Source organism: Astatotilapia calliptera, chromosome 1 (genome assembly GCF_900246225.1).
Source record: "Astatotilapia calliptera chromosome 1, fAstCal1.2, whole genome shotgun sequence".
Classification (NCBI taxonomy): domain Eukaryota; kingdom Metazoa; phylum Chordata; class Actinopteri; order Cichliformes; family Cichlidae; genus Astatotilapia; species Astatotilapia calliptera.
In genome coordinates this window covers 21,034,272-21,103,527 of record NC_039302.1, presented here as the reverse complement: position 1 = coordinate 21,103,527, position 69,256 = coordinate 21,034,272, and the positions used below count along the sequence as shown (strand labels likewise).

Here is a 69,256-nt window from a genome sequence, read left to right as displayed (position 1 = left end):
CATATAACATGTCATATAAAACATGTCCTTATGAAGTTTGAGTTTTCACTGAAACCTTCCTGAAAAGCTGAGACACAAGGTCTGACTGGAGCACTGATTTGGGAGTAAATCTGTACTGCAAGATCGCTTTCAGTTTGTCGTTGGCCTCGAACACATTCGTTTGCCAGCAGACCTGATGAGCTGTTCCAGGGTCACCCCTAAAACCATAAACATCAATCTGATGCTAAACCAGCCTTCATTTTTCTGGCTCCAGGCTTTACACAGAAATTTGGATGCTCTCTTTCTAATGTACTGGATGTGACTGAGTGCAGTTTGTCTAATTTCTGCCTTTGTGGTTCAGAACTACTGTTGGCTCTGGACAAGCTGCTTACACGGGGTGTAAAGAACACTGATCTTATTTTATATATCACTGAATATTGAAGCATTGATATTTGAATTAAAGAACAGAGCTTAAACAGCAATCCTAAAGGAGATCTGGCTGTCTGTATACATTTGACCAGAGGATATAAAACAAAAGTTAAATATGCATTGCAAAAACAAACCGCTTGTCTGAAAAATTAGCTCAGAAATTGGTGACATCTAGGACATTTTTGCCTTTTCTCCACACGCCACTTGGAACTTTTGTGATTCAATCAGTCTAAGACGACCTTGTTTCTGCCTAATGCCAGTGCACGTTATTAGCTGCATCATTAAACCCCTGATGTTTTGCTTTTGCTTCTCTGTGTTCTTTCTTTGCAGATGTTTTTTAATAGCTGTCTCTGCAGAAATGTAATGAATTCCTGTTGCGAAATTTCCATGTTACTTGGTAGATTTTTCCACAAATGAGCTTCATTCATAAAATGCGGTTGCACGCTTCACCACCACTGCAAGTCACAGCTAATTGCATTATGGTTCCCGGTTGTTGGAAAGTGTTCTCATGAGCACAATGTCTCCAGGGATTTTCTTCGTGTTTTCCACAAATGTTCAGTTGAACTCGAGGATGAACTGATTACGTTTCTGCACTCAAAGGTCAAAGACATTGTGACCTCAATAAATATGTTGCTTTGTGATAACTCAGTAGCTCCAATTAAGACAGAATTTCACACAAATGACAAATGGAGATAAAATGATGATGTTGTGACTTTTATATGCAAAAGGATAAAGGTCGTGTTCACTGCAATGCCTTAATTTAGTGCAGAAACATCCTTCTGGCAATTATTCAAGGGCATTATGTAGCTATGTTAAAAAGTCAACCCCAAAAACCTTTATATTGTTAGGACAGCCAAGGTGGAAGCAGAATTTGCATTATTTACTATTAATAAAAACCTTATATAAAGATAATAACATAAAATATAAAATAATATATAATAAATATATTTAATATAACTTATACAATAATAAATATTACCACAAGCATCTTACAGGGTGCCTGAGCTTCTTCTGAAACTGATTATTTTCTTCTGCATCAACTTATTTACCCTTTTTTAAAAATTTGCGAGAAATCCAGCCACAGATACTCTGAACAAAAATAAAAGTAGCAGAAAAATTGAGCACAAAATGAAAAAGTGGTTAATCAGTTAATCATTTCAGCTGTATCTTTATGAACTTCTGAGTAGTTTGATTTGTGATAAAAAAAAAAACAAACATATTTTGTGTGTTCTCTATGTTATATATGCTCAAATCTACATAATTCAAATACTGAATAACATTAATACTAATATAATAAATGTAGCAAAGTAAAAAACTTCTGACTTTTTAAAGTCTGCTCTGAAGACTATTTATTTAACCCTGACTCGAAACTCTGCACATGGTTTCCTGTGTACCCAGACTTAGTGTATGTGTACAAATGGCAAATAAAAAAAATGAATCTAATCTTTATCTCTAAGATAAATGGTTTTGTTTCCCTGGGAGAAAGATTCTGTAACCGAAGAGTGTAATTGATATCCTGCATTGCACTGGGTATCTATTTTATTCTATTTTATTGTTTCCTTTTTTTTAAATCAATGTGTGCTTGGAAAAAAGATTTTAATCTGAAAGATATTACAGTAAAGTAAAGGTTAGATCAAATTTAATATGTGTTGTAGCAGAAATATAATGTGGTATGAAAAGAAGGCTCCAATTTGTCCTCAGCTAAATCTACTTAGTTTCATTCCATTGGTGTTCACACTCAAATACACAATGTTGTACACCTTTCTGCATGCACACACACAAACACACAAACAGCCTGGGGAGCATTTCATTAAGGTAAGCGCATTTGTAAAACCTTTCTCATTAATATCAGAACAAGCTGAAGGGAACATCCCTTATAAGCCATCTGAACTTCTCTGGACCTTTTCTGACAAACCTGAAAGTGCAAAGAAATTGTATATCCGTATACAGACGCAGGACAAAATTGGGGCAGTGAAGAGCACACTCAACACTTACAAAGTTTTCCTACAAGACTGGATTGCACACAAACACGTACAACACGGTCACACTACAACTGGAGAGTACGGCAAGTTCCTTACTGAGGCAGAGGGCGATGGGCAGCAGCACCGTCGAGCTACCTGGATGGGACTTCATTGTTTGGCTCAGAAGTCCCGTGGAGCCGAGTACCACCCCCGAGCAAGAGGCTCTGATGTGAAGCTCCCACTTGACGTAAATCCAAAAAGTGCAAAATTCCTGGCCTAAAATGTGATTTTTCCGACCGTCCGTGGGGAATTTATCAGATGGCAAAAGTACAGCAATGCACGGAGGCACAACCCAGCTGGATTAACAGTGAAAGGGACCAATGCATCACAGAGAGTAAGAGGATGTTGTGCTTGTGTGTATGTGTGTGTGTGCACTGGGAAGGCTTGGAGCAACAGACCAATGAGAGCATCACATCATAGTACAGTGGATTAGAGTGTTCTCATTTCCGGTTTTCAGTATTTGGAACATTTGTTTGAAACCCAGATATATGATCTTATAATGATTTTGCTGTTCACACTTGTGAGACACCTACCTGTTGCAAAAATCTGTTTTAACCATTGAACAGAGACTTTGTAAGTGAACAGTCAAACAAACCATTATTAAAGGTGTCAGGAGGCAGGAGGATTTTTTTGTGCACAGATGGATGACATCCCAGTGAGGATAACACAATCAGGCTCACCTGGGAGTCCAATGTGGTTCCACAGCGCCTTCTGGGAATAGCCTCAGCCCACGAGAGAATTCATCCGCTTTTTAGGTTATGACAATAAGAGACAAAGACAGAACTGTTAAACTGTTGAAAATGGGTGCTTGTGATCTTTACTCCTTGACTTCCTTGTGATTCCATCTTACATCCCCCTCCTCACCCTCCCAGATGGCTCACACTCTGTGCATTAGTATAAGTCCTGGTTGACATCTGCATACCGACACAGGAGGAATAGGAACCCATTGTTAATCTGCGGCTTAAAACAACCATCGACTGCAGAGTAATCTGTCTGTGTCCCAAGCTGCTGCCCTGAATCGATACATCACTGGAGCTACTTTGGCAAAAAGTCTTCCTGGAAACATCTGCATTAGCTCATCAAATTCATCACTTTGCAATGTCATATTGCAGATGTGTAACATTTACGGTGCCATGAAAAAGATGTCATTCACATCTATCAGTTGGGAAAGGTTTCAAAGACATTTCTGAGGCTTTAGGACTCCAGAGCTATTATCTACAAATGGAGAAAACTTCAAACTGTGGTAAACCTTCCCAGGAGGGGCCACTGTCACCAAAGAAGCGCTTCAATAACTCTTCCAAAAAGTCTCGAAAGAACCCACATTTGCCCAAAAACATCTTTGTGATCCCCAAGATTTTTGGGAAAACATTCTTTGCACTGACGAGACAAAGGTTTGCCTTTTTGGAAGGTTTGAGTTACTGTTACATGTGGCATAAAACTAACACAGCATTTCTTAAAAAGAAAATCGTACCAAGTCAAACATGGTGGTGGTCAAGAGTTAGTCTGGGCCTGCTTTGCTGCTTCAGGACCTGGGCGAAAAAAGAAGAATGTCTGGCCATCAGTTCATGTTCTAAAACTTGAGCGTGCTGTATATAATCAGGTTATATCTGAAACATGCAAGTGTGACAAAAATGAAATAAATAAAGAAATCATGAAGAGGGCAAATACTTTTTCACTGCACTGTAAACTGGGTGAACTTATCTAGATTTTTTTGCTATTCTAAAAAAGGAAATTCCATTGTTTATATATTTCAGCTATATAAAGGGGGCAATTGTGGCTCAAGAGTTGGGAGTTCGCCTTGTAATCGGAAGGTTGCCGGTTCGAGCCCCGGCTTGGACAGTCTCGGTTGTAGTGTCCTTGGGTAAGACACTTCACCCATTGCCTACTGGTGGTGGTCAGAGGGCCTGGTGGCTCTAACAGGGACCGCAGATTTAAAAGTAAACATTGCCATTTTATGTAAGACGCAAAACTAGCAACTGAAACCGTGAAGTTAGGAAAGAGGCTCACAGATTAAAGGATCTGAAGGACTGTTTTACCCCTAAAATTGTATTCAGTCTTTTTTTTTTTTTTTTTTTGTAAGCACAGGAGTCGCCCTCTGTTGGCCAAAGACTGCATGCTTTGAAGAACTTTGGCTTCATTTTTGAGATTTGGAAGTGATGTCCATGTTTTACATGCTTTGTGATTGTCCAAATCAAGGACTTTATATCAGGGGCGGAGCGTGGGGGTGGCTTACTGGGCTTAAGCCCGGGGTCTTTTGGAGTGTAATTTTTTCATAGTTAGATGCCTGGCTGACAACTGTATAAAACAAAAAGTAAACAAAATATTCGAAGCACGTAGTGCACACTGTGGGAATTTACGACTGTGCGTGAATCCCCCCTGATATTGGTATGATCCGAGCTCAGGCACTAAGCGACTGAGCGAGGGGGCGGGGCAGCTGCTGCCTGTGAGTGCGCTGTTGGAGAAACGGAGCCAGCCATACTAAGGAGAGCTTAAGTTTGACCAGGTACCAAAGCAAATCATTCGTACCGTACAAATAATGTAAATATGACGGTGCATCACGAAAGATTGATATCAAACTGATCACTTGACCAATATTACGTTACTTGCTCTTCAAGTGAATCAACAAATGGCGAAATGAAAAGCGAACAAATGCTATTTTTTTAGAGAGTCTTAGCTTACCTGTGTTTATTTCATATTTTCAGTTCTTACCCTCCCCGACTAAATCAGTTTCAGTTATGTACTGAAATATAAGAATGGACATTAGAGGCTTCTTTCAAAGAAAAAACTCAGGTAAATGTTATTTTATATATTATGCTTTGTATGTTGTTCAGTATATTTCTATGCAAACCAAGAGGGATTTCAGTACACAGCAGGATATTCACATTTGTAACCAGATATTTACATACACTTTAGGGAGAAAACATAAAACATTTTTAATTACAAAACTCTAAGCATATATAAGTAAATATTTCTAAGCATAAATAACAATCAACAATACAAATCTAACACTAGGAGAGTAAGGCTGTAGCAGGTGATGTGAGGTTGAAGAGGGGGTGGTGTACAGTAAGTCATTCTAGTTAATGCAGTATTAAAAAGCACAACTAGAGAACTCTGTAGGATCCCCTTTTTTGTAATATAGTTGTTAAAGTCATACTGGTTTATTTAATATCTTGTTTTGTGCAGTGCCTTATTTATATTGTATTTTTAATTTATTTTATCCAACTTGTTGACACGTTTTATTGTGTTTATGTATGTAAAATTTATTGTATTTCATATACTCATTTTTTATTTTTTGTATTCATTTATTTATTCATATATTTTTTTATCTTGTTAATTATTCTGATTGTGAATTTGCTTTCTTTAAGTAAAAAAAAAAGGTCAAAGACAAAGCTATTCGGTTTCTTGTGAGTACATACACTACACTGCCGATGTAGGGGGGCGCCACCTAAAATCTTGCCTAGGGCGCCAGATTGGTTAGGGCCGGGCCTGTGCCACACCCCTGAACAGCTGCAGTTTATCCTGAGGCTATATTTAAATGTTTGGACCTTATGTTTAAATTAAAACCAATCCACACTGAAAACAACTTTTGTTGTGAGATTCTCCTCAAAGAGGACTGCTGCTGACAACTTTTGTGAAGTGCTGCGCTGACCGTTTTCCTCCTCCTCTTCTTTCACTTAGCTCAGAGCCGTGATCCATGCACGGTTACTTTGCTGTTGCGAAACTGTCCTGTTTGCCTCACGCAGGACACCCAGTTTGTTGTGTGATGATCCCACCAGCGTTTTCCTGGACAGCTCTGCAGAGAGCTGCGATTTGCTTTGTCATGAGCAGTTGAGACGATGGTCGCAGAAGATTCCAGATATAATATTCCTTATTCGATTTGTTTTAAAAGGACAATGTAGTTTTTTCTTATTCTTTTAATACAGGAAGTCAAAGCTTTAAAGTGTCACAAAGTATTTAAACACAATCTGATGAATAGAAGCTCAATATAAAATGTCAAAAGAATTATTAAAATAATTAAATATTATTCAGTAATTATTATTATCAAAAAGTATGTTCCTAAAGGAAACTGAAAGCCTAATTAATAGTGTAGAAAAAGTTTCAAGCATTTCAATTTACAAGTAAAACAATATACACAAGATGTGAATATTGATATACATGTAGCACACTAAGTATTCACACTAAAAACAAAATATGCAGTAGCAGCATTAGTAGGATATGACAGAGTTTTTAAATGGCAATCCTGCAGACTGTCAGCTGTCCAAGGATGACCCCGCCTGATCTAGACTCACACACTGAAAGATACAGGTGGATTATTATATAGCTATAGGGAATTGCAAAATGATGTCATGCAACTTTCTTTTCTATAAATCTAACATTGCTTCCTTAATTTTTTTTAGATCATGACCAGCAAAACTATAAACTTTGACCTGGATTACTTATAATAAAGGCACCCTTTCTGACACACTTCAAAGATTTTCCATGTTTATATACAGAAAGTCTTATTTCAGTGGATTTCAGAATCACATGTTGCTTTCATTGTTGTACCTAAACAATGAAACCTGCCTTGAAAAGATGTCATTTGGCCTGATTGCAGTGGTAAACGGCAACAGCCATCAAGAAGGAAGATAGAGTTGTGTAAGTTTGATTGACAGCATTGGATTAAGGCCTTACGCAACACTGTAGGGAGTAGAAAAGATAAATCCAGATGAGATTAGGATCTGGATCCTCGCTCTTTCCAATGCTCTCTCTCCATCCATTCATCCATCGCTCCCCCTTTCTCTGTTTCACATTAATACATTAGGTGTTCAAAAATTACCCATTCCAGTGTGAGCGGTGGAACTGCATTACATGCCTATGTTCGTGTTAAGATAATTAGCATTTCACTTCCTTAAAATCTGTAACAATTAAGCAAATGAGCATCAGATTGGCCAGCAGACACACATAGATAGATCAAGCAAATTAGGTCATAAAGAGAGGAGCTGAAGCTTCTCTTCTTCAAGCTTTTATCCTAGCGCCATCTAGAGGGTAAAAATCATGCTTCAGACTCCGACTGTAAGGATGATTATTCCTGTCCTGAAACTCTGGACTGGACAAGATGACGAATCAGTTTCTTTGACCTCCAGTCACCTAAAATATGACACTTTGCTGTTTTAAAAATGAAATCACATTTGCATTAAAGCAAGAAGTCAGAACGTGTAATTGAATCCACTATTTTCTAGTAATTATCCTCATTTATTGACAAATTGGGTCTTAATTTAACAATTTAGTAAATCTGAAGCAAAATACGACTAGAGATCATTTTTTGAGGAGTGATTTCTCTTTGGTGAGTTGGTTCTTTAATCCGTTTAGGCTTGTTATTTACACTAGCAAAGAGAGAGAGATATAAAAAATTCATCTTTTGTTCTGACATTATACAACCCAGTTTCAGTGTAAGCCGTAAACAGAAGGCACTCATTACATTTAAGCGAGAAAACATTTCATTTGTTTTCTTTGTGCAATATTATATTAGAAATTTCAGTTTCGTGCATTTCAGCTTCGTGATTTCTTTTTTAAATAAAGTCCTATCTCTGTTATTTTGAATGTAATGCCAGCAAAAAACTGTGTAAAACTTTGGGGAAGAGCAACAAAATACTGTGGGGCCAAAAACACTTCTCACTCACTTTAGCTAAGTTGGTAAAAACAGCTTCTCAGACATTTAGAAATAGAATTTAACATACAGTGTAATTAGAAAGATGATTTCACCAGGCCAAAGATGGCCATCACATTCAGGTTTTCAGGTGGTGCTGGATTCAAACAACAGTCAGAGCACGGGTTTATAAACAGAGCCACAAAAGCAAGTTAAAACTCTGACATGAAAAGAAAGGAAAACACACAAAGAAGATCCAAAAACTCTAATATGTTCTTGAGATCCAGCCTGGACAATGACGTAAAATATAAAGCTGTTTTCTGACCCCTCAAAATTTTAACTTCCTGATAGAAGTAATACTATGCATCCTGTGAGTTAAAGAGAGATTTGTAGACCCAAAGTCAGCATCTCTATGATGCAGAGCTATTAATCTGCACAGATTATCTATCCTGTGCATCTGTGAAGGCACCACTAGTGCTAAACAATGATGATGATGATGTAAACTGGCAGACCAGACCTGTCACCCACTCGGGGGAAAATTCAAATCCAATTAAATTTTGGGTGTGAATAATTTTAAGATCACTGCACTTTACGCGACGATCGTAAACTGTAAGGTTTCCAACACGAGACTTTTATAAGTTTATTTCATACAAATTGTATTATTTTGTCCACAACTCAACACAGCTGAAAAAATTTGTAATATTACTTACAAGAGCCACTGCAAATCTTCATGTCATTTTAAAATAAACCCCTCACCGCAGTCCGGGGATGAGATCACATGAGCCAAACCCCTCCACCCCCCCAATATCAATGAAGGTTTAAAAAGAAAACAACAGAAACACTGTCAGATCCTTTCTCCCCCACCAGAAGTCTCTAAAATGCTGCTATGAGACAAAATGCTTGTTGGCTTGAGAAATAACTTTCCAGTCTTAAACAATGAGCTGCCAGATCAGCTTCAAAAATATGAAATGTTTGTAATAGCCTGTGCTTAAAACACTGATGAACAGGACAAATATGTGGGAACTAAACATCTGTGTGAAGAATAGGGAAGAGGCACGTAAAATGTTTAAATCACACCCAAAAAATGAAAAAGAAGTAGGTGCTGCTTCCCCCAAAACTAGGGAAAAAACGTCCCCAAGAAGCATCCTTTAATAAGAATTAATTTTAAGTGCCCTTTAAAGCTTTGAGGAATTTCTTCAAGTCTTTTTTTCTTCTTCTCAGTTGCAAAAATACCTCTAGCAACAAAAATAATGGAAATAATCTTAAGGTACCTTTAAAGGCAACTCTGAAACAGTCGCGGTAGAGTTTTATTTAGTTCACTACAACCCTAAGCAGGCCAAGATTAGTGTTTTGGTAAAAAAAAAAAATCCTATAAATACTTCATCTTGGCGCATTTTTGCATGTTATTGTGGGGTGTTATCCTTTTTTTTTTTTTTTTTGCAACAAGAGCTCCTAAACTCTGTTGGAAAAACAAAACAAAAACAGCCTAAGGACAAAAAACATTTTATGCAGCTAGGCAGTTTTGAGCATGTCCTTCGCCGGTGTCCCCTCAGTCTGTCCCGTCATAAATAAGTCTGAAATGTGAGTCTGTGCAAACTACGAGTCTTGTCTGAATGGATTCATGTGATCTTGGTTTGGCTGCAGACCAGAGGCAGACTGTGCATGTTTCAATTAGATTAGCAGTAAGTTTATTACTATCAGCTACATCAACTAGCCAGCCTACAAAAAAATTTAAACGCAAATAAAAATAAAAATAAGCTCTACTTGAAAATAAATTGTCATCGCTCTCAGTTTCGTAGAAATCGGGGCTGGATCTGCTGTCCATCTGCTCTCCGTCAGTCTGAGTCTGTATATCGGCTCGTCTCCGGGGATGTTCACCCATCCCATCAGATTTTCTTCCGAACGTTAGCAGCCACCGTGTGGCCGTACAGCAACCGGTCCCGTTCCCGCACTTCCTCTTGCAGCTTGGCCTCCGCCACCCGGAGCTGGCGGATGGTCGCCTTCATCTCCTTCATCTTTACCTCCATGAGCGCGATGATGTCCCGCTGCTCGTTCAGCTTCCTCAGTAGCTCGGCCGACGTGGTGCCAGTGGTCAGAGAGTACGAGTGGTCCAGCGGGCTGCTGGTCACGCTGACATACTGCACCGGTGCCGCCGCGGATGAGGTGTCCACCTGTGAGTCGCCAGCCGTTACCTCGGCTGTACCGCCGACCTGCCCCGTGTAAGATGTCCCCTCCGTTTGGACGGGCAGTCGCGCGGTGCCCAAGTACTCCCCGTTTTGGCCAATCTGCACCACGGTGATGCTGTCGTCGCTCGCTTCCCCGCCTGCGTTGGCCTCGGCTCCTTCTGCGGTGCTGCCCAGCACGGAGCTGGTGACAACAATTCCGGAGGTCGCAGCTGCGGCGGGCGCGGGAACCGCCGCGGATACTTTCCTGCCTCTGCCCCGCCGACTCCTGCGCTCATTCACCCCTCGCAGAGGGAAGAGGGACGGCACCCGGATGCTGTAGGTTTTCCTCCCGCCGGCGAAATGCACGCTGCAGACTCGATGCCCCGTAGTCGGCTGGAAGGTGCTGAAGCAGCCGCTGACCCCGGCCCGGGAGATGTTCCTCAGCCACTGCTCTCTGAGAGCGGTGTCCTTAGGAAACGTGTAGAAGCGCAGTTCCCGGTCCCGGTGCGAGTTGTTGTAGCAGCCGGGGACACAGCAGGTGAACCCAGGCATATTTACTTCAGCGCCGAGGCTAAATCTGCGGCCTTCGGGTGAACTTAAGATTATTTTATTTTTGTTTCTTTATTCTATGCTATGTTATCAAGATCGGCGGCCTGCAAGCGGAACTACACGTCCCACAACGCTAACAACTTCCTGTTTATTTTTTAGCAAAAGTGAGGCGCTCTCCTTCGTACGACGACTAAATCCATCCGAGATTAGCCGGCCGCGGAGCACACGAAGCTCTTGCATATGATGAATTCACGGATGCTGTTTTATTTTCAACGGTAAATGTTTTTTCTTGTTCTTAGCTCTGTTATCAGGGTAATCGTCCACCACTGAGAACTAAAAGTCCCACAATTCCTTGCGCTTCCTGTCCATAACCGTTAGTGATATAACGCCTCTGCTGGTCAGTGTGTGTAATGACACCGTTCAAGTAGGCGTGTGTGTAAAGAAAATACTATCAACGTGTTAAAAAACAACAAAATAACTTAATTAATTATTGATCTTTTTAAAACAAACGCTGTATTTTAATGTAAAACAATTATATTTTTATATAGATGCAGACAGACTTCTATTTTCTTCTCCAAGGAAAATAATTTTTAGAATCACAAACTAAGGTGTTTTCAGTTACAGCTGATGATTAACTGATTAAAGCAACCTAAGTCTAATTGGGGGGAAAACTTCAAATACAGAATAACAATAGTGTAAAATTTGATTAATACATATGTGCAATCAGAAATAACCATGGAGAATAAAAAACTTTTTAGATGGAGCAATTTTATGAAATTCAAGTCTAATAATTTAATGTCCTGCTTTTTCTTTTGGCTTGCCCTTTTAGGTGTTGCTATAGCAGATCATAGGCCTCTGTCTCACCCTATAACTTTTATCCCCCTTAATCACACAATCAGCCATTGTCATCAGTAAATGTCATATTTTGGGGTGAAATCACCGTTAATAATAGCAACAGTGCATCCCCACCAGTATAAATATCTAATCAACTTACATCTAATAAGCATCCACAGAAGGTGTATTGTATTGTATTGTATCTTTATTTTGAACATGTTAAATTAGTACAACAACAGAAAAAAGAGACAAACAAACAAACACAGCAAAACAAAAGGAAAACAAAAAACAATAATTTCAAATAACTCATAACATGTTCAAAAAGGAAGAAGCATAATCTTATTTAATCCCACCCCCTTTCACTATTTAGTAATTAATAGTCTACACTTTTTCTTCCTGTTTCCCTGTCCATCAGAAATTCTTCATTACAATTACATTACATGTTACATGTGTTTTTTATTTATTTATCTATTTTTATATTTTTACATTTATACTTTAAATATATACTTATATAAACATACTTGTGCACCTACACATATATACACATCACTGTTGTGAAAATAGTGGGTGAGAACACCCGATCAGAGCCCTACCTCCTTCCTTTACTTTGCAAAAACCACAATTTTGAACTGAGTCATGCTGGGACATTGCTTCAGTTCTTCACTCTATTCCACAGCCTCCCTCCACACACAGAGATGCAAAAACGTTGTCATGTTATACGGATACAAGGATGTTTTAAATTTAATTCCCCCTTCAAATTGTATCCCTGTTTCCTTTTAGAAAACAATTTGAGAATACTGTCAGGAAGTAGGTCGTTTATTACTTTATACATAATTTGTACTGTGAGAAAATGAACCAGGTCTGTGAATTTTGGTATTTTTGATTTTAAGAATAGCGGATTTGTATGATCTCTGTAGCCAGTTTTATGGATTATCCTTATGGACCTAGATTGATGATAGCAAACATTTATGAGTATTGCCCCAAACCTCTGCACTGTAATGCAAATATGGTGAAATCAGTGAACAATATTGAATGTTGGATGATTTGTGATCCAGATGTGTTTTACTTTACTTTACTCATGGTGATATATCATGTGTGTATTTTATGAGAATTTCAAAAAAGGTATCAACAGGTATTTTTCACTAATTTAAAGTTAGACTGATTTTCAGTCTGTTTCCTTGGATTGTTTGTTCATCTTTCCATGTCAGCTGCCACACTGTCCAGGTGGTAGTAACCATTATCATCCACCTGATGGCCTTGTAGATCACTCTTCCTGCACTCCTGTGCTGGTTTAGTGTTTGGCTGGTTTAGTGGTTGGCTGGATGGTTGTGGATTTGGACGCTGCAGGTGTCACTTTTCTGATCATCATCACACAGCTATTTCTGCAGATTTAGTTTATTATTTACACACTGTAAATCTGTAGTAGCCAAATAAACCTCATACCGTATTCATCTAACATCATTTCACAAAGTAAACACCAAAGTTTAAAAGCATTTTTAAAAATAAATTGTATTTGAAAAGGCTGAGGCAAAAGAATGTAAACCAAAGTCACCCCTGCCAACAGCAGCATTAAACATGAGCGCTCACACATACCTCTACAAGTTTAAAGTCTAGTGTGTTGCTCATGGTGCCAACAGATGAACTAAGAGTTAACAATGGGTTCTTATCAGGGAAAAAAGATACATTTAAAATGGTATCTGTGTTGCAGTAAGTAAGGTCCTGCTATTATACTTGCATCAGGGCACTTATCTGGTTATTTGAAACATATGTTACTGGCCCTCCAGTCAAAAACAAACAAAAATCACTATTGATTCTCCACAAACAAATATTGAATATATATTTGAGTTTGTTTCTGTGAAATCTGTGCAATTGTAACTAATACTGTCAAATAAAATTAACCAGAATAAATTATCAAAATACATTTAACCGGAGACATTATATGAGAGGGATGTCACTAAAGTAACTGAAATACAAGGGAAAACACTGCAATAGCAAACGTGGTAGAATTAGGCTATAACTTTCAGAGAGTTTTAAGAGAGTTTTTAACCGTTTTAAACCTTAATTTCGTCTCAAAGCAAGCAAATTATTTTGTCGATATATTTAGATTGGAGTGGTAGCTACGCCTTGAGTTTTGGTAATGGTTAAAAATAACAAGTGAGATAACTGCTTTGGGGTAGACGACTGCCCACTTGGAAGAAGCTTTGAGGCAACTGTTGTTGCGATTTATATAAAACTGAATTGAAAATTTTTAGATTAAACGAGTGAAACTAGTCGACGTACTGAGGGATTTGTACAGGTAGCGCACTGAATCATGGGAAAACTATTGAAAGTTAAAGTAATGCCTTAACAGCAAGGGCACATATTTTATTCGTAAGACGTATTTATACATTAATAAAAAATATCTTTAAAAGCAAGGTTTTGTGAAACTTTTAGTATCTTTGTGTTTAAACATAACGTGTTTCCTATGAGTCCCCCGTGTTGATTTTCCGCCGGTGACCTATCTTCACAGCTTTAGTATGTCCGGTTCCCGTCACAGTATTGCTGTTGCTGCTGAAGTTACCATTAGCAACTGGGCAGCGCCCGGCTCGACACCTTCCGACGTCGCTGATGTTGTGCTGCCAAATACAGTAGGTAGTTAACGTTTCCTTGCTTTTCACTTGGGATTTGTTTTAAATAATACCCGTTTGTAGATACTTTAACGCTAAACAGTGAGCCCGAGAAATATCTGCGTTTACTGGGAGTTTTTTGTGCACGCTCTGCGGTTGTCTGGCCAGCTAGCTGAACGTGCTAGCTAACGTTATCAATAACCTGACTGTTTAGCTAGCTCACTGTGTGTGTAGGTGTGTGTGCACTTGTAGCAGTACGCGTGTTTGAAACGAAGACGTGGTCACTTTGAGGAAGTTTGCAGTGTTTTATGACATATGTCTGATCCCGAGCTACTACTTCTGATTCAGAAAGCGACGAGTCCGTGTGTCATGCCTTTGATATCTCATCTGTCTAGCTGACTCGGCACGGCACGGCTCAGTTGCCAGTGTTGTCGGTGTGTGAGAGACTTCAGCTGCATTCGGCTGCTTTAGCCTGGCGCGGATGCGGTTTAAACGAGAGAAGGTTCCCAAAGGTGGCACGGGTAATGCAGGTGCAGGGGCACGCAGACTTTCCTCCGTCACCCTTCTGTTGTACAGTCATCATGGCCACAGGGAGAGTCAGCAAGATAGACCTGCTCATTGTTCACCTATATAGCACTGTGCTAAATATGGACACACCCCGCATTTCTTTATATTTTGCTAGGAAAACGGAAAATAGGTACAGCAATTTATGGCTTGAGAGAAGTTCATACCTGAGCCAAAGCTGCTGTTCTCCTGTTTCTCCTCTCAGCATATTCCTTTCCTTTTCCCCCCTTACTTCTCCCTAAGAGTCCACATTCAGTCCCCAAAGACTGTAGTCTTTGTAGTGGTACATTTAGTTCATTTAATATTTATAAATCAATTTCACTTTTTACTTTGAATTATAAAGTTTTTGGAAAACCTCTGAATTAAAAAGATATGTTTTTTGTGTTTTTGTGTATGTTTTTCAGCTTAGTTGATTTTTATGCATATGTATTTAATGTAGATATGGCCTGCTATTTAAATCAGTCACCAGTCTATTATCATTCCAGATCAGGAAAACAAGGGAGTAAACTCATACTGGTTCAGGTGATTTATAATTTTCAGAACAACATTAAGTGAGCGATAAATAATTAGATTGTTCTGGCTGCTGGTTTTTATGTTTAGCCTGGTTGAAAGACAAAAGATGACATTGACATTCAGTGGGTGTGAACAAGGAAAGGCATGTTAAGTATGTGGCAGGACACGGCATGAGAGCCTGTCACAGAGGTCTGATAAGAAAAACTGGGCTGAACTTTCATGAGACCTGCAGATACACTCAAAGCTGGGATAAATGGGTAAAGCACTTATTCACTACTCCTTCTCATTTCTTAGTGCTGCATTCACAAAGAGCTTTTTTATTTCCCAGGATTTTGTTATGTTATTGGATAAAGGTTGATCGCTCTTTAACTGTTCAATTGTTAATTGTTTTATAGGCTAAAATCAACAGCACAGGCCTTGAAAAGCTAGTGGATGATTTGCTGTTGAGATGCTGGAGTGACTGGCGATGGTTCACACATAGGGTCCCACTGAGCAGCTCTACCATGCTGCCGGGAGTCGGTGTGTTTGGCACGGGGAGTACGGCCCGAGTGCTGGTCCCACTGCTAAAAGCTGAAGGCTTTGAGGTTCATGCACTCTGGGGGCGAAGCGAAGAGGAAGCATGCTGCTTGGCAAAGGAGCTCGGCATCCCATTTCACACCAGCCGATCTGACGACGTCCTGCTGCATCAAGATGTTGACCTTGTCTGCATCTATATTCCACCATCCATGACAAGGCAGATAGCAGTCAAGGCACTGGGTAAGACTCCATAAACACAAATATAACATAATATAACACAGTGTGTTTGGCAGCATAGTGACTGAGCTATTAGCACTGTCACAGCATGAGGGGTTCAAATCCAGGCAACACTCTTTCATACAGTGTTTGTATCATCTCCCTGTTCTTGTGCAGGCTTTCTACAGGACCTCCAGTTTCTCCTACCACTAACCCTATTTAGTATGTCATGAAAGAAATCATCTCAAGAGTTAACACCCTAAATGAAGGTTGAAATATTAAGATTCACATGTTAGTATTGCACATTTCTTCCTCTTGCAATAATGCTTTCATGTTATCAGTGTTCTGGTACCAAATTACAAAATTTTAATGAAAGCATGCAGTGCTCTGAAACACTGACCAGTGCCTCATGCCTGCTTGTGGTGATACTTATTAATCAACTGAGGGTAAAGTCAAAGCTACAGTGAAGAAGAAACTCACACGGTGAAAATGGCAGACAGCACAGATAGCAGGGAAAAGCACATCGGTGGCATTATTAATCACACTAATTAAACTGAAAAATATTGATTACACACACAGTGTGGTGAATAAATATATAATTACTGCTGATAGCCTCATTAGGGACATTTTTTTTTTATTAGTTATACAGATATTTGATGTATCTTCTATGTTTCTTTTACAGTGTGTCCAGAACTGTAGGACTCAGTATCATGATATTGCTGTTATTTTGGGGAATGTATTATTAGTTGCTTCCACCTGTAATGACTATAATCCTAATGCAGCTCCTCTGGGGGTATCTCCACTTATCTTTGTGCTTCATCACAAGCCAAATGTGTCAGATAGAAACCCTTCAAGTTTCAGTTCTGGGTCTGGTTTCGATTTGGCACCCGTAGCTGTTTTCACACATGACCTCCATGGATTGTCAGTGTGGTAATTGCCCTACCTCATATGTAGCACACACCAGGTGATAGTCTACTTTAGATGCGTTCTCACTGCTGGAAATATTGCATTTGTTTAAAGCAAGGGAACTGCCTGGGTAGAGCATGCAAGAAGCAGCATACATGAGTGCCCACTCATTTGCTGGAACTTCACCAAACAATTATGTGTGCTGTTCCCACACGAGAACAGTCAACCATCACGCACCGTTTGTCCCAGTAGGCTGGAGATCGTTCAGTGTCCATTCTGACTACAGGGAGTGCAGAATTATTAGGCAAATGAGTATTTTGTCCACATCATCCTCTTCATGCATGTTGTCTTACTCCAAGCTGTATAGGCTCAAAAGCCTACTACACAGCAAAATCTCCAGTGTTAAATTAACACTGGAGAGTGTCTATATGGGTCCACACCTCTGAGTGTTAAATACAACACTGTTGAGTGTTAAATTAACACTTTTGACAGTGTTATATGTTTAAAAGTAACCTAGTCAGTTTTGAAGATTAACAAAGACTAACACTGAGCAGTGCTGGTTTTCTAACACTGGAATATTTCTAACATTTTGAGTTATTTTCCAGTGTTAGAAAATCAGCACTGCTCAGTGTTAGTCTTTGTTAATCTTCAAAACTGCTGGACATTATGAACAATGCTGGGCATCCTCTGCACACGGCCATAAACAATCAGAAGAGTCTGTTCAGTGACAGGTTGCTTCTCCCCAAGACAAGAACTAACAGACTTAAAAACTCCTTTGTCCCACACGCCATCAGACTGTTTAACTCCTCTCTGGAGGGGAGAGGGAGGGGAAACAGGAAACAGGAGGACAAAGGAGGGGGGAACAACTAAGCTGTAGTGCCTCTTCACCTCACTGTACAATACCTTGTGCAATACTTTTTGTAAATAGTCAACAGTGCAATAGACTCAATACTTGAAATGTGCAATTCACTTGTATTTTTATTTTTTATTCCTATTTATTCTATTTATCCCCTTTGTATATTTTATTTATATTTGTCTCTGTATTTTTATATATATATATATATATATATATATATATATATATAAAACAATTCTGTAACTGTAACTTCGGTCGTTGCTGTGCTTTTTTTTTGGAAGTCGAATTTCCCAGAGGAACCCACCCGAGGGATTAGTAAAGTTCTATCTTATCTTATCTTATCAAAACTGACTAGGTTACTTTTAAACATATAACACTGTCAAAAGTGTTAATTTAACACTCAACAGTGTTGTATTTAACACTCAGAGGTGTGGACCCATATAGACACTCTCCAGTGTTAAATTAACACTGGAGATTTTGCTGTGTACCAATTAAGCATATTAGGTGATGTGCATCTCTGTAATGAGAAGGGGTGTGGTCTAATGACATCAACACCCTATATCAGGTGTGCATAATTATTAGGCAACGTCCTTTCCTTTGGCAAAATGGGTCAAAAGAAGGACTTGACAGGCTCAGAAAAGTCAAAAATAGTGAGATATCTTGCAGAGGGATGCAGCAGTCTCAAAATTGCAAAGCTTCTGAAGCGTGATCATCCAACAATCAAGCGTTTCATTCAAAATAGTCAACAGGGTCGCAAGAAGCGTGTGGAAAAACCAAGGCGCAAAATAACTGCCCATGAACTGAGAAAAGTCAAGCGTGCAGCTGCCAAGATGCCACTTGCCACCAGTTTGGCCATATTTCAGAGCTGCAACATCACTGGAGTGCCCAAAAGCACAAGGTGTGCAATACTCGGAGACATGGCCAAGGTAAGAAAGGCTGAAAGACGACCACCACTGAACAAGACACACAAGCTGAAACGTCAAGACTGGGCCAAGAAATATGTCAAGACTGGTTTTTCTAAGGTTTTATGGACTGATGAAATGAGAGTGAGTCTTGATGGGCCAGATGGATGGGCCCGTGGCTGGATTGGTAAAGGGCAGAGAGCTCCAGTCCGACTCAGACGCCAGCAAGGTGGAGGTGGAGTACTGGTTTGGGCTGGTATCATCAAAGATGAGCTTGTGGGGCCTTTTCGGGTTGAGGATGGAGTCAAGCTCAACTCCCAGTCCTACTGCCAGTTCCTGGAAGACACCTTCTTCAAGCAGTGGTACAGGAAGAAGTCTGCATCCTTCAAGAAAAACATGATTTTCATGCAGGACAATGCTCCATCACACGCGTCCAAGTACTCCACAGCGTGGCTGGCAAGAAAGGGTATAAATGAAGAAAAACTAATGACATGGCCACCTTGTTCACCTGATCTGAACCCCATTGAGAACCTGTGGTCCATCATCAAATGTGAGATTTACAAGGAGGGAAAACAGTACACCTCTCTGAACAATGTCTGGGAGGCTGTGGTTGCTGCTGCACGCAATGTTGATGGTGAACAGATCAAAACACTGACAGAATCCATGGATGGCAGGCTTTTGAGTGTCCTTGCAAAGAAAGGTGGCTATATTGGTCGCTGATTTGTTTTTGTTTTGTTTTTGAATGTCAGAAATGTATATTTGTGAATGTGGAGATGTTATATTGGTTTCACTGGTAAAAATAAATGATTGAAATGGGTATATATTTGTTTTTTGTTAAGTTGCCTAATAATTATGCACAGTAATAGTCACCTGCACACACAGATATCCCCCTAAAATAGCTAAAACTAAAAACTACTTCCAAAAACATTCAGCTTTGATATTAATGAGTTTTTTTGGGTTCATTGAGAACATGGTTGTTGTTCAATAATAAAATTATTCCTCAAAAATACAACTTTCCTAATAATTCTGCACTCCCTGTATGTTAAACATTTGCTGTGTCACATACAGCTTCATCAGGTGAGGTGTGGAAAAGTTCAGAGCTGTGTATGCAAACAGCTCGTGCCCTGAAGCAGCTGGGTGTGGCAGGTCAGATCTCAAACGCATTTCCTCTGTAACGTATTCTTCAGGGTTTGTTATTGACGTGTGATTAATGGTGATCAAAGCCTTGATCAACTGCAATTGTAGCTACAAATTAAAAAAAAAAAAAAAGAAAAATTCTGTCAGCAGTAGACTGAAGCAAATATAATCAACAAGGTTTCCCAATCAAAGGGGACTTGATACAGGGCTTTCTGTATCTGATGGAATTCCTAAGCGTTGACCACAGTTTCCTGTTTTAGTTGCAACTTCCTGAGTGTTTCCCTGCTGAGGGACTAATCCATGGGACCAATTCCAACGGCTAGTGAGGTCTGATTTAAAATGTATAACAAACGCTGCACTCACTAGATGCCATCACATTATTTTGGTTTATTCATACCTAATGAGTAAATGAACAGTAAAGCAATCAAATGCACACTCTGATAGATGCACCGAACTGAAACTGCTGCAGATCTGAGCTTATGTAAAAAATAAAATAAAATAAATTGTGTGAAATCTGTTCTCATTGGCTCTACGCCAAAGATCAGTGCAGTAAGTTAATAACTGCTCAATCTCCGTCTGTCTTCAGGTATCGGTAAGAATGTCGTGTGTGAGAAAGCTGCAACTGCTGTGGATTCATTCAAGATGGTCACTGCAGCCAGATACTACCCACAGCTGCTCAGCATTATGGGTAACACCCTGCGCTTCCTGCCAGCTTTTGTTGCAATGCGCCAACTGCTGGTGGAGGGATATGTGGGCGAACTGCAGGTGTGTGATGTCCGAGTCTATGGTCCGAGCCTGCTGGACCAGTCGTACGGCTGGACCTGCGAGGAGCTGATGGGAGGAGGCGGTCTTCACACTGTTGGCTCCGCCATCATCGACCTTTTGAGTTACCTGTCTGGCACACGAGCACACCGCGTGCATGGTTTACTGCGGACCTTCGTGCAGCAAAACGGTTTGATCCGAGGGATACGCCGCGTCACCAGCGACGATTTCTGTTTCTTCCAAATGTTGATGGGTGGGACAGGGTCCAGTAGCGTGTGCTGCACTGTGACCCTAAACTTCAATATGCCGGGGTCGTTTGTACATGAGGTTATGGTAGTTGGATCCACTGGGAGATTAATTGCCAGAGGGACAGAACTGTATGGGCAACGCAACGGGAGTAAAAGCGAGGAGCTGTTGGTAGGCGACAACGGCTGGGTGGGACCAGAGGTAAAAGAAATGCCCCTGCCTCTCCTGCAGGGCCTGAGCTCCATGGTGAAGGCGCTGAGGCAGTCTTTTCAGGCTAAGGAGGAGCGCCGGTGTTGGGCACGGGGACCAGTTGCCACTGCACCAACGTTTGAGGACGGTCTGTACGTGCAGACGGTGGTGGAGGCGGTGAAGCGGTCCAGCAGCAGCGGAGAATGGGAGTGTGTTGAGATCATGAGTCATGAACCTGATCCAAACCAGAACCTGTGTGAGGCTCTCAAGAGAAACAAAAACTAGATCTGTTAATTCACCCAGTGCGACTACTGCATGTCTGACAAAACGGAGCTCTGAATGTTTCAAGTCCGCTGCTTCGACCTTTTATGTGACACATGACTACTTGGCTTGTTTTTTTTTTTTTTTAACACACTTGTCACAATTTGAACTTCTTTTTTTTTTTTTATTATTATTTGACTGTGTTGTGAATGCTTGAACCCTCACAGATGTGATTTGTTTGTACACTAAATTTGTAAACCACAGCTCTATTATTCTGATTCTCAACAGAAAACATTATCATAGCTGTAAAGCTCATTTAAACGTGTTAAAAGCTCCCTGTGTCCCACCGACAGTCACCTTACGCTGCCTTGATTATCATTCTTAGCTTGAAGTTGTGGAGTCATGATTTCAGATTTTCGGCTAAAAAAGGATCTAGACCTATATTAGTTGTTAGCCAATAGTAGATTTTAATTTTAAAAAATGGTTTTAGGTTGTTGGGTGGGTTTTTTTTGTTTTCAACTTATGAGCAGTTTCTTTAGATTTATTAATATAGAAAGAAAACAATTATGAAGTCTGAATAAGTGCATTACCCCTGAACATCCCTTTTTTTCTGGTTATTGTTTTTAATTTTTTGTTGTTGTTGTTTTTTCTTTTAAAGTTTGGGTATCACCAGAGAGTTTGAGCTGAGTCTAATATTTCCATGACCACCGGCTGGCTCGCTGGCTAATAAACCATGCACCAGCAGGAACAGTTCATTGAACCCTGCAAGAAGTCAGTGGTTTCAGGGCAGATTGAAAAGAGTGTCTCAGTCATATCTGAGATTGTTTTGGCCTGCTGATAACGTGAGAGGGGTTAATGGGTACAGTATGCCTATTTTATCTGAATTAATAGTCTCAGCTTGTATATCCACCCTTTTTTGATGGTACAGCAGAGTTTTAGGATAGTTATTTTGTTGAGCCTTCAGCTCTGGGTCAAGGATCCTTTCCCCCACTTTGCAAATCCAGGTCTGTAAGTTTCAGCATATTGGTTGCAGTTCACCAGCTGACGCCTGTAGCTACAGAAAGATTTGTTCAAGCACCATTTTTCAGGTGATTAATGATGCTGTGTATTACTATAGGGAAACTGGAACACCATGTGATTCTCTACTGTAGATAAAATTTAGACTTTAATATGTTTGAATGGAAATATATTGGTGTTAATGTACACTAACAGCACCTTTCTGTAAAAGAGGGAGTGTTTACCTCAGCCATGACTGTGACCATCACAGCAGCCGCGTGATTTGACTAACAAATGACCCGTTGTGATTCTGATAGAACTCAAATTAGAGTAAGTATAATGGAGCTGTGTTCAGTTTACTTTCTATTTTATTTTTCACCATGTAATAAGTATATTTTAGACATTTGAAAAAAAAGAGGTTTAATAATGTGTTTGTTACAAAATGGCCATGACTTGCATGATACCAGGGATTGAGTAAAATAAGCTATGTAGAGAATAAAGTAACAGTCTGTAGCAATGCCCCTGAATTCCCCACTGTAAATGTATACTGAACTATTACTCCTGTAAGCTGGAAAAGAGGATGTAGAAAGTGTACGGTTGCCTGCTGCACAGACAGAGCAGCAGTCACAGTTTTACCAAAGTACATTATAAAAATTCAAAATAAAAGCTCTACTCTAGGATGGATGACTCAGCCATGTCCTGTTACATAACTGAATTATGCCTCAGGGAGTTTTTAGTGCATACGCTTAGCACCTGTTTTTCCATTTTGGACTGATAGTATTCCATAAGGATGTAGACCTTATGGAATACTATCACCATGTTAAATTGGTATTTCCAGTTTATTTTGATGTGTATTTTCATAGACAGTATAACAGATGAACGAAGCTTTCAAGTCTAAAAATTGAAGCCAGCCTAGAAGTGCCATAAACGGAATTATTTTTAAAGGCAAAACCTGCAATACTGTGGGGGGAATGACCATTGAATTTGACCTGTGTAAACACTCTCCTGTTGAGTCACTCATTTTGGGTCACACTAAATAAATGATTACGTCTGTTTTCTAAATTTTGGTCATTCTTTGTGTCCGATAAAAAGATTTTTGAGGGTATGCTGGTTAGCTAGCAGCTTGTGATTGGCAAGCTGTTATGAGCATCACAGTAGCTATGTCCATCTTTTATACTGTCCATGGATTTATTAAATAGATTATAAGATGACAACAACATTGAAAATAAAAGCTAGGATGCTTGGGGGGAGTCATTCTCACATGCTCTGTTTGTTTGTTCGTTTCGGTTTTCTTCTGTGATGTTTTGGGCAAACAATGACTGCTGAGATCAAACGTCAGTTGATTATTTGGATTGTGTCTCAGGGAGTGTTTTGGAGATGTTCTTGGCACCTGATTTCCACTTCACACTGATCATAATCCATTTAACCAGAGAGCTTCTACTAGCCTTCAGGCTGCAAAGCAGAAAATTATAGTAGCAGCCGGCTCTTCATAGCATTCAGTGTTTAGTGGTAAACTCTGAGATGTATTGGATTCAAAGCCTGAGTGGTTTTAAAGTTTGTGTTTAAGGTGTGTTTACATTTGTTAAGCACTGAAGTAAATTGTAGATTTTTTTTTTTTTTCCAAACACATGTGGGGTCACCAGTCGTTCAGAAACTGTACTGATGTTTTTATTGAGTGAAATCACTGGATTTGATCTGTGTGAAAGTGTAAATGTGCTCCGAGCCAGACAAGCTTCACAGGTGTTGTAGTCACTCACTGCTTCTTACTTCTGCTGACTATCCTAACAAATCGTGGCTTCACTGTTGCTAATGCTGGTGTGGCAGGAAGTGACAGGGGGTGTGTACTGCTTTGGTCTGGCGTGTCTGTCCCCTTCTTCAGCACCACGCAGGATCTGCAGATATAAACAGATTCCCGTTACACTCTTACTTCATGGTGTCCCAACAGTGCTTTACAAAAACAGGAAGTTGAGTTTACATTAAGTGTCTTTATAAAACACAAAGCATGTCACGTTTGCCTGCAGGATGTTCCATAATCTGACACTGCTAAAATACATTCCAGCATTCATCATCATCTTCTTATCTACAGTTGTTTTGTTGTTTTTGCACTGAGAATAACATGATGCCACATATTTAATAAACAGCGTGATGCGTGTAGTGTCCAGCCAGCTCGCTGAAGAACACTTTTTGTATTTATTTGTAAGCGCAAGTGGAGAAAGTTTGCCATTTTTTGCTTTCAGCCTGTGAACTTCTTTTTAAACCTGTTTTGTTTTTTTTGTTTGTTTTTTTTAAAGCACTAATGTGTTGCTTTAAAGTAGGGAAACTGTAATGCTCATCTGCTTGACGGATATTTCCTTTAATAAAAACGGCTGCCTTTGTTTAACACCTGTTGTCTAATCTGAGTTTGTTCATTGTGTTAACTGTGAAGAAGCAAGGCAAGCTAAGCATAGAAAAAGAAAAAAAACCCTCCATCAACCTCGATGCTCCTCTAAAACATATAAAGTGAGGGTTACATTAGAATTATTGTGCTGTAATCTGATGGCACAGCATCAGCCACTCCAGCTTGTTTGAGAACATGTGGAGTGTGAGAATATGCCAAAGACAATCAATTTAAGAGATGCCAGTTTATCTTTTATTATTATCAAACTGTTGCAGTAAGAGAAAACCATTCCATTGATCTATACTAATTCTAGCAAGTGCAGGGCATGAGTCTTTTGCCATACTTTACTCAAATCTGTGTTCTACCCAACTTTATTCACTCATGAAATTACAAGAGTTCCATGGCTACATCTTTAAAACTCGAGTCAGATGTCAAACACCTTTAAAGAGCTCTCATTTGATGAGTGGATGGTGGGGTGGGTGCAGTTTTCTCTGTGGTGGGGTTGGGTGGACTGTCCCGGGCTCTGTGGGGCCGGGAGGCGCTGCTGCACTGGGCCCCGGTCTGGATGGGCCTGGGCCCCCTTTCCCTGGCGGGTCGCGGAGTATGGGGGTGCCTACTGGGGTCAGCGGGGGAGCTGGCCCCAGGGAGGGGTCACTTGCCCCTCCCTGGGGCCAGCTCCAGGAAGTTCCTTCCCTCCCCATCTCCAGCTGCCTCCCTCTTCCCGCTCCACCACAACCACCCACACATGCAGGACCTTGGAGTAGGGGTATGTCACCAGGGTGCAGACGAGGCTACCCCCCCCCCCCCCCCCCCCCCCCCCCTGTCCCCTTCTGGCTGCCTCTGCCTCAATTTTATCCCACAACTTAGACATTCACATTACTCACACTCTCATTACACATACATATAGGATCTTGGGGGTGGGCACGATACACGGAATCCAAAGTACCATCAGGGTGTACACCCCACCCCTGGCGTCGTTGCCCACCTCTCAATTTTAAATACACGTAGACATTGAGGGCTAGCAGGAGGGACCATGCGCTTACCTGCTGCTCTCTGGCAGGTAGCTCCAAGCCCTCCTGGGTTTTAAATGCACCTTAGAACACAAATGCATCAACACTACAATGAGCGGGTGGAGGGAGGTTTGGAGTCTTCTCTCACCCCCGTTCTCTGCGACCTGCTGGAGCGGGGGGGCTAGGAGGAGGAGTTGGCCGTCCGACTGCGGTCTGGAGTGTGGGGCCTTCCTGCTGCTGCGGAGTCGGGGCGGTCTGCCTCCCCCCACCGCAGGGAAAAGGGTAACACCACCTGGGTCTGGATGCAGTTCCCCCCTCCAGGGGCGGGGGCACCTAGACCCGGTTTGTAGAGTACGCTTGGGGAGTGTGATCATGTGTACAGCGTCTCTTTATGTCTGTCTCCACGTTGGTTGAGTGTGGAGTAAGTGTATATGAGAGCATGAGGGTGGGAATGGATGTTTGTATCTGTGTGTGCCTGTATGTCTGTGTCTATATGTCAGGTTGGGTGTCAGGCGCCACCTCTCTGGGGACATCTCAGGCCCTCCAAGGTTTGGAGGCCTATCTCCCCCTACCACCACTTCCCCTGCCAGTGGCGGACCCCCTCAGACATCGGTGCGTTGGTGGTTCTCTGTGTCCGGGGATGGGCGTCCAGGTACACACCGGCTCACTCCTTGGCGGCCGCTTATCGGGGCCTGGAGCCTGGGGCTCGCTCGGGCCACTTCGGAGGTGGGGTGCCCCCGGCCTCTCGGCCTGGGGCTCGGTCACTCAGGCGCGGCTGGCTGCCGGCGGAGCTCACGGGCGCGTCACTGCAACTCCCCCTGGCTTCTGCTCCGCGGCTGCTGAGTGAGCCCTCATCTGGGACTCTCCTCAGCTCTTTCTGGGACAGTGGCGCAGCTGCCCCTCTGTTGGTCTTCCTTGGTCTCTTGTGTTCTGGGGGCCTCTGGATGTCTGGAGTTTTGATCTCCTCCATACCTGCTTCATGCCCTGGAGGACGGGGCTGTGGCCCCCCCACACCCTCTAGCAGATTATTACAAGAAGGAACCTTTTAAAAAACAAAAAACAAGCGCGTCCATGCTCACAGGTGTACACACGGGTGATCACACCCACAAACTGCACCCTTTTTGGCTCCTACCTCAGGGCACACTGTGTTCTGTTGGTCTTGTGTGCTGCACAGTGGTGTTTAGTGTTTGGTATTTGCTGTCGTATTCCCATGTATCATTGTGGTGTTGTTTGTTCTGTTGCTCTTGTTCTCTTCTGCTTGTTTTCTTTTTTCTTTCTCAGCAGGTGACCCAGGTGATTGATATATGCATTTTTTTCTTCTCTGCCCGTTCTGTTGGTTTTTGTCTTTTGCCCTTCTCCCCCGTCCCTCTTCTCAGCTGTTTCTCTTTCCCTCTTTCTTTCTCCCCTTCTTTCCCCCAGTCAAGTCTGTCCCGTATTCAGTAAGTGAAAATAAAAGAAACAATAAAAGGTGAATCAAATGGACCATTACGGCAAGGCTGGGATGGTCAATTTGGTAAAGTAAATCCGTTGGGCATCTTTCTTTGCCTTTAGACAACAATTCTGATGGCAAAAGAGCCAAACGGGACAGGCAAAAAAAAAAAAAAAAAAAAGAGCTCTCATTTTCACAAGTATACTCGAGCACACCTATTGTGTAGTCATAGAGATATAAAGCTAATTCCTTACTCACAAGGGGCCACCACATTAGGGCAGTTCCACATGCTTTGATTTTGTTAATTTTTACATTGTATGCCCTCCAAAGGGATATGTGTCTGCCCCCAGGATCAAACCGGGGATCTTTTATTTGTTAGGTGAACGTGTAAACAGCTACATCATAGAGTTATCATGATAGCTAGTTTATATTTATAGTATTATTTCCTTTGAACTTTATGTTATCAGTAAAATTTAGATTCCATTACGTTTTATTGTCTACGCAGTTTAGTTTTTAATAATTAGTTTCAGTGTTTGTTTGTTTAATTGTTTTTATTAACTCGGTTATTTAATTTTCATTCTTTCAGCATTCTCTTATTCTCCACGACCGGATTAAATAATCAGATTTTTAAAAGTCCACTGCATCTCCTAGATATCCTCATCATGATAATAAGAAAATATATTAAATAAAATTAAAAAATAAACTAATTTTTGAGTCGGGTTTAGTAAACATTTAAGATACGTCTACTTGTAATTGTCGCGAATCGCTATGAATCTGTTGCTTGTGGACGGTAGAGGCTGCCTAGGTAACCATCTTCCGTATTTACTACCGGGTCAGCAGCGGTAGCGACATGCTTTCATTGGTAGTTTTTTTCAGTCGTTCGCGTGGAAGCAACACTTCGCGTCGCCAGCGGTTATTCTGTCGCCTTTAGTAGCTGAAAGTCGCTGAAAGTCATTCACTTTCTATGGACTCCGGTCGCCACGTCGCTTCCAGTGTTGTCCCGCGGAAGACGACGGTTGATACCCCGGATATGACGTAGGGCTATTACATTTTCGTATGCTGCCTGCGCGTAGTATCAGCTAGGCTAGCACATCAAAAACAAATAAACTTCATTAATAGTACGGATAGCCGCAGAGTAATTATTCGTTCTGTACCGAGCCGTGGCATTTGACTCTTTATTCACAGCAGTGCCAACCTGTATCCACCGCGATGGTTCGGGCGCGTAGTAGTGTAGTTTGGAGTTTTTTCGAAAACAACGACTCGCGGTCTGTCCGTTGTCTTCTCTGCGCTCGTCACTTGCTCAAAAAAGGTTGTGGTTCCACCACTGCTATGCTGAGACACCTGCGTGTGAAGCATCCCACCGAGCTCTCCACGAGAAGTAACGGACCCGGATCTAAACCTGGCCCCGGGGAAGACCAGCACCATCGGGCGGAAGGAGAGCAGTTCTGCTCCGGTACAGCTCGTCAAACCATCTAAAGTGAACCCCAGCTTTGTGGGGACAGAAGTAGATATACTGTATAGTGTTTTAGAAAAAGGCCGCCAAAGGGTTAGGGTTAGTTAAGGATGAAAACCATATTCTATGTGTATTGAGCAGTCACTAAGTATTATCATGTAGCAGAATGTTCACCACTTAAATGTAACTTTGCCTCTTTCTTCTTCAGTGGAAGTGGCACTGGAGGACGATGAGGGTGGCACCATCACCGCAGTACACACAACTGGAATCAGCTCTTCTTTGAATGACCTCCTTCCACAGGAGGGTCCATCAGAAATAATAACACAAATGGAGACAAGTGATGAGCTCCCTGTGAAACGTTCACGACATCGCAGCGTGATCTGGAAACACTTTGATTGCTTGGACAATCTGAACGCCGTTCGTTGTCGCATCTGCATGAAGAAGCTGGTCGAAAGTGGTGGCGTCAGCAACCTGCGGCGACACTTGTCCTCAAAACATCCTAAGGTGTACTCTGAGCTGTTATCCACCCAGCAGTACCCACCAACACCCTTAAACTCCTCACAGGACTCAAACACTAACCCTGAGTCCGATGAGGCCTTATGGGGGACAGAGCAGAGTGATGCTCAAGGTAAGCTGTTTGACAGCCATATTAAAGTTTCACATCTACACAAACAAGAGATAACACCTTGCTTATCTTCCTCTTCAGTATCAAGGGAGGTAGCTAAAGTTCTGGATTGTTTTCCAGTGTTTAGTTTGATTTTTCCTTTCTAAGATCACTCGCTATGCTCCCAGTGGTCTTATATCTCTTTGTGATTGGTCAGATGCTGCCAGTGTCACACCTTTTCATGTATGTGTATCTATGAAAAGGAGAATAAAGAATCATTTGAAAGGATTTAGGCATTGATTATGCATATAATATGGTCTCCTTTTTATCTGAGTGACCAATACACACAAACTTAAGTGGCTCAAATTTATAACACACAAACAGCTGTGCATCTACATCTGGAAAAATAAGTGAACTGCTATAATGTGACTTCTTCTCTAAAGGCGACCTGGAGTCAGGTGTTCCATTTAAGGACATGAGGTATGAGTTGTGTGATTACAACTATGTTTTCTTTCTTTTCAGTGGAAGTCTTGTCGAAGGACAGAGACTCTGAGACAGTAACACTGGTGAATGAAACCGATAACAGTGTGGCTATCAACGGTATCTTAGACGCTTCCCACGGAAATCCAGCAGAACCTCAAACACACACAGAGGGGAGTGACGACCTTCCTGCAGGACGTCCACTACGCAGTACCATCTGGAGACACTTTGAGCGCTTGGACAGCCTGAACGCTGCTCGTTGCCGTATCTGCACGAAGAAGCTGAAGTGCGGGAAAAATAGCTCCAGTAATCTGCACCGACACATGTCAAAGAGACACCCAAACTTGCTGTTAGAGCAGGTGTCCAATGGGCTGCGTTTACCGGCGTTAAACTCATCTCCGGTCTCACATGCCAACAACAAGACGTCAGAGCAGAGACAGGCTCCAGGTATGATTTTATAGCTCACTGCTGTTTCACTCAGTCTACAGGAATGGTTATGATACAAATCTCTCCCTGTAAATGCTTCACTCTGTCAGCCCTGCTTGTGGTCGCATGGTCCTGTTTCTCCATGTAAATGTGTTCAAAGTAATTTTCTCAATTAAGAGGATGAATACACACAATACACACAATAAATAAATAAATAAATAAATATATATATATATATATATATATATATATATATATATATATATATATATATATATATATATATATATATTTATTTATTTATTAGGGGTGCAACGATACACAAAATTCACGGTTCAGTTCGATACTTTGGTGTCACGGTTCGATATTTTTTCGATACAAAAAAAAATGTTCATGCCTTTTTAATTTGTCATTTATTAAAATTATAAATATATATTTTAACACAAAAGTACAGTTTTTAAATTTAACCCTAACCCTTGTGCGTGTTGTTTTTTAGCTCGTCATATTGCAGCCACAGAAATTCTTTTGTCCATGAAACCATAAAGCTGCACTTTCTTTTTGCCTTATAGTCTGATTTGTCATAACTTCTCCGTTTTGTGGTAAGCTTTTCTTTGGCTGTCACTTCTTCACCCTGACCTGTCTTATTTGGCTCAGCAGAACTAAAATATATATCTGTCTGTGAAGGTTCTCAGTCATCCAGGTCATCGTAGTGAAATATATATCCTGCCACACTCACATAAGCTCAGCGATTCTCTGCGCGATCAACCTCTCACATGTTTAAGCTGCGGGAGATTTCACTTGTCATGTTTGCATAGTAAGCTAACAATTAATAAGACGATGTCAGAGGAATTGGTGCACAAATTATCATCACTCACAGATCAGTGCTGTCGCTCTCTATACACAGTTCGCGCGATTGCAAAGTGAAAGCAAAAAAACAAGCGCAAATTCAAACACAATTTCAATATGTCACATATTGACAGTGGCTCACCCAATGACATAATTACCCAGCTACATTTCTGAAAGAATGCAAAAGCATTGGCATATATTTTTCCTTCCTACAATAGCCCGACAGGCAGGGCAGAGATAGCCCCGGGACATCGGGCTAGCGATATTGCGAGCCCTGTATCTGATTGAGGAATCACTCATCTTTGGAAAAGAGAGTTTATTACAGAGAAATGTCTCTTTCCAAAATAAAAGCTATACTATCCGCTTCTTCTGGGCTATATTCTCAGCAGCATATTAAACATATCAGGTCTCCATAAGGAGAATCCTGTGCTAACAGCTGTCTAAATGACTCGGCTAAAGTTTGTAGCATGCATGCTTGTTGTTTTTGTCTTTGCACTAGGATGATGTCGGTGTAAATGTGCAGTCATATTCGTTGTGTTCCCACTAGTGCTTTCAGGTTAATCTCGTTGAAATAACCTTAACGCCACAACACGGCAAATCTCCGTTAACGAGCTACCCTATACAGAGGGGCTAGACGCCAACACGTCAACGAGCTAACTGCGCTAACACACTAGCTCCCACCCATGTAATTGAGCATTGCATGGCACATCCAACATACTGTTTTACTTTAGTCCATGACTCGCTTACCTTCAGGGTCATACGTCACATGAAAACCAAAATAATTCCAAACGCCAGATCTGAATGAGGGTGGGGAGGTCCACTTCTGTCTCGCTAGCTTGCCCTGCGCTCTTCCTTCTGACCATCCTGTCTGTGTTGAGTGCTCAGTGAATCTGCGTTCGACTACTCCGCCTAGGCTGCACTCTCGAGCCTAGGCGGAGTAGTCAAATGCAGATTCACTGAGCGCTCAACACAGACAGCATCGTCAGAAGGAAAGTTGATAAAATAAATTACAAATTTTGTATTGTTCTTTTTTTTTTCTCCCCTTTGGTTTTCTTTCTTTCTCTCCCCCTCTTTCTTTCATTCTTTCCCCCTGTCCTATCCCACAGTCATGTCTGTCCCGTTTGCAACTGAAAATAAAATAAATTCATAATTATAATAAAGGTCAATCAAATGGACCAATATGATGATCCACTTAAAATAAATCCTCTTGTCATCTTTCTTGGCCTCAAGACAACAATTCTGATGGCTATAGATCCAAACGGGACACAAAAAAAAAAAAAAAAATTGAAAAAAATTGTATTGTTCGATACATATGCGTACCGAACCGAAAGCACTGTATCGAACGGTTCAATATCGATATGAATATCGTTGCACCCCTAATATTTATATATATTTATATACATGTATTTATACGTGTGTGTGTGTGTGTGTGTGTGTGAGTGTGAGTGAGTGAGTGAGTGAGTGTAATGTGCCATTGCTCACACTCTGAACCGAAGAGAAAGGAAGAAAAGAACAGGCAGACCGAATGGGCTCGTGCTGATGCAGCCACTACTCTGTCTGCACTCCCTACTCTTTGGTTTAGAGAAATTTCCTTTTTACAAGACTGAAGTGCCATAGTCATTACTCCAAATTATGGCACAATTTGATATATAAATCTATATTTTGAGGACTTATTTTTTGTTCTTTTTTTCTTTACTTTAAATGTTTATCTGTTCCAAATACCTGTTATAACTCCCTCTGATTAAGAAAAATCAGTAGCAGCCCTTAAAAAGACACTTCAGTCCTGTTTTCCAGGTTTCCACTGTGCTGGAGGCTGTAATGAGCCTAAACCTGAGTCCTTCTCCTCTTGCAGGTGCATTGAAGATGTCTGAAGGAGAAAAGCGTACGCTCAAGAGGGAGAGAGAGCTGATAGAAGCTCTGAGGAGAACGCAGAAGGAGGAGGCTCGGACTCTGGAGCATCAGAGGGAGCTGCTGGAGAAGCTGCGTGCAGCTAGTGCCAGAGAGGCAGCAGCAGAGAGGGAGCAAATCGAGTCTCTGAGGAAAGCACAGCAGGAGGAAGCCAACGACTTAAGTAGACAGCGAGAGGAGCTGCAGAAGGAAAAGGAAGAACTACAGAAGAAATGGGAAGAACTCCAGCAGGAAAGAGAAGAGCTCCTGCTGTTTTCCAGAGAGCAGCAAGTCTCTTGATTTTAACTTTGATGAATGCAGCCAGCATTGCTTAAAACACAAAATGCTCTGAATTTGTTTTAGTAAAATATGAAAATTTGAAAACAATAGGTGTGCAGTGGTTTGTTTGGGTTTCTTTTGTTACGGCTTCATCCTGGTATTTAATCCAGGACCCCATCTCACCTTGCAAAGCCACAAAAAGCAACTTTCAGTTAACTTTTCCCTTTAAAGATACCAAGAATATCATATAGCTCAGACATAAAAATATGTTTTTAATACCATAGTAGGTGGGGATGATCTGCCAATGGCTTTCCAGGACAATATACAATAATGGTGGTGACGTGTGCTGGTCTATGCATTACATTTAACCCTCTACCGTAAACTATTATCAAGTTAATACAGAAATTTTCTCTTTTCATTAAGCAAACTTGAGAGCCACAAAACTGCTTTTGTTCATTCACATTTTTAGCAAATAATTAGATGTTATTAAAATGTGTACTTGGTTAAATAAATCTTGGTTTATGCTTGTACATCATCTCATATGCGTCTGTAAACCTTTATACACCAATTTCCTTCCGTAGTTTTAGCCCCATACGGTCTCTCCGTTCACTGAGAAGTGTCGCAGTAGCGCCCTCTAGGGGACCAGTTTCGGTGCTGTGGGTTTGTGAGCATGCGTGGTGGTACGTGAAAAGTTTCTCCCCGAGTAACAGTTGTCAGGCACTTGTGTAAAAATGCTGACCTATCCTCACCACTAACAGACTTTAATATGTAATAAAATTTATATATTTATATTATACTTGGTTAAATATAACGTTGTCGACACGGTTATGATTTTAAGACGAGTTCGTCTTCTCTAAAGACCCGATAATAATGCGCCGAAACGCTGCCTGGCAGACTAATCACGGGGAATAGTAACAAAAATGATGACGTTGGCTTCTGTGTCCTGTTCCGGTGGCGGAAGATGGCTGACGGTGGACCCATAACAGCGAGAAGATGCGACTCCAGCTCTCTGTCCTCTGTGAGTATGGACACCATCTCCGCCCTGACGGAGCTGGAGGACCTGGAGAAAATTTACCAGCAGCTCTGCGAGGAGGAGGTTCGTACCAATGGCCGCTGACGGTGGTTTGTTTGCGACATACAGGTGCTGTCGTCATCCACGTAAACTTAACAGGCGCTCCTCCTCAAACCGCTGCTGAGAAGGATGTCTGCTTTAATAGATATTCACAAAAACAGCAAGCTTTAATAATAGTTTACTGTCATCAGTAGGAATGCAGTCATGCACCGTGTCACTTCATATTTATTGTTTTTCCTGTTAAATCACCATGGATCGCCTTCTTCCTGCTATCAGTTGTTTCCCAGTATTTGTTGTCGCTTCGTTTTTTCATTAAGTTTTAATGTGTTTATATTCAACAAGCTCCTACTTACATACATAACTCCTTTACTGCCTTTTAGAGGTGGGCAGATCGATCCAAATATCTAGTGTCGATTCCAAAACTAATATTGATATTGGATCGATACCTACTCCAGCATCCTGCGTTTTTCGCACCCATCAGATAAAAACCAGACTTTCGAGAAACACATGTCCTTAAGTCAAATACAGCCAATCAGCAATGTGAATATGCAAGATGTTTGTCTCATCAGTCATGGTATATGATGACAGAGATGGACGAATTTACCCTTAAGTAGACCTGAATTTACAGTGTATTGTCTGAATGTTGGGGCAGAAACTGAGACTCATCAGACGAGGCAGCGTTGTTCCAGTGTTCTGTGCTCCAGTTTTGGTGATGCTGACAGGACTGCTGTTGTAGGTTCTTCTTCAAATGATTATTTCAATTACTGTTGCCTTCCCATCAGCTTGAAGCCCATTCTCCTTTGACCTCTGGAATCGGCAAGGTATTTTCTCCCAGAGATCTGCTGCTCACTGGATATTTCCTGTTCTTCAAACCAATCTCTGTAAACTTTAGAGATGGTTATGTGGAAAAATCTCAGTGGATCTGTAGTTTCTGTAATACTCATACCTGTCTGACACCAACAACCATCCCATGCTGAAAATAACTTAATTCACCTTTTGTCCCCATTCTGATAGTCATTTGAACTTAAGTAGGCTGTCTTAGTTACATCTACATGGCTAGATGAACTGAATGTGATTGCCTGATTAAATATTTGGATAAATGAGCAGTTGTACCTAATGAAGTGTGGATAAAGTAATGTGAGTTGTGGGAACTCTATAAAGTAAAAAACTGGTCTTTGTTTTGTTTTTATTGCAGAAAGAGGTGGAAACAGAGCTGGACAGACTGGTAGGGCAGGAGGGGGTCATTCACACTAAAATGCTGGCACTACACAGGATGGGGTACACACAAAATCAGCTGCTGGTCTAAAGTATTTAAATGCTAATCTGTGATGTGTTGTACTGAGAAAAAAAATGCTTTCTCTCTTTGCTCTGCAGACCCAACCTCCAGCTGATTGGAGGAGATGCCAGCCAGCTGTCGGGCATGATCACTTTTACCTGCAGCCTGGCTGAAAACGTCAGCCGTAAAGTACGACAACTAGACCTGGCAAAGGTGAGCATGCATACATTTTAAAGCACCTCCATCAGACCCGCTCAAAATCAGCAGTTTTTGTTTTGCTCTTTTTTTTTTTTTTTTGCTTTTTGGCACTATAACTTGCAAATTTAAAACCAACAAACTTGTACCTTTGAAGTATGCAAAACATAGTATTTTTTTACCGTACTTGTTACAGGATTTTGGAGACCTTGTAACTTTATAAGGACAGGAGATGGCTTCATGAAATTTACAACCATCTTTGAACATCAATAAAAGATGTTAGCATGTGAAAGGTCTCCTTTTAGGCCATCATTTTGATACCAGGTTCATTTTCTAGGCGTGACTCTTTCTGGGTCAAAACAGCTTTGATTTCTGAACATGTATCTCATTTGATTTCCCTCAGACGCGGCTATATAACGTCATCCAGCGTGCCGATGATATCCTCGACCTGAAATTCTGCACAGACGGGGTGCAGACAGCTCTGCGTAATGAAGATTACGAACAGGCTGCTGCTCACATCCATCGATACCTGTCTCTGGACCAGTCTGTTATCGAGCTGAGCAGGCAGGGAGAAGAAAGTATGGAGCCTCTTGTTCTACATCAGCATGCAATCTTAAACTGCAGGCTTAGGGTTAATTAAGCAAATGGAAAATGCAGTTACAGTTGATTTGAAAAATAAAGCTCCATATAGCAGTTAAAGTCGTTACATTAAGGTTTGGGTAAGTGCCACAAAGATACACTAACACTACCATTTCATCACGTCTGCACAGGCAGCGCTGTGGACGCCAGTCTGGTCCTACTGCAGGAAGCAGAGCAGAAACTAAAGGTCATTGTTGCAGAGAAGCTTGATGAAGCCGTAGCAGCAGTCGACCTGGCACAGGTGGAAAGGTTTTTCAAGATCTTCCCTCTTCTTGGCCTCCACCAGCAAGGCCTCGCTCGATTTGGCCAGTATCTCTGCAGTCAGGTCAGTAATGAAAACAAGTCCTTTATATTTGCTGCTTTAACTTAAAGAAAGCTGAATCTCATTAATCACAAACCACTTAAACATAAAGAGAGATCCGTGCATGCTGGCTGGTTCCGTGTGTGTGGATGAAAATTAAGGGGGGATGTGGATCCAGATTTGGCTTAATGGGGACATTACAATTCAGCGGTGATAGCACATTGGCAGTCCATGAGAGAGTGTCCAAAGTATGTGGAACAGCCCGTCAATGGACCACTCTTCATCTGTCAGCCAGCCAAGGAGACAAGTAAAGTTATAACGTTCAAAGAGCTGAAGTGAAACCGAGAGTTAAAAACAGAGAAAAGTGTCACTGCAGCCGCTGTTTGTGCTTTTCATGCTGTATTTTTTAATCTTTGGTGTTTGTTTCTCGCTGTTCTCGTTCCCGGTGATTTTCACTGCTGCTCCCTTCAGTGTTCCAGCCCGCTTTACAACCAGTGGTTGAAAACGCCTGTCTGCAAGGCTCTCCATAAGCAAATACACAGACAGCGGTAGCACAAAATTAAGCATAACTCATCATAGGTGGTGACCCTAACTGTAGACTTATGCTATTGTGTGTTATTTATGCATCATAAATTTCTTTTCTATTTTTCCTTAAATGTTTTGCTTTTCATCAAAGGATAGGTTTGGGGTTGGGTTCTTCACCAGTGATCAGTTAAAAGTTGTCTGGTTTACTGATGAAGGTCACCTGCCAGCAAACCAGAATGGGTTCACCGGTGGGGGTTTTACTTTGTTGTGAACACAGACAGCTGCAGAGACTACAGACGTACAGTCATTGTAATGTAACACATGTGTAATTGGTGTTGTTGTAGTGTAGTCCACATGGATGCCATTATTTAAAAAAAAAGAGAAAAAAAAGGGCAGGTACGTCACGCAGACCCAAGTAGACCTCAGCGGACTCACAGATATGGAAACTAACCTCACCTCCTGCATGCTGGCTTGCCGTGCCAGCCCTTGGTCGCTCTATGACAGTGATTTTCAACCACAAAGGAAGGAAACAGTATGGTTTAAAAAGGCACAAGTAGTCACACATTGATTCTAAATGCGGGGATGCTTATCTGTTTATTAGGTTTTTGTACATAAAGATTCATATTTTTAACATAGCAGCTTAGTTTGAGTGACATGAGGGCAGTTGTGGCTGTAATAGTGGCCTTAGTCGAGGTGCATATTTTCTTTTTGTCTCCTATTTATGCATTTCATCACACTTGTAATTTCAGTTTATCCTGATTTGAGTCATGTATTTTAGTCTGCTACAATATGTCATTTTGATTCACACACTCTCACACAGCTTGCCTCCAAAGCTGAGGAGAACCTGCTGCTAGCGACTGGAGCAGATCTGGGTGAGAAGAGAGCTCTGCTGATATTTGCAGACACGCTAACGCTGCTGCTGGAAGGTGAGAAAACACAGACTGTGCGTGTCTGCCTGAATTCCCCTTTGCATGCTCTCTCCACCCGTGTGCTGGTTTGCGTTCACAGGTATCGCTCGCGTTGTGGAGACCCATCAGCCAATCGTAGAGACGTACTACGGTCCAGGCCATTTGTACACGCTCATCACTCACCTGCAGCAGGAATGTGATCGCCAGGCCCAGAAAATAGTTGACAGCTTCATCCAGCAGAGAGGATACCACACCAAGGTGTGTGTGAGACGCCGGCGCTGCGTCACATGGTTGCTTTCACTGCGTCCCTGACCCGGCTGTGACCTTGAATCTGCTCTTTAGTTTCAGGTCGTCCAAAGCAGCATGATGAAGAGTGTTCCAGGGGAGAGGATCGAGCCAAGGTGCGTGTGTTTGTCTAAGCGGGATGCTGCATTTCCTACATGTTTGAGGGTTTATATTTTTGTTTATACCTCTTCGTCCGCAAACAGGGAGCTGGATCCCGTCCTGGCAGAAGTCACTCTGATGAACGCGAGGGCGGAGCTCTACCTGCGCTTTCTACGTCGCCGCGTGATGGCCGACTTTGAAGTTGGGGACGCTCAGAGCATCACGCAGGGTAGCTTCATGTGTGATTTTCTTTTTCTTTTCTTTTTTTAATTCAAATGTGAATGTAAAGAAGTGTGCAGTTGAAAATGTGTGTTTTCCCCTCCGTGTTTAAACACACAGAGCATCAGCAGAACGTGGAGAAGCTGCTGAAACACTGCCTGCTGAGCACAACGATGCAGGAGCTGATTGGTTATTACATTCCCATGGAAGAGTACTACATGAGAGAGTCTGTCAACAAGGTCAGCTGAGTGCAGTGTTATTTCTGTACTTCAAAGACTCAGTTCACTCATCGAAGACTGTTTATGTGTCCGCTGCACTGACACAAACGTGAAAAGGTTGTGTAACATTTCTGTGGATGTGCAGGGAGCTGTACATGTCGAGTCTGAGGTTAATAAAAAAAAAGCTTAAATTCTGCAGGTCACCCTCTGCTTCAGGCTACATTAGCTGCTGATAGTATAATGCACTCAGATGACAGACCAAACTGTGGCGGTCATGTTGCATTATGGGTAATGTACACATCTGTTTTAGAAAGGGAAAGAGAATATGAGGGATTTAAAAAAAAATTTTTAAAAAAGGCAGCTGGCTGGTTTTATGTGCAAATTCATCAGCATTTTCTTACTTGAATTTACCTGTGATTTCACTGCAAACATTAAAAATTGCTTAGATTACCAGAGAGCAGATGAGTCCCAAAGTGTGGCCTGCAGCCCCCTGGTGGGCTGTGAAGGTATTGCCAAAGGTTAATTGGCAATAAATACAGGCTGTGTCAAAAAGATTTATTCAATTTCAAAAGGTTGTATTTTTTTAAAGCAGTGGACATTTTAAATTTAAACATTTTATTTAAAAATTTAACACCATCTGCTTCTTGGAGTTTGTGTTTTTGTTGGGGGTTTTAAGCTATCGTCACTCCTGAGCAAATGCTTTGCTTCTCTCTTGAAAAAGGTTTACAGCTTTCCCTAGTGGAACAGTTCAGAGCATACATATTTCCTTCATCAGGGTTTCTTAACCTTTTCCCTGCACTTTAGAATGCCCAAAAACTTCACACATCAACTGTTTCTCATTTATGATTAGTGATGAAAAAAAGGCTCGGCGGTGCTCGTGTAATACAAGACAAGACAGGTCAGCCGGATAGATCAGCAATTTCCTGTTTGTTTACTTTTCCTGAAACAGTTATGTGCATTAATTTAACGTAGTTTTACTCCACATTCATCCCCTGGTTGTCCACCCTGGCCGTGCAGAAGATCTGTGCCTTACATAGAAAAATGAGGACATTTCAGCATATGCTAATTATAAATAGACAGACAGACTGATTCTCATTCAGTCGTGTCCTGAATGTGACAGTAATTTTACATGTGTTTGATGACTCGCAGGTCTGGCAATGAAATGGCTATAGTGACATTTTTAAAAACAAAATGTAATATTTGTAGACAAGATCTGAATATACTCCAAACATGCATCCAAAAACTTGACTCTTTAACACCCGAGTATCAAACAGGATGTCTGACTTATAAATAAAATATTTCTCATGTTTCTGGAACAGTTTAAAGTTTCTCTTTAGCCCAAACTTGTAGAAGAGCAACGGTAACGACAGCAGTACCTTGTCACTGCTTGTGCTACTGTATGATAAAGTCAAGTTGCTCATTTTACATCAGAGGCAACATACACTTTGATCTTAGATGGGCCGGACAAGTAAAAATACCCCTTTTGTCACTATAAAAATGTGTTAACTACACATTAAATACCTAAGATATCTCAATATAAATACAAAAATGTAATATTAGAAAAAATGCCATTTCATCTTTAGATCTAATTTTTCTACCTTTTTTTTTTTTTTAATGCGTTTGAGTAAATAAAAGAAATCTGTCAGCACCACTCTTTGTGTCTACATTTATAAGAAAATTCTGGTAGCTCATCGCCCAGACTGTCCTGTAATTATAAAGTTTTTGTTAATTCCCTAAAAACCTCCTGTTTTTATTACTTATGCACACATTGTGCATAAATCTGTGCACACATTCGAAACAAAAACCGTTTGCATATTATACAGTGAAAAAAAGAGTAACTTTCTATCATTTTACTGTTTATGTGTTACCTTATTACTGTAGTATAAAGTAACTTCACGTTTTTTATTTATTCGTTACCATGTTATTAACTCCTCTCCTCCCCCAGGCTGTTGCTATGGACACATACGAAAAGGGACAGCTGACCAGCAGCATGGTGGACGACTGTTTCTACATTGTGAAAAAGTGCATCAGCAGAGCTTTATCGAGTTCCAGCATCGACTGCCTCTGTGCGATGATCAACCACGCCAACTCCGTGCTGGAGTCTGACTTCAGGTCGCTCGCTCATTTTCTACCTCTTTAAAATCCTGGTTTTGTTTGGTTTTACACATTTATTACATTGACACGTGCCCCTTTCCTGCCTCATCTGCCTCTTCTCACCCGTCAGGGAGGTGTTGTATAACAAGCTGCGGCAGGGCTTCCCGGCTACAACACTGCAGGACATCCAGCGTGGTGTCAGCAGCGCGGTCAGTCTGATGCAGAGCAGCTTACAGCAGGGCAAGTTCAACACGCTGGGCATCGAGAGCACCGAAGACGCCAAGGCTGCGTTCCTGGTGAGACCGCTCGACACAGAAATACTTGCCTCACTCGTAGAGCAGTTCCTTAGAAGTCTTTGTCAGACTGTAAGATAAATGAATCGCTCACATCTGCTGTATAAGCCCTTTAAAAAAGAGCTCAGCAGTAATTTAAAGGAGGAATCGAATGAATGAGCTAAGTGAGTAGCGCTTTAATTTTTAAAATGGCTCTTTGTTAAAACAAGAGCGACTTCAAAAACCTTTTTAATATCATTATAAATTGAAATTAAGAAACACTTAAAGGCTTATAACTACCAGCTGAGGCAGGAGATGTCAAAATACCTCATCTCCAGCAGATTATAGTTTTTAAAGCAGGACTGAGTCACGCTGGCTGTAAGAATCCTTCATTTGCACTCGTCCCCCACTCAGGTGACCCTGAATAACGTCGAGGTGTGCAGTGAGAACATCACAACTTTAAAGAGGAACCTGGAGGTGAGTTTGTGCCACAGCTCTTCCTTTCTCCTGTTCATCGCGTTATTTTTATTTTTCTCCCCAGAAATAAAAAAAAAATGTCAATTTTCTTTCCGGTCAGAACGACTGCTCCAAGTTGTTCAGTCAGGGGGTCGGCTCTGGAGAGCAAGCCAAGATTGAGAGCTGTTTGTCCGACCTTGTCAGCACGTCCACAAAGTTCAAAGATCTATTACAGGTTGGACGTGCACGCAGACACACACACACACCACATGCTTGTCTGCACAGACTTGTATATTTTCTTAATTGGAGTGGGAGCCTCAGGATGGAGAACTGTTGTTAGACCAGAGAGCGCCGTGGAGGGAGAGCTCTTATTTATTTAACAAGTCACAGGAGATCTAGAAGCGCAGCTTTAATGAGATCTTTTAATAAAGCCCTGTTTTCGAGGAGGTGCGTGTCGTTGTTGTGCAACCCCGGGGATACTCCGGGCGTGGCTGCCTGACATCCGGCTCCAATGAAGCAGATTGCACCTGCTCCACACGGTGCTTATGATTCCAGAAAATGCATCCCAGAAACAAGTTTTTGCTTCGTGTTGGCGCTGGAGAAGGCAAAGACTGGAACAGCATAGAGCACCCAGTCAGTTACTAAAATAACAGACCTCGTGCTCCCGGGGTATCCCAGTATCCCGTGAAAACATGACAAACCCACAACCCGTGTGCTTCCAGAATAAAGAGAAATGGAAAGAACTAAGAATTTATTTATTTATTTTTTAAGGTCAGGTATTTGTCTTTGGTTTTCTTTCACAGGAGGGTCTGACGGAGCTAAACACAACAGCCATAAAGCCTCAGGTCAAACCCTGGATCAGCAGCTTCCTGTCCATCTCACATAACATAGAGGAGGTAACGCTTTCACCTTTCTGCACACGAATAAATCAGAGGTTACAGAACGTCTTGCTGCAACTGTCTGCATCCCTCACAGGAGGAGTTTAATGACTATGAAGCTAATGACCCCTGGGTGCAGCAGCTCATCGTCAACTTGGAGCAGCTGATGACAGAGTTTAAGGTGTCTTTTAAGATTTGACTTTGTGTTTACCGGCTAAAGATACTCTTCCTCACTGTTTAGTAAACTTCTCTTCTCGTCTTCTGATCTGAACTCCCCGCCAGATGGCCCTCTCCCCGGTCATCTACGACACGCTGACCAGCCTGATGACCAGTCTGATAGCTATTGAAATGGAGAAGACGGTCCTCAAATGCTCGTTCAGCAGGGTGAGGCGCTTAGCTTGGCCACTGGGTGGCAGCGAGCTGCTTGTGCGTCACGTCACTGACACTCCCGTGAAGAAAGGCCTCCAATAATTTATTAATGAGTTCAGAAAGGCCTGTAGCAGAGGGTGCTTCCTTCTGGCACGGCAGCTTCTTCCTATTTTTGTGCAGCATGTTTTTACATAACCTCTAAATAAATTATGACACAATGTAGAACATATAGTCCTAAAAAAGAAAGTTGCCATGTACGTAAAACGCACCCACAGATGTTATTTTTGACTTTTCTGTTGTAGCTCGGGGGGCTCCAGTTTGATAAAGAGCTCCGGTCTCTCGTGGCGTACCTCACAACCGTGACAACTTGGACCATCAGAGACAAGTTCGCTCGCCTCACACAGATGGCCACCATTCTCAACCTTGAGCGGGTAATTTAGACTGTTTTAGAAACACACACACCATTTATGGGGGCTTAGCACCAGTGATGGATTGTAACTAACAATGTTTTTGCTATTGGGAAATATCTATGTGACAGCTTTAGCTGCTATCCATCCATTCTCTTCCGCTTATCCAATTTAAGGTCGCAGGGGGGCTAGAGCCTATCCCAGCTGTCATAGGGTGAGAGGCGGGGTACACCCTGAGCAGGACACCATTAGCTACGAGTTGCTTTCATTAACCTGGCTTTAGCCTACCTGATACAGCAATGAAATGTGGCCTGCTGGCTTAAATGCAGGAGTTCTTTCCCCTGTATAAGTCAATTTTTGGTATTCCTTTCCCCAAAGAAGTCGCCAGTCAGTATCACATTGTTAACTGGGATTTCTTTTATTCTTTTTGTCTCATAGCATGTTTAGAAATGACAAGAACAATGGGCTCATGTGGTTTCCACAGAGTGTGGACCACTCGTGCTTTCTGTCATACTGTTGTGAGCTGGAGAAAACACCAAAAATAACTGAAGTTACTATTACTTTACCGATTTCTTCTGCAGGTAACTGAGATCTTGGATTACTGGGGCACTAATTCAGGTCCCCTGACGTGGCGACTGACGCCGGCAGAGGTGCGTCAGGTCCTGGCGCTCCGCATCGACTTCCGAAGCGAGGACATTAAGAGGCTGCGGCTGTAACCCTCGGAACTGGTGTGCGGGTGCCTTCGATTGCTGTGAGAGTTTTCACTGCAGAACTCTGTTTGCAGTACGGACAAGCCGAGGATTTCTTTTTATCTGAATTCTTTGGGGGGGTTCAGACCTTCTGCTCTTCACCCCTGACTGATGACAGTCTATATCATTATAGCCGGGCTTTTATGGGGCAGGGATTTTGACGAATTTGATAGGAATTAACTGTAAAATATGAGAACGTTCTGTTAAATGTTTAATTAAAAGCGTGACTGTGTAATTATATCTCAGTGGGAGTTTAACCTGTAACTGGCTCTGAGAAACGAGGACACACTGGGACTGAGGAGCGGCGCTCTGCGGCTCTCAGTGAAACAGAGCAGTAATGAACATCGTACCCATTAAACTGACAGAAGCAGGTCAGACAGCTGATCCAGCCTAGTCATTCAATATATGAATAGCTCCTTGTCTACAGCGATGGAACACTTTTAACCTAATAAATCGAGAGCTGCTGTGCGACGCCTCTGATCCCCCGCCATCCGCCACATTTCACCGAGTGCCGCTCCGCTGCTGCGCAGGACCTGCTCCCAATCTTTTATACATATTTCTGACACTAAATACAAAGCTGTGCTCACCAGGCGATGAAGCATTAAAAGTGGTCCACTCTCATAATGTTCAGCCTAATTTCCCGGTCTAACCTTAGTTCTCGGCACAGATTAAAGCAGGTCAGCGTTTGTTTAAAGTTTTGTTTTTGTTTTTTCCTGAGCAGCGTTGCAACCGTGACGGTCTCGTTTTTTGTTTTCCTTTCAGTCCTGTGTAATCAGACTCAGACAAACGCAGGGATAGTTAGGAAAAGTGTGGCTTTAATGTAAACACAACATTCGATTGGCTCAGCACAAACATTCCACATGAGAGCAACCAATAAACTACTGAATAGGATGAGGGGTGCAGCACAAAAACATTCACAGTAAAAAAAAGAAAAAAAATCTGGTATAATCATAATATATATATACAGTACGGTGCTTTTTTTTTTTTTTTTTTTTAAGGTGAAAATGGAGATATGAGGGTTGATATGTGATGGCTAGAGAGTATACAGGGGTGGGAAGATGAATTTCTGGGTGCATGGGTGAAAATAGAGAGCTGGGTTTGTTTGTTTTTGTTTTGTTTTTTTCCTTCTCTGTGAAAAGAGAAACATGACAGAAGAAAGAGGAGAGAAGGAGAGGAGAGGGGAGTGGTGGGATAATGGTTCCCTCCTCACTGATCAGGGGAGGGGAGGTGAGGAGGAGGAGGGAGTGGGGGAAGAAAAACTTGACTCCCCAGACAGAGGCTGCCTCAAATGAAATTGTTCTCCCCGTGCAGTCTTCTATTTCTACACAGATTCACATCGAAGGGTCACGCACCACACGGAGAACAAGATGTCATCGGAGGGCTGATTTCTACCCTCTGAACCGAAGGCGGGAATCGGTGCACCCCAGTTATTTTGTGACAGGAAATAAATAAGGTGGCATGGGATTTCAGGAGGTAGGAGGAGGCATGTAGGGCGTGAGGCTTAAATAAATAAATCATTCACTGATAATAAAATGTTATATCTGTTGGTTAAATAATAGAGTCGATATAATGAGCTATGATTTCTGATGCTATTCCCCTAACTGTCGTTCTCAGATGGTTGGCACCGATATTTTTTCAAGAGATATCATTGGCTGTTAGGTATTTCCTCAGGCTACAGGAGGCCAGTGCTGATGGGCAGCCACTCTGAACAGAGGGATCCTCTCTTCTAATCGTGATTAAAGTAAAAGAGAAAACCGAGAGTGGAACAGGCCTGGGGGGCTACTCCGTCATGTGCACATCTGAAGGAAACTTTAAATAAGCCTCCTTCTTTTCCATCCATAACCCTCAGCCACAAGTACAGCACCTCCCTGACATCCCCGTCGTCATCTCCACACACAACAGCAGCTCTTCAAACGGCGCACCAGAGGCTGTATTCAGTCCAAAGACGCGAGCCTTGAGACTTGCACTTAAAAACAAAAATGCCCACAAATTCTGGGGACAATATTCCACGTTGTGCTTAACCCAAAAAAAAAAAAAAAAGAGCACGCTCCTCGCATTACATTTCAAGCTCCGGCTGAATAAACCCCTGGTGCCGCCGCTTCTGACCCTCCCGGTTGTTGACACGGTCATAGACGAAACAGCAAACATTCAGCTCAAAAACACATTTTGAAAAAAAAAAAAAGACAAAAACGGGTTTTTTTTATACTGAAATCAAAATAAGAGGAAGAGGAACAAATCATGGCAATAATCCAGTGTGGTGTCTGACGGCAGCTCTTTGGGTCCGTTTGGACGTGTAGAATTACATATTTATGTGTTTAAGTATCATCAAAATTATCATTATTAACACCTCATACACTCCATGACAACCTCTGTGCTTGGCCAGGCCTCAGTATAAGCCACACCCTCTGAGGTTGTTTGCAATAATGATGTCGGTGACGGCATCAAACACTACCTGGATGTTTCCCGTGTCTGTGGCACAGGTCAGGTGACAGTAGATCTCCTTGTTTGGAGAGCGGTTCTTACTCTCAAACTGAACCTGAATATATGCAGTAGCGTCTTCGTAAGTGTTAGCACCTGGAGAGAAAACAGCAGAGGGCGATTAAAGCGCGTCGCTTTGCTCGGGAAGCCGCTCCGACTGAGGGCTCGGGACTCACCTGTGTATTCTGGAAAACAGATCGTCAGCGGGGACTTCTTTATCTTCTCAGCGAACAGATCCTTCTTGTTGAGGAAGAGGATGATGGAGGTGTCGATGAAGAACTTGTTGTTGCAGATGGAATCGAAGAGCATGAGTGATTCGTGCATGCGGTTCTGCGGAAAGAACAAGTAAAACAATGAGGGGAGTCTAATAAAACACAGGCCCAAAGGAAAGCCGGCAGCGCTTCAGTAAAGATCGTTTCTTACTGCTTTTGTTACTTGGACACAGGCCCGGTCTGAGCCCAGAAAAACCCTGATAAACAATAAATCGCAGTCCCAGCTTTAATGATTGTTTAATCGCTTTTGTTATGAAACAGAACAAACACACATTTTACAGGATTATTATTATTCCTGTTAACTCAGCCGAGGCACTTGCCAAATATGCATGTGTGGGGGTTTTCCGTCACAGAGGCCTTTTAGAGCAGTTTTAGCCAAACACAAAGAGAAATCACCAGCCTTGTCACATTTTTTAACCACTTTTGCTCATCTTAGTCTGATTTTTTTTTTTTTTTTTCACTAGAAACGGTTGGAAGTCACAGGAAAAGGCATAGAGTTCTGTCAAGTATGGTAACAAAAGTATTAAGCCAGGGGGGAAAAACCTGTATGTATCAATTTTATATTGAAGAAGAAAGTAAGAAAACGATAAATAAATGAATAAGAAGTGTTTTTTCCATAAAATTTAAAGTCTAAGAATGGAATGAGGTGATGTGTGGACTGTACAGCCTACCTCTGAGACAAATAGAGATTGCATAAATACATATTTTTATACAAATATATAACACGTGGCGAAAAAAACTTGCCAAGAAATCTTCAAGTTAATTGGACGACTTCTAAGTTTTATTGGATTAGCGTCAGTGGAGGGATTCAGGCACACTTACAGTTGTTTCATCTTCATGGAGCACCTGGTCGTACCCACTCAGAGCGACGCAGAAGATGATGGCCGTCACGTCTTCGAAGCAGTGGATCCATTTCTTCCTCTCTGACCTCTGACCTCCCACGTCAAAAAGCCTGGAAAAGGGCGGGGGGTGTCAATACAGAGCAGGAGCAGAAAACCTTTGAACTTCGAGCAGGAGCGGCTTCCTACCTGAAGTGGAGGTTTTTGAAGGTGAAGTGGGTTTCGACGATACCAGTGGTCTTCACACGGGTTCTCAGGATGTCCTGCTCTGTGGGCTGGTAGTCTGCCGCACCAATTCGGTCTAAACTGTCCAGATAGCTGATGAAGGAAGACAGGAAAAGCAGTGGATAAAAATGGTGGATTTTTTGTTTGTTTTTTTTCCTTTTGTAGTCTCTTTGCTCGACTCACTATTTAGCCGAATCATTAAGCTGGTATTCTCGAGCACGGTTGAAGCACTCCTGAGTCCCGGCGTCAGCCCATACACGCTTCATAGCGCTGAGGAGCTCTGCAGAGTACGGCTCTGTGTCCTCCATACGACTGACCACATCACAAACCAGCTTAGCATCGGCCTGCACGAGCACATTTCATTAGATCAGGGAAGAGCAACTAAATTATATCAGTATATTTATTATTCATCATCTGTCAGAGCTGTATATATGGGGCTTTTTAAATATGATAAATCAAAATACACATCTGTTCCTCTAAATGGATGCTACAAAGAAGTTGAAAAGTACACTAGATAAAACTGCTGCATCCAGTCCTTAAATCAAAACCCAAAGATGCTGTGAACTACATGAGACCAAAATTCGAGGTTATTTTGTTAAAATTGCAGCTTCTGAAGAGCTGAAGGGTGAAGGTAAGACTAACTTTTCGATCCTTGTCTCCAAACTCAATGCCCAGTGAGTCCATGGCTCGAAGGATGGCTGCCAAGCTCTGGATGGTGTTGCTGTAGACCACAGGCTTGTACTGCTTCACATCATCCCCAGAAAAGCCATCTTCATGGATAATCCTGCACAAGTACAGAGATATAAAAGAGGGAAAAGTCAGACTAGTCCGTATGCTAATGCGCATGATGTGTGCGCATGTGTGTGAGGTGGTTACTGTCTTATCATGCTCTCTCCCGTGTTCTCTGCCTTAAATCCATCTTTAAGTGTGTGTATAGTGTGTATAATGAGGCAGAAATTGATCACACACTCCGTCTGTGATCAGTAATTGAGCAGTAATGCGATATTTATAATTTATGATGGGAAATGGGGTGGAATCAGTGAGAGCACCAATCAATCACACAGTTAAACTCCTCCATAATCCGGGTAGCATTAAATCATCCATCAGGACATCCTCACCCCCTGGCTTGATCGATAAAATGTCAGGTGCATCCTCCTGAAAACTGACCCGCGATCCACTCCTTAAAGCGGGCACCCCGTTCGCTCGCTTGTCATCAGCAATTGATATTTGATTTGGGGGGTGGGGTGGTAAATATGGGATGACGGTTTTAATATATTCATCTCATTAGTGCACATTACGAAAAGATGTTTCACGGCAGGGAGATCAGCCTCACGCCCTGAATCTCCACCACCATCATAAAAATTAACAGTCGTGTGAAATAAAACATTAACCCAGAGGGAAACAGGAGCAGAGGTGCCATCTAAAGCTGATAGGAATTATACCCGTCGATTAATCGCTCATGCAGTGAGTATTTCCAAAGTGAAAATACTCAAAATACAATTACGGATAAAAGAAAAGCACCATTCAATCATCAGAATAAGTTCCTGACAATTAACTAATTGGTGAAGCTCTAAGATAACTGTGACTATTGATCAATCCTACAAGGACGTGTGTGTGCACAAAATGCTTATAGTGACAAAAAAACCCTGCATAATAATAACTATTCTGACTAAACGAGATACAGGGAAGTGGATAGTTGTTATAAAATTATGAAATTATTAAGAATTCAAAGCACTAGTTTAAGGTATATGCTACTAATAAAGACCAATCACAGAGTGTGACAGTGGAAATGTATATAAATAGACATGCCTGACATTTCTGCAGCTGCAACTGACTGCTGTGGCAAGTGCTACATCAATCTATCGATGAAGCTGCTCCTTGTTTAATTCACTCAGTCCATGTGGAAAATCTACTCTGGTGTGTGTGTCTGTGCTGCACTTTTCTGGCTCTACTAAGGCTTTTCAAACATTTCCTGTTGCCTCTCTTTTACAAACTGGCTAGAGTGAAATTGCAATACTGCCTAAATACCAACCTGCAAGATGATGAGTTGGCAAATCAAAATAAGGGCATGCAACCTGAACTCTCCAATACCTAAACTTTATTACTCATGATGTGTGTGTGTATGTGTGTGTAGTAAAAACCCATCCATCTGCTGCTTGCTTGGGCTGAAGGAAGCTCTGAAAGTGTTTGTAAACACTATCTGGCCCAGTGTGTGGAGTTCAGGGAAGAGTGGTGAGTTATGGGCAATCAGAGACCGCAAGGAGGGTAATGAGGTGAAGGGAAGAGGCATAGAGGGAGGGCGCAGTCGGTGCAGTTGCAGGAAGGAGACAGAGATGTTTCACAGGACAGAATAAGCAGAACAGCATGGCTTTTTCATGCTAAAACATCGACAAACTTAGCTAAGAGGGTTAGAGGAGATGACAACTGTGATTTAAAACATCAAAGAGTGATTTAGCTCAGACAGGGGGAGGTTTAGATGCTGTTTTAGAAGCCATATTTCTGCGTAAATCGGCTTTATGGGCAAAGTACTCCCGGCGATATCGGGCACTTAAAGCCATTAAGATTAAAAGCAGAGGTATTCACTAATGGACCTGTAGTCCTCACTGTAATTCACACACGCGCGCGCGCGCACGCACAAACACTCGCATACGGAGAAACAACACCCACACCTCCCCAGTCGCACACTCCCTGTAGTCAAGCCAAAGCCTCGTTAACTACATTTCAGCACCCCGGCGGTGAACAGCACCCTGGGACGCACCGGTGTGGCCTCCGCAGCCTCACTGTCGGTCTACAGGAGGTGCTCGAGTCACCGGCACTCCTCCTGGGCTATACGGCATCTCGAAACATGGCGGCTCAACCTGCCTTAGCCCATATAGGGGAGGCAGGCGCAATCTCAGGCCTTTCACTCTCGATGTGTGTAAGAGGGTCGGAATAAGGCCCCGAAAAAATTAAAATTAACGGACACTTACTTCATCTGCTTGACGATGGTGCTTTTGCCGGACTCTCCGCCGCCTGTAAAGAGGGGAGGAGGGCAAGAGTGAGAGCCGGCAAAGAAATCAGTACCACGGAGAGCACCTCCGCCCCATGCAGTCCCACCAAAAGAGGTAGACCGAGCCGAGGAGACGAAGCCCCGCGGCCGGGGCGGCTCTGATCTTACCGAGCAGGAGGAGTTTGACGTCCTTTGCGGCGACCATCCCGTCCTCTTTCAGGTTTTTCTCGATGGCCTTGCTCCGGTCCAGAGCGGCGCGCTCCTCGGCGCTCAGCGTACATCCCATGTTTCCAGGCGAATGAGCAATCCCGTCGTCTCCCCGGTCCGCCCTGTCCCTCGCCGACTCTCTGTCACTGCGTTGTCTCGCTCGCGCTCTCCTCCCGCGCGGTCTGCTACAGCATTAGGCCCGGATTGAGGGCGAAACGGAGCCGGGATCCCGAAAAGGTCTTTTCTCCGTGACTGTGAGTCTCTGGCTCCGTCCCCTCTATCAGAGGGGGTTGAGAAGGGGGGTGGGAGGTGGGGTCGTTGTGCTCGAGCCTGCGGGGTTGGGGTTGTTGTTAGGTGGGGAGGGGGGGTCTCGAGCGCGCGCTCTCTCTCTTTTTCTCTCGCTCTACAGGGCGGCGCTGATGGTGATGATGGCAGCGAGCGCGAGCGATTTCATCGTATCTTTTTTTTTTTTTTCACGAAAGCAGGCAGGAGGGGCGCTAGAGGATGAGGGAGGGGAGGAGGAGGAGGGAAAGCTGCGCGAGACTCACCTAACGCGGACAATCTGGCTGACGTCAGAGCAGCCGAGCTCTAATCACGTCCGATGAAAGATTATTCAAACGAAAGAGCCGTTTAAATGGCAAACGTCGCCCCCGTGTCTCGTGGCATTAGTGGAAATCGTGCAGCGGTGGGAACGTTAAAATGCCCCAGCGCGGTCACCGTCTATTCCCTGGGACAAGCATGACGTGCGATTATGTCAACAGCATAAATAGGCCTGACCTTGTGATCCCGGCGAGCGAGTTTACTGTGTAAAAGTACTACAGTGATTTTTAAATAACGTTTTAGGAGTTAAATACAAATTCCGTGTATCCTATGCACAGGTATGCTATATAACGTCTGCCGTTGGGTAACTGTAACGGTGTAAAGCAGCACAATCGCAGTCACTCATATAACCACTAGCATAAACAACTGTTTACGAATGCAAATATAACACTTTAAGTTTTTTAAATATTACATTTAAGATCTTAAGCTCATTAAAAGCTTCATGAGGAAAAATGTGAAGAACAAAAATTCCCAAATTAATGTGGTGAAAGGTACAAAAAAAACCTCTCAGAAACAGGGAAGTGGTCAAAAGTTTACATCCACTCATCATAGGTACAAATGTCACTGTAATATGGGGCTTTTAATTACTGTTTTTGTAACTGTTCTTTTTCTAGGGTGGAGTAATTGTACAGGATACATCTTTAATTACTTTAAAACACTAATTTGGCGAATATACACCCCAATAATTGCTTTAATGTCTCTTAGCAAGTTGCAACCAGACGCTTTTAGTAGCCAACAACAAACTTTTGGCATAATTCTGTCTGTATACTCAGCCATTATCCTTAGCAGAATTGGTAGAGTTCATTTGAATTAATATGGTGTCCTGGTATGGACCTGAGTTTTCAGCATAATCCACAAATTTTAAGTAGGGTTGAGGTCAAGGCTTTGGAAAAACTATTCCAGAAATTTAATGCTAGCCTGCTTTATCAATTGTGTCCAAGTTTCAACTGTCTAGCTGCTGTCCTTGAGGTGCAGTTGAACATTTTGGAGGTAATCGCCTTTTTCATTATTCCATTTATTTTGTGAAATGTACCAGTACCAGTGGCAGCAAAACAGCCCCAAAACACGATGCTGCCATCACCATGCTGACAGATGGAACAGTGTTCTACAGTGAAAGCCTCACCTCCTCCAAACATACCTCTTGTGATCAGAGCATGGACTTTTTTTTCTTGGTCAGCACCCTTTCAGTCCGTGACTGGCTTCACTGTGGACAGAGACCCTGTTGTTACAGAAGTTTTCAGTTCATGGCAGGCGTTGTGGCTCCCAGCTTGTTCCTGAACATCCTAAACAATTTCCTCTCATCTGAGGGTGACAGGTTGAGTCTTCTGCCAGATTTTGGTAAAGTGAGGACATATCAGAATAACTTGTACTTATGTACAATAGTTTGAACTGATGATCTTGCAATCTGAAGTTCTTTAAAACTGGCTCCAAGAGACCTTCCTAACTTGTGTGAATCTACAAGTCTCCTTCTTAGAGCTTCATTGAGTTCCTAGGTCTTTCCTTGGAGTACTGGTCAGTCCAATGAGTGCTGTTAAACAAATCCTTTTGCCAGCAAAGAAAAACAACCAGTTGTAGTTAATCATAATCACTAAGGGGAATGAACGGTGGTGTTGTCAGTTTTTAAGACATTGTAGAACCTTTAGCACCACCTATTTAAAGTTTTAAGTCAGTGTTTGTACATATTTGAATCTGTATGATTGTGGCTCATTCTCAGCACCAAATTCTTGTTTTGTAAGTTATTAAAGATGTATTCTACACAATCATTCCTCCCTGGAAAAACAACAGTTCAAAGAAATACTTAAAAGCTCCAAATTGAGGTTGAAGACATCCACACCTGGACAACTGATTGCTCCAGACCAGCAAACTGCTTCCCAGGAAAGCAGAAGGGATGTAGCTACTTCTTTTTTTCACAGAACGACATAGAGTCCTGTAAAAACTTTCTTTTTGCATGTGCCTGTTTATAGGTTTGGGACAAACATACACAGCCATTCAGATGAAGTCTCTTTCAGGTAAGTCTTTGCTGATTTCGACAACACACAACCAAACCACATCCTGCACATATCCCATCGGCTTAGCTCCACAAAAAAAAAAAGAACATGTGTATCCAAACTGGCTGACCTGTTGTCACACCTGTTCACCTGCTGACCCCAACCCACAAAACATTATGTGGATTAATTTTATTAATCCACGGTGGTTAGCACTGTTGCCGCACAGCAAGAAGGTCCTGAGTTCAATTCCACCATCAGTCCGGGGTCTTTCTGTGCGGAGTTTGCATGTTCTCCCCGTGTTTGCGTGGGTTCTCTCCGGGTACTCCGGCTTCCTCCCACCGTCCAAAGACATGCAACTTGTGGGGATAGGTTAATTGGATAATCCAAATTGTCACTAGGTGTGAATGTGAGTGTGAATGGTTGTCTGTCCCTATGTGTTGGCTCTGCGACAGACCGGCAACCTGTCCCGGGTGTACCCCGCCTCTCGCCCTATGACAGCTGGGATAGGCTCCAGCGCCCCCCGCGACCCTGAAAAGGATAAGCGGAAGCGAATGGATGGAATTTTATTCTCCATCATTATGATCTAAATGTTTTCTTGAATTCATCTTTTAACCTCCATCAGGCCTAAAAGTCATATCATTTAAATCACTTGATGGTATTAACAATATCAGTGTCAGCTTAAATCAACATATGCCACATCATGTCAGTGCGGGCGTAAACGTCTCTGTACTCCATAAACCCACAAAATTCCCAAAAATATTACTGAGGACACAGCCTAGCTATCACCAGCAGTTGGAGCAGCAGGGACGTGTGTGTTTAACTTAGGACACTATGTATGTCTATTTGAAGGGTCTGTATCACATTAGTGTGTGTGTGTGTGTGTGTGTGTGTGTGTGTGTGTGTGTGTGTGTGTGTGTGTGATAAACACGTCTAATCCACACATCACATCTGGATGGATGGTCAAGTTAAAAAAAAAAAAAAAGTAGGGGAGGGGCTCTTTTACAGTGGACCCTGAATGAAACCAGCACAGGAGCTCAACCTGTAGAAGCTCCATCCATCTTTGACAGCCAAGCTGAGATAAAACACACACACCTACCTCAGATCTGCCCTGAAGCGCCCACATCATGACTCAAGCAATGACACACACACACACACACAGACGTTCAGCATCAGCAGTTCAATCATGTGCACGTGTGTGAGTGACAGCCAGCGCTGGTGGAGAGGGAGGGCGGATTAACACTAAATTATACCTGAGGGACTTTTGACAAAATGGTGTTTTCAGGTTTAATTACACTAATGCATCAAACAGAAACATGAAGCTTGTTTTTTTGTCTTTTTTTTTTTTTTGTTCCTCAATCATTTAATTTGAATGCACCCATTTTGTAGGAGAAAAAAAACAGTCTCGCACTCATTAGAAAGAAGACCCAACAGGTTCCATCTGTAAATAGACTTTAAAAGGAGAAACATGATGACAACGGTTTAAACAGTGCATTAAACTCATGACAGCATTTTTTAAAAAGTGATGACAGATCATTCAACTAAATTAAAACAATTATCAATAATACTAATAATTGAAAAGCAAAGACGTGAATCATTCAATATACGCACACACTCCCACACACACTCCTACACGCACGCACACACGGGGGATGATTTGAAGGACGGGATGCTGTCGATGACAGATGTGAAGAACAAACACACTGTGTGTATAACATAAGCAGGGAGGACAAAGTTGCTGCTCCTTGCACAGAGAGGACTCCGCCCCCCTTCTCTGTTTTCACAGCTGAGACTCAGAGTTACTCTCGCGGCTGCGGGTCCAGAATATTTTCAGCCAGGCTCGTGAGTTTGCAGTCCTCCAGTGCTTTGACCAGTCGGCTCAGCTTGGCCGCCCTCCCCTCCGCCTGGATGAAGCGGCTGAGAAGCTGATAGGCTTGCTCATACAGCCCTTCTCTCTCGTACTCGTAGGCCAGGTTGTCTATTGCCGGGCCCTTCAGAGCGCGGCAGTTCTTCCCCAAGGCCCTCCCTACGTGCTTCCACTGACGGCCAACTCCGTTAGAAAAGCTCTGCACATCTGCCGCTGTCAGCATTCGGTCCTCTGACGGGGCCACAGGATAAAGATGAAGGGAAAGCATTAATGTAAACCGCAATCAAGTACGATTACATAAACAGTGTTTTACAAACAGATGTAAACAGCAAGCTCTCACAGAAGAACTTAGGGCAGGGGTGTCGAAACTCCTATTAGTTCACGGGTGACAGTGAGTCGAACTCTAAAACCATTACACAATAATGTATATATAAAAAAATAAAATAAAAAAAACACTCCTCAAATGTTTCCATCTCTGAGGTATAAAAACCTGAGCGAGAGTCAAGATTTTAATAATAGCTGGAACCATAAAGCTAAATGAAAGACACCCATCATCCCACTCCACTAAAAAAAAAAAAAAAAAAAAAAAAAAACAGCCAGACAACAGAAATGAGCACTTTCTTTAAAAAAAAAACACTGTTCATTTAATAAGAAATGTATTTATACACCAGATGACAAAAATAATCTATGCGTCTCTCCATGTTTCCACATAAACAGAGTCCATCAATCCACCTTTTTAACTGCTTATCCAATTCACGGCTGCAGAGACAATGGAGCCAATCCCAGCTGTCACAGGGTGGAGGCAGGGTGCCCCCTGGACAGGCCACTTGTCTCTCAACTATTCCCAATCTCATTCACACCAATGGGCAACTTAGAATCACCAATAAACCTAATGTGCATTTTTTTTTTGAATGGTGGTGGGAAGCCTGTGGATTTAGAAAGTCACAACTTTTCAAAATCTACAAATACATTTTCACTTCCCAAACTTTTCCACTCCCGCGTAGTAATCCCAGCATCACTACGTGAAGAATCACATTTCAATTTATCGAAAAATTTGAGTTTTAAAAGAATTTACTGAGAGTCTTTAGCAGGCTGCTTCAATCACACATTTGACTCTTCTGATGTAGTGTTTCTTTTCAGCTGATAACTCCAAATGCTTTTCTAAAAATGTCCAGGTGAGAGCACCTTGGGAGGGAGCTCTAAGCAAATAATAGTACCTGACTCTAGTACAGCAAACTAAATAGTCATATAATCAAAACTACAGTATTTCATACTAATGCTGTCGTTTTCCAGGAGTAAGTGCACACCTGAATCCTCAGACCAGCAGTGTTACATTCTCCGCTGATGTCCAGTCATCCCCCACTATGAGTGTATGACTATGAGAAAAGCTAAAGGCTGCAGCTTTCAACCCAAACTTAAACACCAATAGGACTTGTGTACATGATGCATTATTAATTCCTTGCTTCTCATTTAGTGTTGATGTCAGTTTGGCTGCTGTTTTATATAAAGGGCCACACATAAGGGACACTCAGCACCTCTGGAAACTCCTGTAAACATCTGTAAAATTAACCACATTTATTTTCAAGCTTCAGATTTTTTCGAAACATGTAAACCATGTTTCTAATTAGGTAAGTGAAATTTAGCCATGTTGGTCCACTTTTAAAAGCAGGAGCAAAGAGTCAACAAGAAGGGCTCATCCAGTTGTGAGGCTAGAAGAGAGGCAGAGCATCTGCCAGTCATGTATCATGACACTGCTGGTGGTACACCCAGCAAACGTTTAAGACCCCTGAACTTGTATGACCTCCCTGTGGACATTTAATAAATCCCTTTTCTACATACATAGAGCTCCGATTGCATACGGCTGGAAAAAAGCTCAAGTGGATGCACCCCCACACTGTTTAATTTTAATGTACACCGACAGGACTTTCATACTTTAATACTGCACTGTCCTTTTGCCAGCTGTAGCTGCAGATTCTGCATATTCATTCGTTTCATGTGCTTTAAGATTATAAAACAGCTGTAATGAGTAATTTTCAGCCAGATGGGGACAGTGATAGGATACCTCTCCAGGCTATCTGGAGAGATGGACCGGTGGATTTGAACCCAGGACTTCTCACTGTGAGGCAACAGTGCTACCCAGCTGACCAATGTCCTAACAAGTCTAAAGTTCATCTTAACTTAGCTTAAGCTTTATGTCTTCACTACCTCCTGAAGTGCACATCGCACTTAGCACCTTTAAGTTCACTGGTTTGGTTTTCTGGCTCACTGCTTCAGCAAGCAGCTGGTCTCAAGCAGCAAACACTACTTGCTAAGCACCAAACAACAAACAGGCAAAGTCAGCGAATAGCCTGTGATCACAGAGCTGTGTAATCTCATTGTTCATATGGAAAAAACTGATCAGAGCAGCTTTAAAGTTGTGCACTTGCATGATCAAAAGTACTGAAAAATCAGGTGCAATTAATAAAGAGCAGTCAGTTCATTAACAAAAATCCCTGCTGTTGTACTTTCACACTTTCCTTTTTTCCCATCAAGACCACCAACATCAATTTACAAACCCCAGGAGAGCCTTAATGTGTCACTGGGTGTTTAATTTCAGTTGTTTGGCAGCCACCAAATCTCCTGCATTTTTATTAATTCAAATTTTAGTTGACCCAATATGAAATCAGTCCAAGTATGAAAACCAAACACATTAGCTGCAGGCATTAATCTCTTCCCACTGACTGGCTGGATTAGGGAGTCAGCTGAAATAGTATTGAATTCATGTGCTGTCGAGAAAAAAAAAGTCAATCAACAAAGTTCTGTCAGCTTCTTGAATTTGTTTTTGCAGACACATGAGGAGAACGAGGAGATGGCAGTAAGCCCACCATTTGTAAATGAACGACAATCCCCGATAGTTAAATTACAGAGAATATCTAAATAATGTACTGTGGACAGCACACCACACACACGACTAGTAACAAGGACAGTCTCGACTCACCAAACACTCTGTTCTGAAACTTGAAGCAGTTGCTGGGAACGGGAGACTCTTCCTGCATGATGGTGACGGACTGTGAGGCAGGACCGCGGGCCTGACTCTGCAGCTGCTGCTCGAGCTCATCGATCTCCTCATCGCGCAGGCGCTCCGGCTGAAAGGCACAAAATGGCAGAAATCACTCAGAATAAAAATAAATGAGAACGTCAAAGTGGGCACACTCTCCGAAGGCCATAGTGACTACAATAAAGGGCAATGGCTTAAATTTGGCAGAAACAGGAGATTATTTGTTTCAAAATGCTAAATTTTGCGGTTACATTTTCAGTGGATCCAAAATCCTGCAGAGCAAGTACTCACAGGAACTAGAAAGAGAGAGGATATTTCCCATATTGGCTTCTCTTCTTTGGCTCTCTGGTAGAATCAAATTTAAAATCCTGCTCCTCACATACAAGGTCTTGAATAATCAGCCCCCATGTTAATGACCTCATAGTACCGCATTAGAGCACTTTGCTCTCAGACAGCAGGCTTACTTGCGATTCCCAGAGTATTTAAAAGTAGAATGGGAGGCAGAGCCTTCAGCCTCCCAGTTTGGATTCAGGAGACAGAAACCCTCTCTACTTTTAAGATTAGGGTTAGAACTTTCCTTTTTGGTAAAGCAAATAGCTAGGGTTGGATCAGGTGATCCCTGAATGCCCTCTTAGTTATGTTGCAATAGGTTTAGACTGCTGGGGGCTTCCTGTGATGCAGTGTTCCTCATTCTGGTCTCTTTTCACTCACTGTATGTTTTGACACCTCTCTGCATTTAATCATTAGTTATTATTAAATCTCTGGCTCTCTTCCACAGTGTGTCTTTTGTCTTGTCTCCCTCTCCTTAAGCTCAACTGCTCCCAAAAGTTGGCTGTGTGGAACTCTAACGAGTGATCAGGCTGAACTGTCACTGAGAGAGTGTGGCTGTTAGCTTTCAGGAACAGGTATGATTATGACAAACCTGCTTGTGTGAATCTTTGTGAAAAGGTTTCACATTGCAGCTAAATTACCTTGCAAGAAAAAATCCCATTAGAAATCGGCCAGTGTCAGGCACGGTGAGGTGAAATGAGATCTACTTTTAAAATCTTTTTGCCTCTTTAAAATCACTGGAGAACAGTTTAACAGGAACATCAACCTTACCTGTGACAGGTGGATGTGCTGTAGGCAAAGATCCAGCTTGTCCAGACACCGATCCAGAGTATGAGTGCCTGCCTTGAGCTGGGTTTCCACAGTTAACTCCTGGGACAGAGCGAGCAGCCGGCAGGCGTGCTGGCAGAGATACTGTCTCACCGCTCCAGAGCTGTAGCTCTCCAGGAACTGATGACATGCTGCCACATTCACAAACTTCACCTCCACCCCCAGGAAGGGATCCGCGTCATGGACCTTTAGGATCTCAAATGTACCCAGGCCTCCAGCAGAGTCTTAACAGTGGAAGACTATGATTAATCAAGGTAAACCCTACAAGAGGTTTTTTCTATTTTAATGAGCATGCAGTATGAGAAATGCCTAACCGAGGGCTCACCTGTAAGTGTCAGCTTGATGACTTTGAAAATGATGAACTTTCCCTGTGGGTCTTTGTAGAGAGAAAGCAGGTTCACACCGGGACACAGCGACTGCAGAAACATGACTGCGCATCCCGTCCATTGACCTCCATCCACAGTCTTGTCCGCCATTCTCTGAACACTACTTGAGACAATTAATGCAGAAAGGTACACTTTCATATATTGTATATTCATCAAATATAAAGTGAAATATTTCAAGCTTTGTTTTTGCTTTAACTTCATTGATTTTAATGTACGGCTCATGAAATCAAGTATCTGAGATTAGTAGAATATTTGCCGAGATCAATGGGAATAAAAAAGGATTTACAAAGGAAACATCCGCATGTTTATACACTTGATACTTGGTTTGAGCTCCTTTGCCACTAATTACTGCACTTAAGTGCAGTAATTAGTGGCATGAAACCGATCAGCTTGTAGCACTGCTGAGGTGTTACTGAAGCCTAGGTTGCTTTGATTGTGGCCTTCAGCTTGTCTGTGTTTTGGTTTTGGGTATTTCTCGTCCACTTTGTAGATTTCTTGCGGTGGGAGTTAGGGTCAAGTGAGTTGGCTGGTAAATGTAGCAGGGTGAAAACATTGCCAGCAAACCATTTGGTGGTAGTTTTATCGCTGTGGACAGGTCCTAAGTGGTGCTGGGAAAGGAAATTGACATCACTATAAAGGTTGTTAGCAGATGGATTGATAAAGTGCTCTAAAGTCTCCTGGTAGACGACTGTGTTGACCACCACCAGCAGCAGCAGATGAAATGGCACCCTAAATTGTCACAGACTGTGGAAACTTCACACTGGACTTCAAACACGTTGGATTCTCCACTCTTTCTCACATATCCAGGACCTTGATTTCCAAATCAAATGCAAGTTTTACTTTCGGCTGAAGACGTCTGTATGTGGTGGCTCTTGATGCACTGACACCAGGCTCTGTCCACTCCTTGTGAAATTCTCTCAAGTTCTTCAATCCACTTTTTTCCCCTCTGCAATCCTCTCAAGTCTTCTGTCATTGTGGTGCAAATTTTACAATACTCTTCATTCTTCCAGTCAACTTTCTATTTATATGCTTCAATACAGCAATGACTCTCTATGGCTTATCCTCCGTGAGGAGGGTGTTGATGATCGACTGGACAACTGTCAACTCAGCATTTTTCCTAATGATTGTGCTTGACCACGTGGTTAACAGAGTGTAAATATACTGTGAAATCCAAATTAAATATTCTACAATATTCCACTACATGAGCTACAAACCATAATCAACTGAATTTAATCAAAAACAAGTCTTGAAATAATATGCTTTGTGTAATGAATACAGAATACATGGAAGTTTACTTTTTTAAATTCAATTACATGAATGATATTCAATTTCTTGCACTAGCATAACAAATAAGACAGTGAGCCCTACTCTATCACCTGTTTGTAGGTTTGCTTGTTTGTTAAATTTGAGGATTTTCTCCTTTTCTCGTATTTCTCTTGTCTTAAATGTAATGTTTCTGGGTTTTGTTGTGTTATTTAAACATTTAACTACATTTTTGGATATAGATTTTTTTTTAACTGGTTCAAGGTAAGAGGCAAGGTGAACCCTGGATCGATCCATCACAGGGCTAATATTTGGAGACGGACATCCACACTTACTCACAGATAATTAAAAAAATACTGACAGCAGCAGCTCAGCCTCCTAGCAGATGCACCTGTTTAAATTTCAAGCTTTCAATTTCAAAACTGACCTCTAACTTTGAGATCACGGTCAATGAGATTCAAACTCACCTGAGATTTTTAACTCATTCACTGCCATTGACGTCTATAGACGCCAATGGCAGTCAACGTAAGTTGAACTGAAGCCCACCAGCAGTAAATGTAGACCTGCAAGGGGGTGCAGGGTTTGCGCACGTAAGGGATTGCGCAGTGAGACAAAAATGTGGTGCAAGTCTTGTTGTGTTTCACTGCCAGCCATTTGAAAATGGCTGGCAGTGAATGAGTTAATAGATACACCAGCTGTATCAGACCATTGCTTCGTTCTCGAGTTATCACATTATCGCCCAACAAACTTGGGCGTCCACGTCCCCCAACCACTCGCTCAGCAGGATAATGAAAATACCCCATCAGCCTTTTACGACTAAGGGGCAAAAACAACTATTACTCAAACACACATGTCTTTGGACTGTGTGGTGAAACCGGAGCATGCAGAGGAAACCCATGAAGATGTAGGAAATATGAAACTCCACAGAAAGGCCCCAGTACAGCAGGAGGTTTGAACCCAGTGTAAATCACTGTTCCTCCACCGTCAGCAGGTAATAAAAACATGTGGTGAGAGACGTACGTCATCTCAAATTCAGGCTCTAAATTTTTGATCAGTGGTCATTAATTCTACGTCTCATTTTATCTGAAGCAGGAGATTCAGTTTCTAATCGTGTTCGCTCAGAGTGATGGGATAATAAACCGTATCACCTCTGCTGACTTAACCGCCCGACCCACGGCAGCCAAAATACATCCACCATGTTTCTGGCCTCACTCCACCTTTTTTACCCCAGCTCCCTTCTGAAACCCTCATTACATAAAAACATGTTTAATCTCATCCCTCCCCTCCCCCACTCCAGCCCCTGACTCCTGTGCCCTGGATGAACCGCTGAAACCTGCTGGTGCTGTCTCTATGCATCCTGACTAGGAGCGCTCTGCAGGGAAAGAGGAACCTCTGAGCTGGATTAGGTGCACGTCCTCGCATTTTACTGAATCACAGTATGCTTGGCGGCTAGGTGTACAGGAAACGACTTAGGCAGTATGTAATTATTTGCTATCCTATCAACTGGTACACTGGAAGTATACTGTGAGATTAGTTTAGCAGCTGGATGAGGATTAAGTGATCATCGGGAGCTTAAAATATAAAATTCATCCTTTGCTGCCAAAAGCCAACCTCTAGTATTCCCTGGAGAGCTTGTTTGGGTAACAAAAAAAAAATTTGATTCAGAAGCATGAATCAAACGAATTCAAAAGTGGCTCATTTTGTCCAGTCCAAAAAAATACGAACAATAAATTCAGATGACATAAAAGGGTAAAAATGGAAAGTCCTCACATTTGAAAAGCATAAGCAGAAAACATTTCATAATTCCCCCTGACTAAGTTTGCAAATGATCATTTTCAATTATAAATGTAGCTTTTTAACATCTACTCGCTTCAATCCATACATAAATATAAGAATAACTGACACTGAGGGCTAATAATTTGTTTAATCATCCCTATAATGATCATATCCTTATGACCACACAGCATTAAGTTACACTTCTAGCGTTTTTAGTAAAGCTCTCTGTTAGAAAACAAAACATGCCAACTACATGGTGACGCCATGCCATATATCATTTATCTGATGTCAAGTCTGGCAAGAGATTTAAAATGACCACAAATTCTTCTTTTTTCTTTTTTTTGGTCTAAAAAAACCTTGAAAAATGTGATCACAGGGTCTGAAGGTAACTCTGTTGCATGTGTCTGCCACACCTGTGTGGGAGTCATGCAAGAAAAAGGTCTTTATTGTCAGGAAAAGACCATCCCTACATGGTTATGTCAGCCTGGGGGGGAGCATCTGTGACTCAAGTGGTCAACAACCAGTAGTTAAATCCTTGGCATGTCCATTCTGTATGCTGTGGTGTTCTTTGGCAACATATTAAACCCCAAATCTCCTCCCATGATAATAATCCTCAGCACACCGACAAATCCACAAAGGAAGACCTCAGAGGCAGGAAAGGGAGGGTTATCGTTCCTGTGAAGATAACACTTGTTACATGCAGGAAAACCCTCAAACATCTTTCAATTGATGGACATGAAGGAAGAGAGGTCAAAGATTTGCAACCCAATGTGAAACACCAGGTGGACAACACAAGCTTCTGTGGCTGAGAGCGTAATTACTTTTTCACACAAATGAATGATGTGGTGAAGCATGCGACCTTTATCTGTAGTCACTGTATCAAAGATCAGAGGTTTGCTCGTCAAAGAGAAAAGCCCAGTTTCCAGAGGATGTACTAGGTGCTATTTACACAACTGAATATTGATGGAAAACAGCTAAAGCTAGAAATATTGATTCCTCATATCCGAAAGATCCTTAAAGTAGTTTTAACAGTAACAGTGTGATCTGACCATCCAGAGATATAAAAATGAACTGACTCTGTCAAAATTCAGAGGTTTCAGCTCGTGAGAAGTGGGTGGCAAAATCAGAGCCTTCGTGGTCATTCATCATCCGAAGCTTCAGCATTCTGTGATTAAATCAAGTCGGTTTTTCCAAGGTTACAGTGTTTTTAAGTTTCAAGTTCAGTTTGACTTGTTTCTTCAGTGAACTGCTGGTTAGAGAGGACAAATTTTCCTCAGCAGAAGTTTGGAAAACCTGAGGCCTTACATGTTGGGAAGGCTCCTCTTTACAGTCAGTATGAATAAGAGGAGCACGTTTTGCATGCAGACGCATAAAAAGTAACTTGTGTTTTTGATCACCTTAACTTGGCAGGTCTTCCAAAACCATTTCAGTTAACCATAAACTTTGTTTACAGTCTATTTTTGCTCAGGCAAGTTTATAAACAGTTTGTAAACTGTAAGTAATGAATTAAGGGGCAAGAAAAAACATTTAACTCCTCTGGAATATCCGAGGTTTCTGAATTGATTCCCAGCAAAATATTATATGGAAAAAAGCACACAATGACTAATAACACACCAAACACAATCTGAAATTCCTCCTCTTCATCATGAATGCCTCTAAAAACTGCTACAGGAAGCATCTGACGGAGGTCGCGGCTGCTGAAGGCGGCTGTTTCAGTTACTAATTTCAAGAGTTCATTTGTTATTTTCCACCTTCACTGTTTGTTATCTAGCTGTTCATAAAGGACACGAAAATGTTTTCAGTTTATTCAGATTTTGTTTTTATCTTATTTTGACTTAGAAGATCAGATCACATTATTTCCAGTGTCTTTAAAACAGTTATCAATTTATTTTTCAATTTAGCCTTAGATTCCTTTTAATTTTGGGCTGCCATGGTATCAGAAAACCCTCTTCAGCATGGCTCTTGTGTTTCAAGTTAGAACATTCTAATTAGGGAGACACATCCAACGCAATGTGTGAGAGGTTCATCTCTGAAAACGACATTTAGCACATCTGAACTAACTCAAAGTTACATTAACAACAGGAGGCTAGTTGTGAATAAGTTATTTATCCCCCTGTACATCGAATATGACTAGCACTTCCACTATAAGTAGAGTATGGATGACCTGGGTAAACATGTGGAATGAAGCTGACTTAAAATAATGGTTCCTACACCAGCAGCCTGAGCCATGGATCCATGCTTTTATGTCAAATTCTGACCCTACCATCTGAATGTTGGAGCAGAAAACAAGACTCATCAGACCAGGCAATGTTTTTTCCCCCCGATCTTCTATTGTTCAGGTTTGTTGAGCCCCTGTGAACTGTAGCTAGGGTGGCACTCGCTGTGCCCTCTGCTGCTGGTATGGTCTTGTGCAGCTGCAGCCTATTTGCTTCCAAGTTGGATGTGCTATGTTTTCATAGATGCTCTCCTGCATACCTTTGTTGTAACTAGTGGTTATTTCAGTTGCCGTTAATTTCCTATGAGCTCAAAGCAGTCTGCCCATTCGCCTCTAGCATCAACAAGGCCATGTGATTGGCTGATTAGAAATCTGTGTTAAGAACAGGTATATCCAATAAAGTCGCAGTTAAGTGTATAATAAATACGTACATCACGATTACAGCTTTAGCTTTGACTTCTAAAGTCAGGCAAGCCAGAAAAAGTTCGAGATCCACTGAATTATAAGCAAAAACATTAACAAATGTTGCTATCTGAGGATATTTTATTACATTGCTATGTTTCCTAGCTTAAAGTAACAACAAAACCTTCGATTACAGTTTATAAACTCATCATAAATTAAGCCTTACAGAAACAACAGAAAACACACCCAGAGTTTACTCAAATTATAGACTATGTAACTTTAATGTCAAAGCTATAACTGTTGTCCAACTTAAAACTAGGGGACGTGGTTGCTATGCGACCCGTACGTACAGGTGAGCTAGCTGATTACCTTCATAACAGTTTGACAGCTGCATTGGTTTGAGTCAGAACACCGCAAAGATAGCTATTCCGTTTTAAAATGTCAGTACCTTATACTGAAAGGGATGGAGGTTACTGTGAGAAATGTCACGCAGAATAGATAGAGCTACCGTAAAGCTACGAGCAGCCACGCCGCTGAAGCGGCCCAAAGCCTCGGGAAGCCCACACGCCTAGTTTCTGCCTAGGAGGTCCTTTGATTCACCGTGAAGTAACACTTTGACAAACTCGGCTCAAACTTACCTTAAAACTTTGTTAAAGTGTTTGGTAACGCTTCCTTCTGTGGAATCACACGGACAGTATGAGCTTCCTGGCTTCCCATTGGGTGAGCAGCAATCAAGCTGCATTCTGATTGGTGAAAATCAACGAGGAAAATCGTGACGGGAAGGAAGTGTTTTTTTGTGTGTGCGTGAGGTTTTCTTTTTTTTTTCTTTTTTTTTCATTTTAACGTAAACGTTCATATGTAGTTCAACGAATCTCGTTACGAACAATTACATCTAGCATTTAATCATAAATATAAACCTGAACCAAAACACTGAAACACTTTACTGGCTCTTTGACGAGTCTAATTTCTCACTGTGTTCGCTGGGTTTTTGTGTGTTAACAGATTTAAACAGCTGCTGGGGAAAACCAAAACAATGCACTAGGCATATTTGCATAGTCACACAAAGCGATGCAGGGGTGCAAAGGTTTTCCGGAAATTTAGACACAGGTGCAACTGATCTAAGAAATCTAATCAAAAACATTAATCAAATGGAACTTTTATGTCATTTATGAACAAATATATCTGCTGGCTTCAGCTTTTAAATGTTATTTTGTTTAAATATATTTGTTTTTGGGGACTTTTAGCCTAACACAACTAAATCTGAATGTATATAGTCCTGTGCAAAAGTCTTGAGCCAACAGCTCATTATATTTTGTATAGTAAGAAAAATATTATTTTAAGATAAATATAACAACAAAATAATCAAAACATGAAGACAAAAATGTAACCAAGTTACAGCAAGTCTAAAAAAGTGAGTTTTTAACTGCTTTTTAATGAATACCACAGAGTCTGGAGGATCTCAGGCTCAGTGGGAGAGTCTGAGCACCACTGCTGCAAAAACTCTGTCTCCTTTAGTACTCACCCTGATCACATGATGTCTAGAACTTGCTAAAGATGTATGGATGTATGGAAGTTTACTGATCTAGACTAATGTTTGTCCATGAAACACTCAACACATAACTAAATTGGTAACAGTGTGACGTGTCGGTACTTCTAACACTTTTGCAGTGGCGTACAAAGAAGCTTTGTTAAACCAACAGAACAAGGAATTCCTATCATTCAGATGCAATGATATAAATGCAAGATATTAATTTCCAACTTAGAGCATGACACTATTGAAGAGTGAACCAGAGATTTAATGTGAACATCTAAAGTGAAAGCTGCATCAAAAGTTACCCCAAGGTTCCTAATAAAAGATTTAATAAATGTGGCATAGTTTCCAATATTTTAGACACAAATCTGCCAGGGGCACAAACAAGGATTCATGTTTTTCTTCAATAAGTTGGATAAAATTGTCAGTCATCAAGCTTCTAAAAGAGTCTATGCACCTATGCGATCTCTGTAACTTAGAAACACATTGGGGCTTAAGAGGTATTTAACAGAATGTCATCTGCATAACAGTGATAAGGAATGTCCTTAAAAGCATTCAAAATGTGCTGAAGAGAGAGCAGGTATAACAAAAACAATCAAGGCCTGCAAACTGAGCCTTGTGGCACACATTACATCTGATTGGCAGCATCTTCATTTTTCTGCATGATCCCGAACACACTGCTGATGCAGTAAAAGCATACGTGTATAGAAAACACACAGTGGAACACTATCAGTAATGGACTGGCTTCCACAGAGCCCAAACCTCAACCTTGAAGCAGTGAATTGAAGCAGTGTGGGATCAAACAAAATGGCTTTGAAAGTCCATCAAGAAGCCTGGAGAACTATTCCTGAAGGCTAGTTAAAGAAATGATAATCAGAATCAGAATACTTTAATAATCCCTAAGGAAATTATGTGGGTTACAGTTGCTCCAAGACAATAACAGTAACAGACTAAACTAATTAAATAATACAATATATTACAAAGTTTACAAATAGCACGAGTATATACAAAATTGCTCAATTATAAATATCAAGAATATTACAGAGGTGAAATGTATATGATTGACATTTAACTGTAACCTGTGAAACTTTGTCATTTGTTATTTTACTGTAGAGCATGTGCAAAAGGGTGTAACTATTGCAGTGTGTACTGTGTATTAGATGGAGGAGTTGTACAGGAATGATTTCCTGTGTTGTAAATAAATGGTGGCTTTTTTGGCATCATTAGGGTAAAAAAAACAACAATAATCTAAAATAACCCTTTTAGCAAGTTCTAAGGAACCAGAGTGGTACTCCTCTTCCAGACACAGGCAGGCCACAGATAATAAGATCAGATAAGACCACATAATCGACACAGTTAATCTAAGAACGTTGTGAAAAGTTTATTTTTAGTCATGTTTTTAAAATGTTTTTCTCAAGCAATGCACAACGCTGGGCAACGAGCTTTCATAAATGTTTTATCTCATTTTTTTGTGTGTGTCACAAGTCTATTTAAACCCTACCATATTAAAAAGGTAACACACAAAAGTGAACAGCCCCCAAAGATTCTCTGTCAGGAAATTTACAATTTGGATTCTTGTACATTTACTCTAGCCAGTCAGGTGAAGGTAACACGCCTAAATGTTGGATGTCCACAAAAAGAAGAATAAGATGAATCAGCTCCCGCATGCTTGACAAGTATAACAGCATGGATACATAAACAGTATAAAAGATTGATAAAGGCACTCTGATGCCATGTGTTGGTTTTGTGAATTCCCGTCCTGAAGCCTGAACATGAGCATTTTCGCAGTCGCCGTCTTATTTTTGAACCATTTTTGAAACAAGCACATGGTGGATTTAACTGTTAAAATGAGGGTTACTGCACAATCACAACTTGTGATTAAGAAGTTGGTATGCTTGTTAATACCCTGCCAGCTAGCATGGTATGCTTGCTGGATTATGCTCCTTTATAACTCTAATAATGACCATAATTCACAAGATGAACTTCATGTTTCATTCTGT

General features: G+C 41.8%; 7 protein-coding genes across 10 annotated transcripts in view; 3 read left to right on the top strand and 4 right to left on the bottom strand.

Moving 5' to 3' along the window:
• The window catches only part of nrn1lb (neuritin 1-like b), a 6,306-nt gene extending 3,456 nt beyond the window's left edge, over positions 1-2,850 (bottom strand). The window contains exon 1 of the mRNA XM_026166678.1: positions 2,487-2,850. Coding sequence (XP_026022463.1) covers positions 2,487-2,541 — 55 coding nt within the window. The 5' untranslated portion in view covers positions 2,542-2,850. The remainder of the gene's footprint in view (positions 1-2,486) is intronic.
• Positions 2,851-8,131: 5,281 nt separating this feature from the next.
• On the bottom strand, positions 8,132-10,786 carry thap11 (THAP domain containing 11). Its single transcript, XM_026169335.1, has one exon. The coding sequence runs from the start codon at positions 10,770-10,772 to the stop codon at positions 9,942-9,944; it is 831 nt and encodes a 276-aa protein (XP_026025120.1). The 5' UTR covers positions 10,773-10,786; the 3' UTR covers positions 8,132-9,941.
• A 202-nt stretch (positions 10,787-10,988) lies between these two features.
• On the top strand, positions 10,989-24,655 carry gfod2 (glucose-fructose oxidoreductase domain containing 2). The gene is made up of 4 exons (XM_026169312.1): positions 10,989-11,044; positions 14,113-14,230; positions 15,682-16,042; positions 20,406-24,655. The coding sequence occupies exons 1-4, from the start codon at positions 11,010-11,012 to the stop codon at positions 21,299-21,301; spliced, it is 1,410 nt and encodes a 469-aa protein (XP_026025097.1). The 5' UTR covers positions 10,989-11,009; the 3' UTR covers positions 21,302-24,655.
• Positions 24,656-27,825: 3,170 nt separating this feature from the next.
• Positions 27,826-33,529, top strand: LOC113023295 (inner centromere protein A). Of its 2 annotated transcripts, none has more exons than XM_026169321.1 (4): positions 27,826-28,542; positions 28,751-29,170; positions 29,669-30,073; positions 32,751-33,529. In XM_026169321.1, exons 1-4 carry the CDS (start codon positions 28,299-28,301, stop codon positions 33,083-33,085), a joined length of 1,404 nt encoding a protein of 467 aa, XP_026025106.1. In that variant the 5' UTR covers positions 27,826-28,298; the 3' UTR covers positions 33,086-33,529. The 2 variants fall into 2 exon arrangements, with proteins under 2 accessions (XP_026025106.1, XP_026025114.1); XM_026169329.1 differs by having other exon boundaries at positions 27,831-28,124; positions 32,751-33,528.
• A 171-nt stretch (positions 33,530-33,700) lies between these two features.
• cog4 (component of oligomeric golgi complex 4) lies at positions 33,701-44,264 on the top strand. Its single transcript, XM_026169294.1, has 19 exons — positions 33,701-34,160; positions 35,332-35,414; positions 35,511-35,625; positions 36,011-36,185; positions 36,378-36,571; positions 37,893-37,998; positions 38,081-38,238; positions 38,323-38,381; positions 38,469-38,593; positions 38,704-38,822; positions 40,747-40,913; positions 41,026-41,191; positions 41,582-41,644; positions 41,745-41,858; positions 42,427-42,519; positions 42,599-42,682; positions 42,784-42,885; positions 43,173-43,301; positions 43,859-44,264. Exons 1-19 carry the CDS (start codon positions 34,026-34,028, stop codon positions 43,991-43,993), a joined length of 2,322 nt encoding a protein of 773 aa, XP_026025079.1. The 5' UTR covers positions 33,701-34,025; the 3' UTR covers positions 43,994-44,264.
• Positions 44,265-44,821: 557 nt separating this feature from the next.
• gnao1b (guanine nucleotide binding protein (G protein), alpha activating activity polypeptide O, b) lies at positions 44,822-51,361 on the bottom strand. The gene is made up of 8 exons (XM_026169304.1): positions 50,998-51,361; positions 50,810-50,852; positions 48,483-48,624; positions 48,024-48,184; positions 47,805-47,933; positions 47,599-47,728; positions 46,681-46,834; positions 44,822-46,600 (listed from the first exon to the last, which is right to left on the bottom strand). Exons 1-8 carry the CDS (start codon positions 51,113-51,115, stop codon positions 46,413-46,415), a joined length of 1,065 nt encoding a protein of 354 aa, XP_026025089.1. The 5' UTR covers positions 51,116-51,361; the 3' UTR covers positions 44,822-46,412.
• Positions 51,362-55,056: 3,695 nt separating this feature from the next.
• tradd (tnfrsf1a-associated via death domain) lies at positions 55,057-66,744 on the bottom strand. Of its 3 annotated transcripts, none has more exons than XM_026169271.1 (5): positions 66,364-66,744; positions 60,009-60,172; positions 59,627-59,907; positions 58,466-58,613; positions 55,057-55,719 (listed from the first exon to the last, which is right to left on the bottom strand). In XM_026169271.1, the coding sequence occupies exons 1-5, from the start codon at positions 66,465-66,467 to the stop codon at positions 55,421-55,423; spliced, it is 996 nt and encodes a 331-aa protein (XP_026025056.1). In that variant the 5' UTR covers positions 66,468-66,744; the 3' UTR covers positions 55,057-55,420. The 3 variants fall into 3 exon arrangements, with proteins under 3 accessions (XP_026025056.1, XP_026025061.1, XP_026025068.1); XM_026169276.1 differs by having other exon boundaries at positions 60,009-60,169; XM_026169283.1 differs by lacking the exon at positions 66,364-66,744 and adding an exon at positions 66,174-66,357.
• Between the last annotated feature and the right edge of the window lie 2,512 nt (positions 66,745-69,256).

Bases quoted from the DNA above. Each gene is read 5' to 3' on its own strand.
- LOC113023295 (XM_026169321.1), top strand. From the start codon at position 28,299: ATGGTTCGGGCGCGTAGTAGTGTAGTTTGGAGTTTTTTCGAAAACAAC. The intron at 29,171-29,668 runs GTAAGCTGTTTG...CTTTCTTTTCAG, and splicing joins AGAGCAGAGTGATGCTCAAG to TGGAAGTCTTGTCGAAGGAC. The intron at 30,074-32,750 runs GTATGATTTTAT...CTCCTCTTGCAG, and splicing joins AGAGCAGAGACAGGCTCCAG to GTGCATTGAAGATGTCTGAA.
- tradd (XM_026169271.1), bottom strand. From the start codon at position 66,467: ATGCAGCTTGATTGCTGCTCACCCAATGGGAAGCCAGGAAGCTCATAC. The intron at 58,614-59,626 runs GTAAGGTTGATG...TGTGCCTTTCAG, and splicing joins AGCACATCCACCTGTCACAG to CCGGAGCGCCTGCGCGATGA. The intron at 55,720-58,465 runs GTGAGTCGAGAC...TGGCCCCGTCAG, and splicing joins GTTTCAGAACAGAGTGTTTG to AGGACCGAATGCTGACAGCG.
- gfod2 (XM_026169312.1), top strand. From the start codon at position 11,010: ATGATGAATTCACGGATGCTGTTTTATTTTCAACG. The intron at 14,231-15,681 runs GTAGGTAGTTAA...ATTGTTTTATAG, and splicing joins ATGTTGTGCTGCCAAATACA to GCTAAAATCAACAGCACAGG. The intron at 16,043-20,405 runs GTAAGACTCCAT...GTCTGTCTTCAG, and splicing joins GATAGCAGTCAAGGCACTGG to GTATCGGTAAGAATGTCGTG.
- thap11 (XM_026169335.1), bottom strand. From the start codon at position 10,772: ATGCCTGGGTTCACCTGCTGTGTCCCCGGCTGCTACAACAACTCGCAC.
- cog4 (XM_026169294.1), top strand. From the start codon at position 34,026: ATGGCTGACGGTGGACCCATAACAGCGAGAAGATGCGACTCCAGCTCT. The intron at 36,186-36,377 runs GTATGGAGCCTC...ACGTCTGCACAG, and splicing joins GAGCAGGCAGGGAGAAGAAA to GCAGCGCTGTGGACGCCAGT. The intron at 41,645-41,744 runs GTGAGTTTGTGC...CTTTCCGGTCAG, and splicing joins CTTTAAAGAGGAACCTGGAG to AACGACTGCTCCAAGTTGTT.
- gnao1b (XM_026169304.1), bottom strand. From the start codon at position 51,115: ATGGGATGTACGCTGAGCGCCGAGGAGCGCGCCGCTCTGGACCGGAGC. The intron at 48,185-48,482 runs GTTAGTCTTACC...GTGCTCGTGCAG, and splicing joins TTGGAGACAAGGATCGAAAA to GCCGATGCTAAGCTGGTTTG. The intron at 47,934-48,023 runs GTGAGTCGAGCA...TTCCTTCATCAG, and splicing joins CTTAATGATTCGGCTAAATA to CTATCTGGACAGTTTAGACC.